This window comes from Ceratotherium simum, chromosome 18, assembly GCF_057802395.1.
Source record: "Ceratotherium simum simum isolate JZ-2026a chromosome 18, ASM5780239v1, whole genome shotgun sequence".
Taxonomy (NCBI): Eukaryota; Metazoa; Chordata; class Mammalia; order Perissodactyla; family Rhinocerotidae; genus Ceratotherium; species Ceratotherium simum.
The window spans coordinates 3,843,446-3,915,534 of record NC_141917.1 but is presented as its reverse complement, the minus strand read 5'-3'; positions in this window follow the sequence as shown (position 1 = coordinate 3,915,534).

Below are 72,089 nucleotides of genomic sequence, written 5' to 3'. Positions count from 1 at the left end.
TGTAAGTTCTTGGTAGATAGTTCATTATAGGTTGAGAAATTTCCCTTCTATTTCTAGTTGCCATCAAGGTGTTGAAATTTATCTAATTTTTATCTGTATCCATTGGGAAGAGCATTTTCGGATGAACAAATGCTTTACTCCTAAAATGTGAATTAAAACTTTGATCCATATGGATTTTATTATTATGTAATCTGTCAGGTAAAGAATCCAACTTTATTCTATTTTTTTTTAATGTGGCTGCTCACTTACCCTAATATGAAATGTTAAGCAGCAATCCATTACTTTCCCTTTCCCCCGTCTGAATGGCACCTTTGTGACATAGTACACCCCTGAATGTATTGGTCTATCTCTATACTTCCAGCCTATTTTATTTCCAAAGGTCATGTGTCTGCTCATGCACCAGTATCATCATGTTTTAACTTTTTGTAGCTTTATAATATCATTTAACACCCGACAGGCCAGTTCCTCCCCATTTCTTTCTACAGAATTTATGGTTTTTCTTGTTATTTTTTCATATGAACATTCCATCCGAAAACAAAAAAATAATAATGAATTCTGATTAATATTTTTATTGAAACCACAACAAAATAAGGTGTTGGCTATTGTTTAATAAAAATACTATAAACATTTTTATACAATTTATTTTGTGGACATATGTTTTCATTTCTCTCTGGTGAATAGCTGGATCATGGGGTGGGCCTATGTTTATCTTTATAAGAAACTACTACACCATTGTCCAAAATGTTTTTACCATTTTATACTTTCACCAGCAATATATGAGTGTACCAGTTGCTCCACATCCTCGCTATCATTCGTTGTTGTGAGTTTTTTAAATTTAGCTGTTCTAGTAGTTGTGAGTGTGTCTCCATATTCTGGATACAAGCCTTTGTCAGGTCATAAGGGCAGAAAATGAGTAACAACTCAGATGTCCATAAACAAGCCCTCAGATAGTACAGCAAAGAAAGACACTTATGCTTGTGGACAGGGCACAAATTTGCAAAAGGGCAAGGACGCTATTCTTGCTTAGGTAGAAGGATTCTTTTGCCTGTAGAAGGGTTTACACGGCCTTTCTGGCTGGATATGGAATTTTAGTATCTCGTGTTTTCAATCCTATAGATTTCCTTCTGTCTTTTCACACTGGAAACAACCACAGTGGAGTACAAGGCTAGTTACTTTAATGATGACTTGATCTTTTGGTTTGAATATCAAAAAGATCCTTTATTTGAAGTTTAACAAATGTGCTAAATATGCATAAATATTGACTATTTTATGGAGTCTCGTGTGCTTGTCAAGCTGCAGGTTGAAGTCTTTGTCTCTGGCAACTTCTCAGAAATGACGCCTTTATATAATTTGGTTGGTATTGTTTGCTCATTTTTTTGAGGGGATACCACATATCACAGGTTAGTGCTTCTTTTTCTATCTTACATACCTCTTCCCCTCTAATATTTTTAAACTTTTTGTTTATTTCCAGTATTTTGCTTCTTCTGTTCTCAGTGTCTCTTTCTTTGTTTTCAGTATTGGCTTTCTTTTTTCTCTAAGATATTTTCCACTTGACTTTCAATTACTTGATAAATTTATTTTTCTTGGTTAGTTGGTTGGTTTATCATCATTTCTTTCCCTGCAGTGCTGACTTTTGTCTCGTTTTACTTTCTTGTCATGCCGTACCTTCCCTGAGTCACAATGTCCTGGGATTGTGTTCTTTTTTGTAAAGGCAACTGTTTCATAATGCTGTCATTGGTTTTGTTGTTGTCGCTGGATTCACGGTTATTTGATCATATTGTACAATGATTAAGATTACAGAGAGTGGGGAACAGCTTCCTGTGTTTAGATCCCGGCGCTACCACTCACAAAGTTGTGTCACCTTGAATAAGTTAGTTAACTCTTCTGTTATGAGCAGAGAGAGCGCGAGAACCCAAATTAAAAGCAGGCATGTGATATGCACCAGTGGTGTACTGGTAAATGATTAATAACCAGCTTTCCAAAGGAAAAAAGACAAAAACAAAAAACAAATACCCTGATTTGCAACATTTACTAGTTTCCATGCTGGAAACCATCACTGGGACCAATTTCCTGCCGTCACTGCAACGTCACTGAACTTAGCCTTGGGAAGGAATGTGCACAACTGCTCTTGTAAGTGATAAAGGTGGCTCCAGCACAGCACTGGTTAAGAGCTGTCTACATACCAGCCATCAATATCTTGAGTGTAAATTCCCTTTGTGCAATGGCGACCTCCTGCTGGTGAGAGTTCTTTCCCTGCCTTTGGTTTCTGCCTCACTCCTCCTTTTCTACAGAGTATCTAGTATGAAGACTTCTGTCTTTAATTACAACTCATATTTGAATTAGGCCATTTCCCTGCACTAGCAGTGTGCTGGAGAATCATCTCTGGGGGAGGTCAGGCTATGACCTTGAGTTATTCACCCAATGGTACAGACATATGTGTGGGAGTGAGTGAGTTCTATCCTTTCTCCTCCCCCAAACCTGCACAACACGGCAGAGCTTTGCATCATACAGGGGAGCTCTGTTCATCTCTCGTCCAAGACAGGTGCTACTTGCAAAGACCACCAAGCTCTGTGCTTCCATGTCCGTTCCCATCTTTCCTGTTTCCCGAAACCACATCAAGCTGCATCCACTGACTTCCTTCCACCACCCTGAGAACTCTCCCATTTAACACATAAGGAACTGGGGGTTTTCCCCGCAGAGTGATGACTTGCTTTGAATGGCAGTGTGCCAGCAGCCTGAGCTCTGCTGTCTCACGTCCCTCCTTCAGCATCTTTTGCAGCCTCTGCCTGCTCCACACTTGGCATCCCTTCCCCACGGTCTGTGCTTCAGGCTTGCAGATGTCTCGTAAGTCCATCAAATAGGGAGTGTGCATATGTGCTTCCTGTGACCTTGTTGCTCTTGGGTGTTTTCCCAGAAGAGAAGGAGAAACTGCTCTCTTTATTCTAAAACAAGAATCTAAAGCAAGAAGGGGAATTGTCCTTCCTCTCTCACCTTCCGTCTCATCCTTATGTCTCAGTCTGTCTCTGGACTTTGCCCCTTAGGCGACTTCTCTCTGTCTAGAATCTGCATTCTCCCTCCTTCTTTCCTTTGGTTCTTTCCACTGTGATGGTTAGATATATATTTGTTGTAACTACCAAAAGAAAAGAAAAAAGACAAAGAGCAGAAGCCAGAAGAGGAGACAGAAAAGAAAAAAGAGGAAAGGAAAGAAAATACCACGGGGACTCGTTGCCCCACCAGCTGCTCTCTGTCACTTTATACAAGTCTGTGGGAACTGCTGTTATCATGGTTGCTTTCCTGAGAAGCATTTCTAAGGTACTGGGAAGTGTAGAGAATAATGCAGTGAGCAATCATGCACTTTTCACCCAGCTTGAAAAAACAACCTTTTCACGCATGTGCTTCAGACATTTGCTTAAGCAGAAGAATCTTCTCGGATAGAACTGAAGGACCTTGTGTATCCCCTACTCCCTCCAACCCCTGGCTTCCCCTCCCAGATAGAACCACTCTGCTTACTTTTGTGTTTCTAGTACTTGTGCCTGTTTTCATATTAATCAATTATATATTTATGTTTTCAGCATTTTATGAAAGGCATTATATCACATATATGTTTTTCCAACTTCTGTATTTTGCTCAGCATCAAGTTTTTTGCAATTTATCCATGTTAATACAGCTGGTGCTGGGTCATGGCTTTGAATGGTGTACTGTTCTATTGGATGTAGGTGCTACAATGCGTCTACCCATTTTCCTATTAAAAGGCGCGCATTCTCCTGGCTTTGTCCCTGCTCATGGACAGCTTCTGCACCTTCCTACTGGTTGCTCTTGATCTGGCTCCAGTTACGGACACTCGCTGCCAGTCCCTTCCAATTCCACTGTGAACCTTTGCCAGTCCTCCTCCCGTGACCCGGAGGTAGCCCCTCAACGTTTCAGCTGTAATCACCAAGCCCTCGGGGTGGCTCCAGTCCCATCCGGCTGACAGTAGTGACCCACAGTCCCTCGTAGTGCTGATGCATCCTGGGGGCCTGACTTGTCCTCCAAATCCATCCTCAACTTCCTACTGCTCATCAAAACCCTCGCGAGCGAACGTTCCTACTTCTCTGAGAACTTTTCCCAGACCACTCACGCCACCCTTATCCCTGCCTCTAATGCCCAGCACTAAGTGCTCATGCACAATCACAAAGTGTTGATTTGTATATTTGAGAATGTAATGAAAGTCAGTATTCATTTGCATCATTTTTGACTAGTAGTATTAATTCCCAAGAACTCAAGAGATCTCTATTTTTGCTTTTATATCCCATATTCTTCTACGCCTCTGTCCTCCATGCCCCTCAAAACATCTTAAGGAGAAGCCCCATATATTCTCCACGTGATCCTCAGTATATGACACACACAGAAGGAGCTCAGTAAACTTTTAAGGGAATCTAAACTCCTTTCTTCATTGTGGATGCTTCATTGTGGATTGTTGTATGACAATCCACTTTTACAAGATGGACAAAATAATAAAACATGTTTTCGTATAGTGTTGAACATATTTCACTGTGTCAACAACTTTCCGATCCATTGTGCCATGGCCCAAATAGTGCTAGTGAAGGGAGTCGGGACTTGGCTGGTCTGTTTGTTAAAGAAACAGGGAGGCAGAGGAGCAGGGACTTAACCCCCAAGGAAGAGAGGCTCTTTCCCTTTAACTCGATGCAACTTTGCACTTCACACTCACTTTTACTTTTAAAAAAAATCCTGTTTTGGGGCTGGCCCGATGTCCCAAGCGGTTAAGTGTGCACATTCCGCTGCGGCAGCCCGGGGTTTGTGGGTTCGGCTCCCAGGCACACACTGATGCACTGCCTCTCAAGCCACGCTGTGGTGGCGTCCCATATAAAGTAGAGGAAGATGGGCATGGATGTTAGCTCAGGGCCAATCTTCCTCAGCAAAAAAGAGGAAGATTGGCATAGGATGATAGCTCAGGGCTGATATTCCTCACCAAAAAAAAAAAAAAAAAAAATCCTGTTTTAGCCTTACACCAATTACACCAGCCTCTCAGCCTCCATTTATAATTTCATGCTATACTCTAGTGTGCTATAATACTATAATACAATGCTTATCATGTAACACTGTACTATAAAGTGATTGTTTAATAAAACTGTATTGTAGTATTCTGTAACAGTACTAGTGTATGGAAGATAGATACTAGTGTACGGAATCCACGGACATGTTCTTAAGTCGATAATGCTTCTTAAACTGAGAACACATTTTCAGTTTTGTTTAACTCTTAATCACTCAATTGGTCTTTTATCTTTTTAAGCATCAAAAATAAAATCAAAACCATGCCAAACACCAACATACTTCTTCAATGTGTTTCTTCAAAGTGAATTTCAACTGGAAAACCTCACATAACATTTGTTTGAATTAAGTTTATGTACAGCCAGCTTGGAATAGACCAGCTACTGAGGGCTCTGTATTATGAACTGAATAGTAACATGGCTTACTATGATGCTAAACTTTTCAGCTTATTTTAAGAGCACTGTTTTAACGACAGTTTTACAGAAACTAAAAATTTTATTCTTGTTTTTTTTAATAATCCCCTAATTCATTAGTCAATATCTTCTAAGCAGTAGACAGAGGTTATAAGTGAATGAATTATTCATTATTAATTCTATTGTTTTATGTGAGAGCTATACATTTAAATTCATCGTGAATTCCTGAATGCCAAATTCCAGTCACTTAGCCACTTTTCTCTATTCCATACTCCCTTAATACTTTTACAGATTAATCATCCACTTCCACAACACTGCAGTTGGCAGCACATCTATAGTCATTAAAAAAAAACAATAACTTTCAAATAGCCTTTTCTGAACATAAAATTAATATGTGCACAATTAAAAATCATAAAAACAAAGAACTTGGAAATAACAGAAAAGAATCAAGAGGAAATGAAACAGGACCTATGATCCATCAACCCTTCAACTTAGCAGTAAACACTATATGTATTTAGTCTATTCCTTGATAGATATGTAGATAAGATAGATAGAAAAAGATAGGGATACATATAAACGTAAATTAAATGTATAATTAAATCTTCCTACTCTACTAACTTGTGGCATACATTCAGAGTCATCCACATAATAAATTGAAAAATACCTCCCCCCACCAAAAAAAGCTTTGTTCTGTAGTTCACTAAGCTATTCCTCATTTGTTTAATTGCATTTATACATTTTAAGTAATTCACTTAGAACAGTTATTTTTCATCAGTTATACTTAAATATTTTCTGTTCTTTTATTGGTTGCTTCTTTCCTTTTATTTTACAATCCTGTCATCATTCTATTTTTAGACTTTAAAGTAATATATACTTTCGCAGAGGTAAAGAAAAACAAATTATTCTTGGGTATTTTTAATATCCCCAAATTCTAAATTAGTCAATGTCTTCTAAGCAGTAACATAAGATTTTAAGTGAATGAATTATTCATTATTAATTCCATTATTTTATATGAGAGCTACATATTTAAATCCATCATATAAACTTACTATACACAGTAAGTTTACCACATTACTCAGAAGAATATTCTAGAGAGTTTGTCCTACAATTATTAGAATCATTATATGAAATATGAAATATTTCTTACAATGAATCAAGATAAAGTTCTAAATTGTTTATAGTTCTTCTTTTTGTATAATAATTAGACTGAAGTATTTATAAAAGTTAGTCTCATTTATAGAGCAACAGAGTAGGTTTCACCCAAGATTAGACTCTTTGACTCAGGTTCCAACATTGAAATGAAGCAATGGAAGTTGAAGATGAAGGGATTGCCTGTGCAGCAGCTGGGAAGAGAGGATGTGATGCGTTCGGGGAATTGCATGGAGTTTAGCAAGGCTGGAGCCACCCAGTGTGGGTAAACCAGAAGACGTGAGCCTGGCTTTATCTGAGGAGATTTTACATTTAGCGTTTGTTATCCAGCCAACCTCACCTCCATACGACCCCCAACAATCACAACATGTCTTGGTTCCAATCTTGTGGATTGTTTGTTCCTAAATGTGGATCTCATTTGTGATCGACAACACTCACCCCACTCATCTAGCCTGAAGTGGTGACATCTCTTCCTTCCTTAAATGTTTTGTGCATTTTTAACAGACATCTCCAGGGGCAATGAGTGATAGACATGGAAAGGGCTTTGGGAATGTGATTAAAGAATGGAGACCAGAAGACATCCTCAGTTTTGAAAAGAGGAGCTTGGTGTGTAGGAATAAGGGTGGCGGGGACATTTACGGACATTTCCCAAGAAAAAATGCAATACAACGCACAGAATTTACTTTGAATTTTAGTGGATGTATGTTCTCTCCAAAGGCCAGGATCAAGATCCCTATACAGATGAACTCGCTCAAAGCGCTCCAATTACGTTAACTGATCTACATACCCAATCTGAACAACAGAGAGAAAAAAGACTGATAAAAAATAGAATAGTGCCTCAGGGAACAGTTGGACTATAAGAAAGGATATGACATTTGTGTCATCAGAGGCCTGGAAGAACATGATCAAGAAGAGCATGAAAATTTCTCGAAGAGGTAATAGCTGAGAACTTCCCACATTTGGAAAGAGACACAAACCAGCAGATTTAAGAAGCCACATGAACTGCAAATAAGACAAACCCAAAAAACACATGCTAAGACAAATCATAGTTCCAAACACATGGAAAATAAAGACAAAGAAAAAAGTCTTGGAAACAGCAGGAGAGAAATGGCACCTTACCTGAAGGGGCGTACATGACAACCTGGCTGGATCTCCAGGGAATTGTGCTGATTAAAACATGACAATCGGAAAAGGTGACATAACTGTATGATTCCATTTTTATCACATTCTTGAATGAGAAAATTACAGACAAGTTAGTTGGAGATAATGGTTAAGGAGAGTGGGGGTTAAGAGGAAAGTGGCAGAGGCTATAAAAACACAAGATGAGAGATCATAATCGGGATTGAAATGTTCTGTATTTTGATCATTGACGTCCATATTCTGGTTGTGATATTTACTATAGTTTTACAAAGATGTTACCATTGGTGGAAACTGGGTGAGTAGTACACAATATTTCTCTGTATTATTTCTTACAATTGCACGTGAATATACATTTATCTCAAAATAAAATGATTAACTTAAAAAATTATGTCTGACATTTTCAAAGTGACCAGATTAAACAGTTTTTACTCTTTAAAGAGCTTTCTTTGTTAAAATCAGTTTTGTTGTTTTACTTTCTTCTTTTTCACTAAGTATTGTGTTCAGGACAAAGTTTATAGAAGCTTGGAATAAAACAGAATTTTGCTGTTGAGGTAAATTTATATCAAAACTTCCCTCTATAATAGCTTTAGACACACAAAAGATCTTTTGTGGCCACTTAAATTTTGCATCCATTTTTCTTGTATTGATTTTCTGTGTCTTGCACAAAGATCTAATAAATCAATCAGCACTTAAAATAAATCCATATCATTGGAAATTAAAAGTAGAAAGCAGTAGAGAATACTTCCATATAATATATTTGCATTTTTTCAAGAATAGCCCTACTCAAATTATTTTGGGTTCGCTGAGAAAATATTTGGAAAAATCACAGTTTAAGCCTTTAGATAGAATACTCAATGTTGTCATGTGTAGTTTCTTATTCACTCATGCATTCTTTGGATTTACACCATGATTTTGAATTAGGCTCAGACCCTGAAACATGGTCTAATTTGATCAACATGTCTAGAAGTAAAGCTTTAGAGCCAAGAGTTGGAAAAACAGTGTCTCAATTGTCGCAGAACCAGTGGTGAGCGGGGGAATGGATTGTCTGTGTTTGGAAATCGCACAATTTTACTTAGTCTGAAATTTATTGAAGGCCGTTTGTGGCTAAATAATTAAATAAAAATACATAAAGACTAATTTGATTATTTTCATTTACTATACAACTGGGACACTAAAACTTAAAATCTAATTACTGTCTGTCTTAATTATGGTTCTTCAAACCCTTTTTCATTACATCCTTCAAGAGCAGTCACAGGGATGTTTTGGTGGCTATAGGTTGTAAATTTGAGACCAAAATATACTATTTGTTTTACACAATTAAAATATCAGTTTTATCATTAAATATTTTTCTTTATTTAAAAAATGTGAACCCTATCTATTTAGAACATTATTTTTTCCAAAATATCTTTTCTACTATTTGTTTATTACATCTTTAAATTTATATATTACTGCTCTAAATATTACCATAAGTGATAGCATTTCAGGAAGAACTAGGAAGTTTGTCTAATTTCTTTGAAAATTCATCTATCTTCCAATTGAGAACTTTGTTGTAAAGAAATATTACTACTGCTATTTGGAAGTTCAATCAGCTGTTGGGCTGTGTTGGTGTTGCTTACAATCTAAATCTGCTGTGCTGTGTTTATATTGTTATTATTATTTGCTTGAATTTTTGTTTGTTTATTTTCTCCCATGGCACTATTTCTTGAATGGTGAAAATGCTGGGTGTGTTCTGGTGTACCTCTTCTCATCAGAATAAAACATAGTGTTATCTCATTTTAGAATATTGTCATGATCTTTCTCCAATTAGTTATGTAGTAACTCTTTTGACAAAATAAAGTCAAGTATTCGAAGTTTATCTATTTTAAATGAATTTTATTTATTCAGTTTCTTTCTCAGTCGTAAAGCTTTTCTAAGAACACAGGCATATATCCCCCATACATTGTGGATCCCAACGACCACGCCTGATACTGGGTCCGGCATTGCACAGACTAACTTTCCAAGTCTTTGATTTCTGTTGGAAACATCTAATCCAAATCTTAGAGGTTTTCAGTAGCATGGACATCCAACTGGGGTTTAATAACTGTGCACATTGTTAGTTACCTTAAGAAATATGACAAGAGTCTCGAAAATTTGTGGAATGTCCATTATGATTCATTTTAACATCGCTAATAGATTGTAATAGAGTATGACTTCATTTTGGATGTTTGACTGCTGGCCGCTTTTCATCTTCATCCTTCTCTCTTCTCCTCTTGCCTCACTTCTGGTCAAGTCAATAAAAGACTTAGTTGCGGGGCCGGCCCCGTGGCTTGGTGGTTGAGTGAGCGCGCTCCACTGCTGGCGACCCGGGTTCGGATCCCGGGCGTGCACCGACGCGCTGCTTCTCCGGCCATGCTGAGGCCGCGTCCCACATACAGCAACTAGAAGGCTGTGCAGCTATGACATACAACTATCTACTGGGGCTTTGGGGGGAAAAAATAAATAAATAAAATCTTTAAAAAAAAAAAAAAAAAAAAAAAGACTTAGTTGCGCCTCCCTGTGTATGAGTGGGAGGTTCAAACCATATAAGCAAGCCAAACCCACAAGCAGGAACCCTCAATCTGGCCCCACTCCTTATGCACAAGTAAAACCATACCAGTTCTCCCACCTGGCTCTCCCAAGCCATTTTTGGACCAGCTTGGGAAACTGCCCTGCCCTTTCTCCCTCAGAAAACCTTGTTATGTGAGACTATACTTTCTCGGTAATTTAGGGAATCATCCGTCTTGACATCTGAAACACATTTTATGTTGAGGGTGTCTATCCAGCCTTTATGAGGTGACTACTACACAGACAGATAGACAGATATCTAGACAGATAGGAAGATAACTTATATGATATTCTTAGGAAGATGTCATAAAGATATCAAAAAATCATATAAATTACTAATATAAACTTTCAAATGACTGTTCTAAATAATCCATTTTTATTGCCTTACCATTAATAAAGAATTACATCTTTATTTGGTACATCCACATTTTTATCCCTCCTGGACTAGCATCTTTTTTCCAAAGATTATGGTCCCCATTATTCATTATTCTAACAAGCTTCTTGAACGTATTTGGCGCCACATCAACCTCGAGAGTCCTGTGGTTCTCCTGTCGCCATCTTTGCTGTCTGCTTCACCTTCTTCTTTGCTGCTCTTGACTACACACTCAGACTACATCACTTACTAAATCCCTGCTTGTCGCTTTCTACTTAGTATTAATTGTTGAGCCTATAGGTCACACTAAATACCATTTATTACTACACGAGTCCAAGTTCCATGGACAAAAAGCAAGCCCTAAGTGTTGTTATTTGAAATACAAATTCTAGGCTTACCTGTAAACTTATGCCTGTTCTAAATTTCCATACAATACCCAAAGCCAATTCCTTTTGTAACTATTAACTTAACCTTTGGTCTTTATTAATTGAATATGTTTGTTAAAGAAATAGTTGAATGAATAAATATTATACCATTTCCAAATCCCTTTCCATAACCCTCTCTCCAGAGCCAGTTGGAGAAATGTGGAGATGAAACAGTTTGATGGACTCATCAACAGAAATTCCTTGAGGATAAAGATTTCCTGATGGTCAACCTGGGTGCTTAGACACAGCTGTTCATTAGAGAATTGTGTGCTTAATCATTGTAAAACAAGGATAAACTCTGAGGAAATTGTTCATGATAAGAATTTCAAGAATAACTTGACAGTAACATAATATCTCAGGTCACAAAATCCAAACCTGAATAAAACCTTCCGAGATGAGTAAATCGTGTGTGGGCTCTGGAAATTTTAGCCCATCTCATTGGTTATCGTGAGAAAAAAAAGGTTTATTTTATTTTATTTTATTTTTTTTATGTATTGCTTTACTTCAAAACATAAAATAAAGGAATTAAGTAACCAATGTGTAATTCTAAAATGTCAAGTATACTCTGGCCTGGACATAATATATTACAGTTTTGTTGGTAACTGTAATTTTGAAAAGTGTACTGAACATCTTAGAAAATGTCACAGCACAGTAGATAAATTTCAGAACTGTTTCTCTTTCTAATTTAACTGGAAGGGGAAAGACCTGGAATTGACCTCTGCTTCCTATGAATGTTTTTCTTAATGACCTACTTAAAGATATTGCTGGAAATCAAGCCAATGTACTTCATTATAGAGGAAGGAAGGCAAATCCCCAAGAAGACATCATAAAATATGTGGCACGTTCAAAGAAGTGAATGTGAAATGACCACTGGCTTAATCCTTTGAGCTCTGGCTGAAGAGTAATGGCATATATCCTCATTTAAATCAGAACTGTTAGTGTTGGGATCAGACTTATTTATTCCAGATTCTAAGTTAATATTTACAAATCCATTAATTTTACTGTAATATGGCATAACTAGAACACTTGAAAAATATGATTGCTGTATAAATGTTTAACTAATAACCTGACCTTGAACTTAGCAAAATACTCATTAGCTGAATATTCAGGAGCAGCTATTGGTTCTATCCTTGAGGTGACTTCAGGAGCATTCTTTCCATCCAGAGGAAAAAGGCTCAAATATGTTCAGCAACAGTTTGTCCTGAACTGAGAGCTCAGAGCTGCCCAAGAGTGTCTGTAGTAGTCTTCTAGAGCTGCCATGACAAGGTACCACAAATTGGGCAGCTTAAAAAACAGAAATTTATTTTCGCACAGTTCTGAAGGCCAGAAGTCTGAGATCAAGGTGTCGGCAGGTTGGTTCTTTCTGAGGCCTCTCTCTTTGACTTGTAGACAGCCATCTTCGTCCTGTGTCTTCACATCGTTTTCCCTCTGTGCACGTCTGTGTCTGTGTCCAAATTTCCCCTTTCTATATAAGGACATCAATAGTATTGGATTAGGGCCCACCCAAGGGCCTCATCTTAACTTGATTATTTCTGTAAAGACCGTTATCTCCACATAAAGTCACACGCATAGGCACTAGGGGTTAAGACTTCAACATTTGAATTTGGGGGAAACAGTTCAACCCATACCAGTGTCCACACAGTAAACGCAATTATCCCTTTTCTGAGGAGGTATGGACATTACTGCCTGTACAAAGCTGAGTTACTCTTTTGCACCCCTTAGCCATTTCTATGGTAGGAAGAAGAGATGGGGCCTATCTGATGGACTTCCTAGGTCATAGCAATCCCCACGTATTTATGAACTGCTTCCTATCCGGAAGGATTCTTCCCCAGTGCCATATCTCTAAATAGCCCTATGCTGCAGCCCTAGCTCGTTGATTAAGGGGTGGCTCTCTATTCCAAACTAATCAGATTCTTTCTCTAGGAATTTTTGTTTTTCATCTGAGAACAAAAAGAGACCAGGAGTTGTGGGAACCAAATGATATTAAAGGCAGTGATCTACCAAGAAATCTAGTATCCTTAGAATTGCCTAGTTTTCACCTATCCCGTATCCTGATGGTTTAACCTTTCTTGGATTCCATATATATATGTTTCTTTTTAATAGATTCCCTGTTTTTTTTACTCAAGCTGATCAGAGTTGGTTTCTGTTATTTCTGTCAAAATATCATCTGCCTGCGTAACATCCAGTTTCCAAGTCACATGAGATTTTTAAAGAATAATCTCTCTTCATCTCCTCGGACAAATAAGCAAACAATCTTGGCAATCAATTTTTGCTGTAATGATACTTATTCCTTCTTCCCATAGTGGGTGACCTCTCATCATTATATACGATGTTGAACATTAATTTATGACTTCACTAGGTGAATAACAGAAGATAGGGACCCAATGGGATGATGATATATTCCAAGACAAAGATTGAGTAAGAAGATGATAATGCAGCTACCAAAGATAGTAAGAAAAGAAAACACAGGACTTCAGGGCTAGAATGAGATAGCAAGCTACAAGTGAGGATTTCTACTGGCTCTTCAATGACTGTATATGGACTTCTGTTTTCCTAGTCAACCTTCCCAAGTGATACACATCTCTCCCCACAGCTAAGGCTAGTATTATGAGGTGCTGCATGTGTGTAGAAATGATCTGACGACTAAGCATGGTATGTATTTGGTATCATGGAGGTAGGACTTGGGAAGATATTCCATGCAGGGAGGAAGGGGGCTATAGGGAAGACTATACTTTCCAATTCTCTGGGCTATTACGGGCCAGGAACAAAGAGCCCACTTCTACTTCTGAATGTCTTTAGTTCCAAGTGACTCCAGAGACACAAGGAAGCTACAACTTTCATGGAGTATGCTAAAGAGGGGAGAAGAGGGGGCATGTATGAATACATATACCATTGGTCTTCAAGGGTTTTCCACACATACCCCCAAAATAAATTTGAAATCTACTCATACCACTTCAAGCAGACATCTAAAGCATTTTATACATTTCAGTGTGTCTAGTATATTATAAATAGTGATATTTAAAATGAAATGGCAGACCACATTTGAAAGTATCCAATAGACTCCAAATACCATATTGATTTGATAGCCATTTTAAAAATATATGTAAATGTTCTTTCACATTCCAATGATTGATAGCTTTGATTTTCCTCCTTGATCAAATCAATTATACATTTTTTCTCAAGTTTTTATGAAAATAAAATGTATTTTATAATTGAAACCTCTTAGAGATCATCCTATCAAACATCGGAAACAAAAGTATTATGGTAAATTCAAATTTTTATTTTTATGTTGTTTTATGAGGCTCTAGAGTTAAAATATTACAAATGATATTAGTACACAATTGTTTAAAACAACAAAATATGTGTTTAATACTTTTGTACATTTTAAGAATACAAAAGTAAAATTTTGTTAGAAATGCAGCTCTTAATGAGATAAGTTATCAATTTTTTCTAAGCATTTAGTGAAGAGAGAAGTGTATATATTGCCGTATCTATTTGGTATGGTAGTTTGCTTAGTATTTTATTTTTGGTTAGCTGACAGTAGAAGACAGTAAACATTTTTGAGATCAATTGAGGACTGATCACAGCTGAAAATAATATTTTGTGACATAACTTTATATAAAATATATTTTCATGCCTAACAGAATCATGCAAACCAAATCTGAAAAAAATCACATAAAGTTTTGCCCATGAGTTTAATCTAAAGGATCTTTAAAACTTTGGCTATCCTAGACAAAATTCCAGCACTCTTTTTGCTTTGTTCTCATTGGAGTCTCCCTTAGGAATTGTGTGTTCTTTAACAATAGTTAGGAGATAGGAATAACAAAATCATGAAATAAAATTACCATTATTCCCACCACTCCATCTACCATAAACTGCAATCAGAACATCCCAACAAGACATCATATTTGGCCAGGGCACTCTGCAGTTAACTGTCTAATTTAACTGGTCCAGGAGGTTGGAAACTTGCAAAATTGCTGTGTTGGGATATTCTGATTGCAGATGCCGGGAACTCGGGTTTGCACACCTGGACGGCCACCCACAACTTGAGATTTGGGATGGGACAGTCAAATGCCTTTCTTTAGGAAAGTGGGCAAATTGCTGCTGAGAGCTCTGGTAGCTCCTACCCCAAACCAATTTCGTGAATGAGTGCTTAAGGAAGATGAAGATCTGGAAAGTTCACTCTCTGAAAGTATCCATCCCCTCATAGTTTTGGGAAATGCTTCATATGCATCCATACAAAGTATATGAGAATTTGAAGATAATGCCCTATGCTAACACACAAATGCCAGGACAACTTTGACCTTACAGTTATTGCTTTTTCCCCATTGATCCTTTAAGCAACCTAAAGAAAGTACTCAATAAACAGTTATTTAAGTAATCCATGAATTGATATGCAAATAAAGAAGTAAATGAGTGAAGAGAACTGATTGATGTGGGGTTTGTACAATAAGGATAAGTGAAAGTCTACATGGTCTGGAGTTTTTATGAGCTGAACTCCCTGATCCAACACTGCATAAACTGAGTTGTACCAGAAAGACCGGTTCCTACTAGAGTCTCAGAAAACATGGCTGCCGCTGTTGATAGTTATGTGACAGAAGGAAGCACTTGCTGAACTCATGTTGTAGTCCAGAGTGTTATGAAACCAGTGAAGGTTAATTGATCGAAGACCAGTTTAGATGTGGGATTAAAACTTTAAATGCAGATAGGGAAAAATTAATTTAAAAAATACCCCGAGCTTTATTGTCTCTCTCTCTGCCAAATCTTTGACACTTGGGCTGTTTCTAATATCAACTTGGAATGTTAAGTGTATTTGTTTGAGACAAATTCCCTGCTCTGTTAAGGGCAAGTGTTGAAGGAACATATGGCTGTCATCGTATTCAGAATATCAAGAATATTTTTATCGTTTCCTTTTTGTTTAAAATAAAAAAATTACGGCAGAAGCTTCCTTTCACAATTTTTATATTAGACTTGATATAAAATGACAGCTAGATCATGTTGAATTCAATCAATGGCTAGTCAGCTTGAAAATCGAAAACTTTGAATCCCATGAAATGAGAATAATATTCTTCCAGAGAAATCTCACCTTTCATAAATGCATGCGAAATATATAAATTGCACTTGTTATTAAAATATTAGGTAAAAAATGCGTATTTTTAATCTATACAGTTTAGTTAAAGACCATTCAGAATGTGAATTTTATTTTGTAATATCTAAAAAGTCACTTCTCTATTTTAGTTCGTAAAATTATTTAAATATTATTCAATGGGAATAATTTTCTCTTTTCTATTTCTACACTTTTCTCCCTTCTAAAAGTTCCTTTATTACAAAATGCCACTTTCTTATATGAAGTAGTCTGGATATTTCTCATTTGAGTGTTCTCTCCTCTTTTTGAGGTTACAATTTTGATATCAAGAGTACAGAAGTTAGCAAATTGAACTTTACTAGTTATTACCCTCTCTTCTCCTAACATGGACCGGTCTTTCCTCTCCCTTTCAACATCCAGTCTTTTGCAGTGACCACAACTGAGCCTTCAGGTCTCAGTTTAGACGACACCTTCTCTCAGAAGCCTTCCCTCAAACTTATAAAAGGTATCCCTTGAAAAAAAAGTGCTCCTCAAAATCGCTCAGTCTTTATCCTAACCCAGACTGGTATTCTAACTTCCTGCTCACTGGATCTGTCTCCACGAGCCTGGAAGTGCTGGTTAGGGAGGCACTGCGTCTGTTCTGTTGAGTGTTAAACCCCAGCAGCAGGGCGATGCCAGGCACAAAGCAGACTCCTAATCAATACTTGTTTAACAAATAAATCCTCTTCATTATTTTAGTCTTCCATTATGCTAGCATGTAGTTTTTGCTTAATAAATGTTATTGAGTTTAATTGCATACTAAAAGGGATGGTGATAGTCTGTCATTCCTAAGAAGATGAAGTAGGTCTACTTTTCTCTATTCCTTCCACAAAGTACAATGAAAAACCCGGGATATTATGTATTAAATAAACATAAGAAGACTCTGAAAAGTAGGGGGAAAAATAAACAGACAATTCACAGAAGAGAATACCCAGGTGGCAAATAGGCACATGAGAAGATGCTCGACATCATTAGCCCTTAGGGAAATGCAAGTCAAAGCCCAATAAGATATCATTGTGTAACTATCAGAATAAGTAAAATTAAAAAAAATAGTGGCAGCACAAAAGATAGAAGAGTATACAGTGAAATTCAATCACTCATGTGTTGCTGGTGGGAATGCAAAATGGCACAGCCACTTTAGAAAACAGTTTGGCAGTTTCTTGAAAATACTGCACATGAAATTACCATATGATCCAGCAATTGAGCTCTTGGGCATTTATCCCAGAAAAACAAAAACATATGGTCACGCAAAAACCTATACACAAATTTTAATTCCAGATTTATTTATAATCGCCAAAAACTAGAAATGACTCAGAGGTCCTTCACCAGGTGAATGGTTAAATGAGCTACAGTATATCCATGCCATGAAACACTCCTTGGCAATAAAAAGAATGAACTAACGATACACTCAATAACTCACTTGGATGAATCCCCAAGTTGTTCAGCGTAAAAAACAAATCCCAGAAATTTATCTATTGTATGGTTCCATTTATACAACATTCTTGAATTGATGAAGTCATAGATATACAAGACAGGTTAGTAATTGCCAGTAATGGGAAGGGTTAAGGAAGAGGCAGGATGGGAGACAAGTGAGGGTGGCAATGAAGGGGCAGCATGAGGGCTTCTTGTGCTAATAGAGAAATTCTGCATTTTGACTGCAGCAATGTCAATATCCCTGTTGGGATATTGTACTATGGTTTTGCCAGATGCTACCTCTGGGTAACTTCATAGAAGGTATGTAGGATTTCTTTGTATTATGCCTTACAACTGCCTCTGATTCTACAATGATCTCAAGATAAAATGACTTAATTAAAAAACGTGATGGCTAATTCATTGCTCTATGGAGGTCAACAGTTAGTATACTTTGGCTATTATTTTTTCATTGAATTGCTATCAATGATCAAGGAATATTTTTAAGTTCCATTTACTTCCCTGAAATTTTATGAGTCCCTTATTAGAACTTGTGTTCTGGAAAAATTAAGTTAATAAAATTACCTGAGTGTGTCCAACTCTGGCAGTTTTCCATTGTTTGCTATTATGGGCTAAAATACCCCAGGCAATTGTCCATAATAAGAAGGAAATAATTATATATTTTAAAGTTAATATTTGTGCACATATCTAGGTAGACTAAAATAGTGCATATTTAAAATCCTTGTTGAGTAACCCACATGAATTGTAGTATATACTAGGACTACCTATATAGCCACTCATTTACTTGTGTCTTTATTTCAGTTGTTCCCTACTAGGAAGAAGTTCAGTATCTCACTTTGAATTACCTGACCTTGCCCTTCAATTTGAATTATCTGAGAATCCTGCAGCTCACTCCACTCAAAGTGGAGGGGGTAGGAGGCAGTTTTTTCTACGTGCCAAGTGACCAGAGAATATCATTTGCTCAGCCCACCAGCACCTTTGTGCTGCCGTAGAAGCTATTGTGGCAGGGGCCAATGGATACAGCTCTGTGCTGCCATGCTGCCCTGTGGGTGGAAGTCTCTGAACTTCTACAGCATTCTTATTACGTGCTCAGCACTGGCTCCCCTACACTCTTTGATAACCAGAGGGCTGAGTCCCGAGCCATCCCAGTCACATTTCCACCACAGCTGTCTGCCCCTTGTGGTGATCTTGGGTGAACCAGTCTTGACATCCCATTTCCACAAGGTAAGTTTATTTCAGAGACTTCATCCCCCTCCTACTCAGTCTAACACACAGATTCGTCACAAAAACTCCCTAAGTAAGAATCTTGGGTAACAAGGGTTGATGCCTAGATTTCTTATGCAAACTGGTATACTTCCTTCAGTGCCTAAACTCGCAAGGTAAGTGCCTCAGGAAAGAGAAGTGTTTATATTCCAATGAATATCAAATAGAAATAAGAGAAAATTACTAAAGTTGGACATATTCAGGTAATTTAACAAAATTTATTTTTCCAAGCATATAAATCCTAATGTGGGACTCATAAAGTTTCAGAGAGGTAAATGGAACTTAAAAATATTCCTTGATTCACCCTACTGTAACTCCTGCTCCTAAAAGAAATCATTTATGATTTTTTGCATAACTCAGGAGACCAGTATCAATATGGTGTTCAAGTATCCCTACACAAAGGGCTCACTGATTAATTATTGCTTTAAAAGACAGTAGTGAGACTGATTCCCAGAATGGTGGAGTGAGGAGCACAGCAGACTCTCTCTGCAACAAACAACCATTTAACTGGAGAGAATTATAAAAATAAATCATTTAAAGTCTTTAGAAATTGTCCTAAGTGCGTAGAACAAACGAAGAACTATTCATTCAAGAGAATTTACTAAATCTCAGAACAACAGAAATCTGTGGCATTTGAGCAACTCCCACTCACTGACCCCCTCCTCCCCCACCCTCAGGTTCTATTTTATGGAAACTACCATGGGAGCTGTTGTTGAGGACAGTGTGTTCAAAAAGGTGAGGCTTCCTGTCCCCCCAACTGCCAGTCATAGGCTACGATTTCATCCCAGAAAAGGGAGGCCATTGTAGCTTCTCATCTCTTCCAGATCTGTATTGCAGAAGCTTTATTTTAGACAGTCATGGTTAAGAGTTCTGGGCCTCCTTCTTCCAACTAGCTCCCATTCATAGGGCAGAAGCTCTACCCCATGTGTGGTGGTTGGTATTACTAGGTTCCAATCACCCCTGACCCAACCAGCTCATAGAATGGAAGTTCCACACCAGGACACACAATGGAAAAGACCAGGGGATTCCATCTCACCATCTGCCTTCTCATACAATACGGTGACACTCTAGGAAGAGTGGCACCAGCTAGTGCAGAGGTGCAGAGGTTTTGCTGGTGGGAAATGCAGGCGATAGGACTATAAGCTCTACAATTATGTTTGAAGAGACTATTTGCAAAGGGGTCAGGAGAACTTCCTGCCTAAGGACATGGTTGAAAACAATGGGAGATCTTGGAGGAAAGCAATTAAGAGAAGCTGGCAGTTCCATGACACAAGTTCATTCTTTTGATGAACCAAGTTCAAGTTTTTTTTCTATTGCTTTTTTAATCTTTACTTCATATATTTCCACTATAACTTTTATTAATTCCTTCCTTCCGCTTGCTTTTAGTTTGCTCTTCTTTTTCTATTTTTTTAAGGTGGAAGTTTAGGTTATTGATTTGAGACATTTTCTCTTTTCTAATGTGTGCATTTTGTACTACACGTTTTTCTTACTAACGCATTAACGTCTCTGACCTTCTCTGAAAGTCGTCCTTAAGTGTTGACAGACTCTGCAGATGTTCTGCACAAGCTTTGCCTTATGGAAGAGTTGGCTTGGCCTTCCTGGAGATGAAAGCTGGAATTTTTATCTTTCTTTTTGTGTTTTACGTATAACATAGAAAATAAATTCTTGTAGGACATAAAGGTAAATAGTGTATATTAATAATAATTAATAATTAATAATGTAATTAATATGTGTGCTAGGACCATCGGTCATATCCCTGCAGTTAGTAAAGCTGTATTTAATCAAGAACTAGGTGGATGTAGGCGCTACCCTACCAGCAGAACAAACGTAGGATGTCTGAGTTTCTTGTAACCAAGCACACTTTCTAGCTCTATACAAGGAGTTCCCTTCAGAGTTTCCAGAAGTTTCCTGAGTGTAAAGGAGTGCTTTTTATGATAATACAAGTATGTAACTACATGCACATTCAATATGAACATAAGAAATATGGATGCACCGTGAGACCAAGAGCTCCTCAAAAAACTGGGAAAACAAATCTGACTAATGTAACAATTGATCACAATTCCTTTAATTTGGAGCTTAGTTTTTAAAATTTTAGATAGCAAGTAACAAATTGACGAACAGATTTGCTCACAGCATTAAATGACAAACGTGTTTGTCCCTTAGTGAGATATACAGAAATTCATATTTCTTAGCATGTGTCTAAAAAGATGAGATCTTAATTAGAAATTTTTTGAGAAGAATGAAAACAAAAACACAACATACTAAAATTTATGAAATACAGCTAAAGCAGTGCCTAGAGGGAAACTGATAGCTGTAAGGATCGTTATTAAAAAAAAGATATCAAATAAATAACATAAACTTCTACCTTAAAAAAGTAAGCAAGAAGAGCAAAATAAATCCAAAGCAAGAAGAAATAAGGAAATAATAAAGATGAGAGCAGAAAAAAAAGAAATAACAAATAGAAAAATATAGAGAAAATCAATGAAACCAAAAGTTCGTTCTTTGAAAACATCAAGAAGGAGGACAAACATTAACTAGACTGACCAAGAAAAAGTGAGAGAAGACTCAAATTACAAAAATCAGTAAGAAAAGAGGAGACATCACTACTGACCTCATAGAAGTCAAAAGGATTGTAATGGAGTACTATGAACAATGCTACACCGACAAATTAGGTACCATTGACAAGATGGTTGAGAAATGAAATCAAGTGAGGCCCATGGTGCAGGGCTCCAGAGAGGGGTATGGACCCTGAGTAGGCACATCCCTCTAGCTCTGAGGTGTCCTTGTCCTGTGGGGAGGGGCACTGCCAGGGGAGTTCAGGGACCTCTGAAGTGTATAACCTTCACCTGAGTCTGAGGGAAGTTAGGATTTCAAAGTTCAGATTCATTGACTACTTAGCTTTCTGCTAAGTTATAATCACTTCAGATCCCCTAATATAATTATTGTTTAGTTGTAGCAAACAAAACCACTAGATTTAATCAAATCCACAAGTACACTGAAAAGTATGCTTTCGTGCATTCAAATTATGTGTGAATATTGCTGATGTTACCTTTTGTTTCATTTTTAATCTGTTTTTCTTTTTCTCTAGCGCTATAAGCAATGAACGTCTGTCGACTAATGTAGTCAAGCTGCACTCATTGACTTATACCAATTTATATTATGTGGATATATGGGTTTTTAAAAAAATACTTGTCAATTGTAAGGAAGAAAGTAGATAAGGCCCATATAGCACTGCATTGTCACCGGGTGTGTCTGAATTCACATCCACCGTAACATGTCAGGTTTTCCTTGGAATTATCATTTTATTTCTTTTCTTTTCTTTCATTGGCAAAGTGAGTGCACTTGTTACCTACGTACTCCAAAATTATGACAGCATTTATAGAAAAAAATACATATATATGTTCATATATATATGTAAATCTTAAATAAAATGATTTAAATTTATGAAAATATTTTAAATGGAGAAGAATTCTTTTGAAGTCATATTTCCAAGTGTTTGTTCATTTTAAGGATTCATTCAATAGAAAGTGAAAGGAAGGAGCTGTTGCCATCACTGGGATGTGTGGGATGAGGCGTAGCAGAAAGGTGCTTGCAAGGAATTTGGGGACATGAGCTCCAGTGTCTACTCTGTGCTGACTATTTGAGCTGCAGTCAATTCCAGGACATTCGTTTCTCTGGGGACCATGTCGAGTCTAAACTTGTAGGGCCTCCATTCCAATTTGAGAGCCAAGTGGCCCTTTTCATGTTCAAAGTAATATCAATAGGACTTGTTTACCAATGATTGAAAACTTTAGTGTTTTTAAAAATTACTACCTAATCTGTCATGTCTTTCTACTTTAAAGAATTCCAGTATATGCAACTTATAAATTTAAATTATATTTATAATTGAAAACACACAAGAACCAAGATAATTAGAGGATGTAACAATTCAAAGTAATTCAAGGTAGATAGAGGAAGATGATTGCTCTTTCTTCTTTTTAATTATTAACTGGACATATTTGCATGTTAAATCTAAAAATAAATTTTTAAGTATTGACACCTGTGAAATCTCATGTTAATCACCTTAATGGTGTGCCTTTGAAAAGCCTAATAAAGTAAAAATAGTAATGATTTCTACCCAGGCTTCATTACATTTCCAATGATGTGATAAAAAAGCCCAACATTTGGAGCTGGATAGATGTGGGTTTGGATTTGTGATCTGCCCCTTACTAGTTAGGAGACGTTAGACAAGTTGCTAGACTCTTCTGAGCTGTGACACTTAATTTACAAAGTAAGGAATACTGAATTTATTTCATAGTATGTTTGCAAGTAAAATAGATAGATAATTAGAGAATTATTGATACAGGGAGACAGGCATACAGAGTTGGAATTCCTAAAAAGTAACTGCTCTTATTATCATTACCAGCACTCACAAGTCACACTTGGTTACAGGCGTGAATGTTAGATGCTTTTCACTGGCACAATTCAGTGAGATCCTAAGCTGAAGTTAGGGAGCAGGCACCAGGGGCATTAACATATGGAAGAAGTGGACACGAAGAGCAGATGTCTTTATCCATTCCTGTTGTGTAGTTCCGTTAATTCAGAGAATAGCTATTTGGAAATTTAGTTTACGGTGGTAATAAAACCCAGGTAAGCTCTGAACACCTTTCCATCTCAACATCCAAGAGAAAGCTTTGTGCAACCACTGTATGATGTTGAAATAGGATGCTCCATGTGTTTAAAGAGCAAGCACTTTCTTAATGTCTGTATTGCAAAGCAGATGATACCATTTTGTAAACAGAGAATCTCTTCTCAGAAAGAAAACATATGCATTCCTGGGTGAATTTCTGACTTGCAGTAACAATATGTCTATCAAGTTTAACTAGGCCCAAGGGCGCTCAGCTGAGAGAAGGCGACGAGAGCATAGTGTGTGTGGCATTATGCCACCTCAGACTTGAGCTTCCTCCCACACGAGTCCACTTCTGAATCTCTCCATGTCCTTGATGTAATGACTAAATTGTTACTGATGCAGATGGAGTGCCACCACGATCTTGAAATCCCTCAGAGGTGACCATATGGCTTCTTTCACCTCTTAATATTTAATGATGGTCCTTGGGCACTCTCCAATTATTTAAAAAAAAAAAAGTGTGAGGAAAGACTGTTTTCACGTCAATTAAAAAAATTGCAAGAAAGAAAATTCACCTGACAATATTTAAACTCCTTTAAAATTAGAATTTTTGCTTGAACATAATAAAATGTTTGCTAAATACTTTGGTCGAAGACTAATTATCCTTTGGTAGGAATTTTTCTCTTCTATAAGACAAAATTACATGAAATATAATCTATCTCAAAGACCTTCTCTAGCTTCTAATTATATGGATCAATGACATTGGTGACAATCAATGACAATGACAATGACAATATTCTCATACAAAGTCATTGCCATATAGTAACATAGGTAAAGGACTGAGCTACTCTCCAAAAAAAAGAAAAAAAACGAAAATGGCAAGTTCTACTTTCTGTTAACATTATTATATCGGATGCACTCAGTAGCAGCAAGACTGCTCCCAAATATAACTGTCCTGAAGCTCCTGGTGCTGCTGCTTCCCTCAACTTTATTGAGGGAACAAACTTTTAACATCAAGGAGAAAGTTTAAATGCTTCTGGAGGCTGAGTTGGGCTCTGTGTCCTGGAAAGGTGTGTAGTCGGCTTACATAAAATAGATAGGTGCATCCTGGAACCCTAAGTGGTAAGTCTTACTGTGGAAGCTTTTAGCTTATCTTTGGAAGTATAGAATTCATTCAGTGTGGGTAGCATTTCATGGTTATTTAGTCAAGCTGTTGCCTCAGTAGGTTATCTTTTTAAATTCTTATCTTTCTTCCTCCATCCAGTAATTCGTGTTTCTATCAATCAGTCATTTGTTCTATCACTCAATAGACATGTGTGGAAATATATTATTCTTGGGACTGGTGTAGGCATTGGAGACTCAGAAATGAATAACGTATTTCTTGCACCAGAGTTGTACACAGTCTAAGGATGAAACTTAGGTGACGTTACATTTGTAACATAGTACGTGTTACAGTGGTAGAATCCTATACTGAGGGCTCTAGAAGCTTAAATGTGGAGTCAACACATGGAAGCAAGTGGGGAAATGGGGATTGGTGAGTGAAGTTGAGAAATGACTTCCTAAATGCTTGGACTAAGTCTCTAAAAATGAGTAGGAGCTGACCAGCTTGGGAGTGGACTGGAGAGCATTCCAGGCTGACAGAGAGATGGGTGAACTTGACAGAGAGCAGGGAGAGTCTGGAAAATGCTAACTCTTTTGGTATGGCAAAAATGTGTGGTACAGAGATGGTGAAAGCAGAAGACAAGACTTAAATTCACGCTTAAAAATCCAGTATCCCAGGACTTAGTAATATGTTGCACACGCTATTGATTGTTTTTTCATGTGAATGTTTGTTTGTAAAAAGATAGGATGATGAAACATAAGAAAAAGTTATTAACTGAAAGATAAGATCTTAGAGGTCACAAGAGGACCTGAGATTCAGAACACAGCTGGAGATATTAATTTTGGAAGAGTAGGTGAAGTAATGCTTATTCAGAGAAAGGAAGCAAAAAGACAGAGGTGGAAGATAGCAGTGGAGCAGATGGACTTTGAGAGCATTCTCTCTGGATAACTTCTGCTTTCTGTGATTTGTGGATTGGATTGGGGTGGGAGCTCAAGTATATTAGGCATTCTCTGGACTAGAGACAAGTGAAGGCACTCTCTGGAAATACTGAGGGCTTAGTGGAGAGAAAGACTAAATACTCAGTGTTTTAGTTACGGCGATGATGTGATTTCTTCCTTCGCTGTTCAGCTGCCCACGAAGAACTACAGAGTACACATTCTCAACAGAAAAAACATCGCCACCCATAGAGATAAAAATAATTTTGGTGGGGGGTAGGTGAAAAAAAGCTTTTTCTTTGCATGAAAAACAAATCTACATACAATTCACACACAAATATACAGTACATCTGTGTTATTAAATTTATAGGGAGTGGAGTGATTAGTAACATTTGCCTTAAAAGTCTCCTTTAGAAGGGCAACATGAAAAAGTGGTTTGAAAGAAACATGGTAGAGAAAGTTGCTGGAAAACCGAAGGTTGGTCTCATTTTTGTGGCTAAAGACAATAGAGTCAGGAAATATTTGTTGTTGGTAACGATACCATTGAAGTGGTAAGCCTTAGGTTCTAGGCTGGGCAGAGATGGAAGTGAAACCAAAAGAGAGCTTGAAGAGTTAAGTTAAAGACGAGTTTGAGAGTGTGACTGTGGAAATAGGTGGCCGTGGTGGACACAAAGGGGCAGCCATTGCTGTCAGTGTTGCAGATGAGAACCGAGAGCAGCTGTGTTCAAGTAACTTACAGAGGGGGAGTGAGAGCTGAGGCCATTTGCTAATATTGCCTAACTATATGTTTTAGGAAACAGTTCCCAGGAAGATAAGCCTTCATACAATAAATACTTTCACTGTTTGTTTCAGAAAATTCCTATGAACCAATTTTTCTGGGTAAATAATTTTCTTCTCAAGCCAAATAGCTCTCATTTCATAATAGATTGTTTGATTAACTTGCATAAAAATTTCAGCTACAGATAATAGTTTATTTTTCAAGACTCACTTGAAGGTTCTCACCTTGTCCACCAACCCTCACTTATGTTGTCATGAAGTTTTTCCAATGCCAATAACTCCCCTGTATGGAAAGACCCATCTTAAATCACCTAAGCCTATATAGGAAAATCCTATAAATCTTCTCTGCTGACCTCCACCTTATAGGAAATTGTTAAGACTTTGTCAAGAGCTCTTCTGTCTTGTCATGGTAACTGAAAAACTTAGGAATTGCTTAATTAACAGTTTTTTTCTGGTGGTCTTTTAAGGAGTCAAGAATTGATGCATGTAATGTCATTCATGTGAAGGATTGGGATATGAAGGGGAGAAGATCATTTCAAAAAGGTAAACAACATCAATGAATAGGTGAATGAATACACATTTCAAGAAAATACCATGATATGTAACAAGATGGGGAAAGTTTTTTCCTTAGAAAACTTTATTAGGAATGAAGCCACATTTTTTGGGGGAAATAGATTAAGAAGTACATGGGATAGATAGAAAAATGCTCGAACTATCAATCAAATGTGAGGATAGGAGTACATTTCAGACATGTAACGGCTTCATAAATTTCTTTCTGAAGCACGCCTTCTTAAGACCAAGCAAATGTCCTACAAAAGAACATGGCACTACACCAAGAAAGAGGTGACCTGGGACCTAGTAACCTGGGGCTGAGTGGTGAAACCAAGTTCTAGGTTGATTGTGGGGCCAGAGCCATGTGGACAACTCTGTTAGGGAAAGCAAGGGAACATTGGGCTCCCGGAAGAACAGAACCCAGGAAAGTGGATTCAATATAGTGAATGATGGGATACAGCTGGGCATGTACACTCTATGAGACTTTGTTGAGTCAGTCCAGGAAAAAAACAGTATAACTAAGAAAATATATCCTGTCCCCTGTGCTCATGGCAAGAGACCTGCATGAGAAATGGACTAATACCAAGAAAAGGCAGCTTCTCGTTAAAGCAAGGGTGCAGAGGAAGGGTAGTGTGAAGAGATGCAAGATATGGATAAATTTCTGTAACCGAGCATGAATTCCAAAGATGAAAGTTCTGCAAGATGATAGATTGGTGTCTGAGGGCTTTAATATATGATACACTTTCCTTCCATCCAAGTGTGGTACCAACAGAATAACAAAGGAGTAAGCCAATGGAGATCAAAATGTCAAGTTTATTCCAGATAAAGCCTTGGGGGATATGGCCTGGGGTCTGTCAACAGTGACAGACTTATAGTCCTCTGGCAGCACTAGGGAAGCAGGCTCCCCTCCCCTCTACCTCTCCTTTTTACCTAGAGAAGAGCCTCCCCTTTTAGGACTCAGGATAGATAGGAGAGAATTAGTGTTTCTTGTTCCTTTCAAGACTCAGGCATGAAGAAAACCTAAGTGTGTACTATGCTGACTCCCTCAAGAAGGAGTGAGAAAGGGGCTGAGGGGATGAGCTCACTTCCTCCTCCTAAATTTTCAGGTCAGGTAAACACTCCTTCCCCAGAGCAGAATAACAGAGAAGCTGAGAGGCCAGCAGCATCACCATAATGTTATCCCTCCATGTGGAAACTTAGAGCAAGGGAAGGAAGGTTCCCTACCAGCATCCTTACTGGACTGAACCACTAAGTATATGATGACCCAGAAGTGCCACTGTCCCCTTCCTTTCCACCATCCTCAAACAAAATACTACCCTTTTAAGGATACTTCTGAAGTCACAGCATAGATTTTGTCTGAGAAGGTACTGAAACTTGACTCCTTGTTCTATTTCTCAATCCAAGTCCTGATGGAGTTTTACAATACAGCTCCAGAGAGATCCTGTGGAAATTAAATGGCAAAATCCTCTAATAATGTAATGCCAACAAGATGTAAATATATACCCCTCCTAGGATAAGAGAGGAATTAAAGTAAAAGAAAATACAACTTCTGTAAGTGAATGGCCTGTGGCAATTATAGAAATGTCCTCTCCAGTTTCTCATTCTGCTGAATCTCAGCTGAGCATCTTTTCAGCGACGTGTAGACACAGGGTTTCTGCAGCAGCTGCAGTCCAGGCTGCCTTGCATCTCAGTGAGGGAAGTTCCATCAGGAAATGTCTCTTCTTTTCTAGTTAAATATCAAGTTTCATGGGCTTCAGTTTTTAAAGTACTGAAGAATAAACAGGAAGCATGACTATCAGGAAACTGACTTTATATCAATCATATTAAAAAAAGGGCCCAATCTCCAGTACCCAAATAATTACATTAGACAAAGAGGAGCCATGCTTTGCCCCGACACAGAGCACAGTCTCAACGCTCCCTGAAGAAACGGAGGATGGACAAAGAAAATCACCACTTCCACTTCTCTGGAATGCCGGTCTGTGCCTGAGTGCATAACATGTTAACTTCAACTCCACTGGGAGAAACCTCTTTTCTAGAGGTTAATATTGCCCCTGTGCATTGCCCACACTTAAATGAAGAGTTTTTGAAAAGCATTGGCTTTTCTGAGCTTGACATTTGAAGCTTTGTTGACTCTCTGTGCAGCTTACAAATTTGCGGTGGCAACAAATTTCACCATGTCCCAGTAGAGGTAGATTTATTCCAACATATTAAAAAACTCTTGTTTCCATTTTCTCTTGGGTCTTTATTTCCCCAGCACCCCAGTGCTTTGTTGCCTATGGGCTGTCGAGTGATGGAGCTTCCACACTCTTCTGCAAGCAGGGATCTTTCAGGACCACAAAGTGCCACAACGACTACTATTGCCCTCCTCTTACAGTGAAGTTGCTTACAGGTGTGAAACCTGCCTCCTGAGGAAGTTTTCTCTATCGTCCCATCATTGTTTTCAGCTGGAGAATCAGTCCTGCTAGGTTCTTGAACATGAGCAGCTGATAATGATTTTGAAGTTGGGCCCTGTGATGGTCAGGTTTTATGTGTCAACCTGGCCAGTCTATAGTCTCAGTCATTTAGTCAAATACTGATCTAGGAGTTGCTGTGAAGGTATTTTGTAGATGTGGCTAAAACTCACAACTGGTTTCCTTTAAGTAAAGCGGATCATCCTATATAATACGGGTATATCTGATTCAATTAGTTGAAAGTCTTTAAGAACTGAAGTTTCCCTGAGAAGAAATTCTATGTATGGACAGCAGCTTCAGCCTGTGCCTGAGATTTCCAGCCTGCCCTTTCTGCTGGTCTGCCCTGTGGATTTCAGGCTTGCCTAGCCAGCTCACAGAATCACCTAATCTGATTCCTTGCAATAACTCTCTCAAAATATATTTCCTACTGGTTCTGTTTCTCTGGAGGAAGCCTGACTGATCTAGGTCCCCATGGACCTTTTGGGATCCAATGTTTCTGCTGGATCCAAAGCCACAATTCTTGCTTTCATCCTTTCCAATCTGGGCCACGCTGGGAGTGTGTGTGTGTGTCTGATTGTGCATATACGCACAAGCAAGGGGAGATGGCTCAAATCCATCATCGACTCATATTACTGCAAAGTTAGCCCAGCCACAGTCCCACTGTGGCCTTCACAGCAGGATGGAATTTGGAGCAGTTGATTGGGCAATGTACTAGTCAGTTCAGACTGCCATACAGAATACCACAGCTTAAACAACAGAAATCTATTTGTCACAGTTCTGGGGGCTGGAAGTCCAAGATCAAAGTGCTGGCAGGTTTGATTTCTCTTGAGGCCTCCCTCCTTGGCGTGCAGATGGCACCTTCTCTCTGTGTCCCCACACAGCCTTTCTCTGTGCGTTCACATCCTTGGTCTCTCTCTCTGTCTCTTCTTATCAGGACACTAGTCAGATTGGATTAGGGCCCACACTTATGACATTATTTAACCTTAATTACCTACTTAAAAGCCCTATTGCCAAATATAGTCACAGTGGAATTAGTGCTTCAACATATGCATTTGTGGGGAGAACACACAATTCGTTGCATAACAGCCAGCTTGCCACTAAACAGTTTAAAAATACTAATCATTACTCTGTAGCTTTGGGTCCTTGTCTTTTAAAAAGGGGAATTATTCTGCCCACACTCACCTAAAACGATCCAAGTCCACATCAGTCTCACCCGCAGTACGGGCCCAGGTGTGCTTAAGCAGGGCAAGGCTCATACATGGCCAACTTCCTGCTCCGGCCCCTTCTTATTTACAAGTGGCTCATCCTTTATACGTCACAATGACTTTTAGATAGGAAAGCCGCTCTCTCCTTTCTCTGTGCCGTCACAACCTGCCACTTTATCAGTTCAGTGCCGATCATTTGATAAACCAAAGACCTAACACTGCTGGCTACAGACACACCCATAAGCTAAGCCAAGGACACAACTGCGATCCAGCCACATGGCACAGTGTGGGCACTGCAGCCACCTTCTGCCAGGCCTGCAAGGCTCAGCCCACCAGGACATCATCCAAGTGTCCAGCCTCCCTCCTGTCCCAGAACCCCCTGGGAGCTTCATTCACTCCAACGGTACTTTTTGCCTCTTAGAATTCCATCCCTTGTCCATTTCCCAATGTTCCTGGTGCATGCACCAGGGAGGAGTTCGAGGAAGTCAATTGATATGACCACTTTTGCATTTTCAAGTTAGATCCAGCTGTGAAAGATAAAGGGATCAGGCCAAAGATATGAATATGTCAGATTCACGAATGATAGGTCTTTAGAGAGCGTCATTGGGATGTGTGATGGGAATGGCCCACAGAATTAGGCAGAAATATCAGCCGAATGGTAGGAACTTCGCTTACAGCTCAGGACATTTACTCCCTAGTTTGCCCTGTGGCCAAGAGCAGAGGGGAGTGTGTGCCCTGATCTCAAAGAGAAGAGAAAGAGAAAGACTTGACCTGCAGCCCGTTTTTCCTCCCAAACTCGTCTCTCCGTTAAGTCGCTCCTGGTCCCCCCAGAGGGAGGGCCTGGAAAGGCCAGCAGAGTTGGAGTTGCCAAAGTCTCTTCTTGAAGTGAACACATGAGGCCTGGGAAAGAGGTTCCCCGGTGACACAGAGAAGCAGTCGAGAGCACAGAATGAACAAGCAAAGGCCCAGGAAATGGCCCAGTTAATGACATCATTATCTGAGTATGTCAAAACGACCAGAAGATGAGTGTACATGCAGCCCTGTGAATATTAAGACTCACAATTTGATGGAGCTCAGTCCACATCTGTCTGTACAAAGTCTCCCTCTTCAAGCACTTTTTGAAATTTCCACAGGTGCGTACCTCCATTCGTGACCCCACCTCATGGGATCTTGCAGCCTGCAGCCCGGAGAGTTTCCTTGTAATACAAGACTTCCCCCTCCACCATCTGAAATGGCGGGGCTCCACATCTATCACACCCAGTTCTGATGGGGTTGAAACACTCCTGTTGGGAGACCTGTGCCATTTCGTGCAGCTCAGCCACACTCATGTGCAGGGCAGGCGCAGGTATGTGTGTGTGTGCTTAGGCACACAGTGGCTTGTATGATGGTCCCACAACATCACCTTTTGTGAGCCCCTATATGTTTGCCTTTAGTGATCAAGGTCTTTAGATTTGTGAATCAGACGTGTGCCTCCCTATCCACACTCATCTCCAGACTGCCCACTCAGGTTGAGTTTCACTGTCAGCCACTGTATTAGTCATAGTTCTCTAGAGAAACAGCACCAATAGGATGTGTGTATACATCGAGAGAGAGAGAGAGCATGTGACAGATTTAACTTGATTGCAGAAAATCCATGATCTGTGGGTAGGCCAGTGTACTGGAGCCCCAGGGAAGAACTGATGCTGCAGTTCTAGTCTGAAGGCCATCTGCAGGCAAAATTCCTTCTTCCTCGGGGGACCTCAGTCTTTTCCTATCAAGGACTTCATCTGATTGGATGAGACCCACCCACATTATGGAGGGTAATTTGCTATGCAAAGTCCACTGATTTAAATGTGAACCTCATCTAAAAAAACACCTTCATGACAACATCTAAGATAATGTTTGACCAAATATCTGGGTGCTGTGGCCAAGTTGACACAGAAAATTAACCATCATAGCCCCCATGCTGAACCAGGACCTCCACTCACCTCTAGAGCTCCATGGCTGAGCCTCGTTCCCTGTGCTTCACTCCTGTCCGTTATTCGGATTCACTCTCAGCAGGCCCATCCAACCCTCTACAATCGTACTCTAGACCTTCTCCTGTGTCAGGCTTATTCTTACCTGGACAGGGGACAGTGTTCCACCATTTTCCAGGACATGGCCAGCAAAGACCCAGCCATGCCACTGTTGGACATTCACTCTATGACCAACTTACCTAGGATAAATGGAAGTGTAAGACAGGATTCATCTTTGCATTCCTTTTGTAATTGAGAGATGCCTTCTTGTGCTTGTTACAGCAAATGCTCTCGAGGAGTCAGAGGAGTGACCAAGTCATTAGAGAGTTTTGGAGAGAGGAATAGATCTCTGGAATCTAGTCAACCTAAATGACGTTTTTAGTATTATTTCAATGATTTCTCAGTGATGTTTTTAGTGTTTATTTGCCCACCTTTTATGTATTTTGTACGACATTTATAAAGGCAGATTCTAATGGTGCTTTCAAATTCATACTGTAGCCTAGAGTGGTCATTTGGTTTTGAAGCAGCGAGTTTAGCATCAAATCCCAGACCTGCTCCTAACTCAGCTTTGTCCTTCAGCAAGTGCCTGAACCCCCTCCTCCAAACACCCCTTCCTGCCTCACAGAATGGGACATCAATTAAAACAGCTTCCGTCCCGGCACCTTAGCAGGCAGGCACCTGTTCTGTGCTAATCCAATCTAGTCTAACCCTCAGGGGGATTTTGGGGTTGTCAGGTGGTACTCACCTTGAAAAAGCTTCCTGAGGATGCCACAAGAAATATGAACACTCTTTGCCTCACAGCCTGGCCTATCATAATGGTTTTGCAAATTATATCTATTTATAAACCTCTAACTCTATACCACACCCAAGGATGAACTGTTAAAAAGTAAGAAAGCTTGTCAATACAAGTATGTATGGGTATCATATATTTTTCATGAAGATACTTTAGAAGATTCAAGTTTAAATCAAATATGGATTTTTATCTTGATATTGCTTATAAGATTTCCCCAAACCTAACAAATATTTGATAATTGCTTTTTGATAAGAGGCTGTGCCGCTCTTGGTTTTGTATGTTATTCAGTGGCACACAGAAAAGAACAGTGAACCCCGCTAATGGTGATTGCAAAGCCACAGCTAAATGTCCAGAAACCTCCCATAGCACATTTGAATGAAAGATCTTTGTTTTGAGGAGAAAAGCAACAAAAAATGCCTTCTCTGGTACAGTGGAGTCCCTTTCTCGTTTAGAACAGTACCTCTTTTTAAAACGGTGCTGATACTTCTCTTTGACCATTTAAACTTAACAAGTAAAGCAGAGAGGCTGTTTATCATGCACTTCCCTTTCTAAATATGAGCAGGTCTTCCAACCAAGTGATGGAGAGAAATTATTGCTGGAAGTTATTTCATGTTCATCATATTTCATTGTAGGAACTTTTATTTTAATAGAAGGCATCCACAGGGGTGTTGGATTCATCATACCTGCCGACTTTCGGACTGGCAAGTTTGGGTCAGAACATCTGAGAGTCCAATAGACATAGTTTCAGAGTCACTGTCCCCCTGTTTAGCTACAAAATAGACTGAAAACCTCTCTCCTTAGGTCTAGCATGTTTGGGAGCATGTGTTCCTGAAATACTCAAGAAAGATTCTAATCCTTAGCAGAAAGTAACCAGCAATAGTTGTCTGTGTGGCATCAGTCACTCTTCATGAGTTCCTAGAGCTGGCTCTTGGTGTTTTTCTTGGGCCAGGCCTTATGAGATGGACGTGGACTCTCAGATAGAGGGTCCACAGACCCAAGGCAGGCACCTCTCTGGATTTCCCATTTACATAAGGGACTTTAAACTAGACAGTCATTAATGTCCCTTATTGTTTTAATATTCTATGGTTCTAGGACAAATTGTTCCTAATTGATGCAGAAAATTTATTGCAAAAGGTCCTGTGCAGTTTTCAAGTCCCATGTTGTTCTCGTCCCCATGCACGTGAGGGTGTGCTGTTCGGCCTTAGCTCTGGTTTTTCTATGGCCTGTGCCACTTACTAACTGGGTTATTGATGGCAAGTTGCCATCTCCCTTGTGCCTCTTTTTCTTCCTTGTCAACTGAGGCTACAGTGGGACCTGCCTCCTATCTGCTGTGATCATTGTGGTGCATTTGCTGCCTGCCTGTGCACTGTGTAAGGACTGATCTCAGATCAGAAATATTGCACCACCCTCAGCTGACTGCTCTTGTGTCTGGGGTTCTGCCTGTTTATCCTGCCAGAGAAGTTCGCTGGGTTTTGACATCGTTTCTCTTCTGCCATCCCTAGAACAACTCAGAACCAGGTCACCAGCCTACACCACCAGTTCCCCTTTAACCAAGTTCCCTTTCAATTATAGTAGCATCTTGACAGGTTGAAAGCTAACTACCAAACCAGAAGTCGTTTGGGAATTAACGGGAAGTAAGAAGTCGTGTCAGTTTGGGAAAAAATAATGATTTATGAATGCAGAGCTGTTCAAAGGACACAAGCTGTAAGTTCCTCTTTAAAAAAGTGGTCCTTGTAACACTCCTGATCACCCAGATACAGTGGTCCCTTTTAATCACTGGCAAGTTTTGTGTTGTTGAACCCAATTCAACTTTGATTTTTACTCACTGAAGGTTGAATCAGGGTCCCGCAGGAGAAGGGGAGATTCGGGAGACGCACCATGCTGATCTTGAGTTTGTATGTAGCTCACAGTGTTCATTCGGTTCCCTGTTAGACATCAAAGGCACTCGGCTCAGAGACTGATTCCCTTGTAATGGTGCTTCACAATTAACACTGGCAGCCACGCTGTCTGTGTGACAAATGGCCTCGGGCGTGCCTCCCAGTTCCTGTGCCTCGTTGTTTGTTACCTTTGTTAACGTTGAGGCAAGCAAGACAAGTGAGAGTTGACATCTGGCAGGGTCAGGGCGTGGGGCTGAGACTTCAAGGTTCACAAAACATCTCTGTGAGTGGTGTGGGTGTGGAGCATGCATATAGTGCACGTGTGCGTCTGCGTGTGTGCGTTTCCCACGAGGCCCAACCTCACAGGACCACCTGCCATGTTCCCCAAGGGCACCTGGGCACTGAAGTCAGGACAGATTCATACCGCCAACCCCTCCTCCAGACAATTCCATCAAATGATGTGACTTGGTTCCTTCCCCCATTTGCCCATAAAGTTCCCATTCATGCCACCCAGAACCCATTCCTCTCATTAATCTTTCCTCTCTCTTTAACCTTACTCCCTTCTTTCCAAACAAAGTGCTATGCTAAGAGGAAAACAGCGATGTTCTGTTGTTTCCTTCCTTTGCACATGACTTAATCTGAGTTTGTCAGTCCAGTAGTCAGGCTGGAAACTCTGTTGGATTTGTCACTTGGTGTTGATAATGTTTTTCTCACTTCCTATTTGGACTTCCCTTCTTTCTGAGCTGTGCGATGTTTGGTCTGTTGGGAGCCCCTAACCCCTACTCTTAGGCAACCCCTCGCCACTTGGGTGTGTCCCTTCTTGAGAAGGAAGCCCAAGGCAGGACTCCAAGATTCCCACAGGCTCCAAGAGTCCCAAAGCTTCATGGCAACGTGACTGAGAATGTGGGACACGAGAGTGAGCATTATCACATATTTCTCTCCAAACCACAGAGCTGGGATTGCAAAACGTGTGAGGCTCCTCCTGAATCATCATGGTGATCTTTTTAAATCACTAATTGGCATTTTGTGGGCACATTTACTGTTTCTTTCTGAGTTTCATCAACTGCCCAAAATGCCCACGTAGAAAAGGGATAGAAATAGGCAAAGGCTATGGACACGTGAGAGAGGGGCCGAGAGTCACCTTTGTGGTCTGAAGGTCAGCTGGTAGTGTTAGAGACAGGATGCTATCCTGACATGATTTGAAGGGATGAGTGGATGGATCAGAGGAGTCCCATTCTGTTCTAATTCAAATGCTGTCTTCAAGTTGCTGCAACTCATTTAAATCCACAAGGGCTCTGGTCTCTCTCCAGGCTGGAAATGGCCATGGGCTGATACAAATGGAAACCGTGCAGAACCCTCTGCCGGCAGCCAGGCATACGGTCTTAGACCTCAGTGCACAGAAAACAGGATGGCAGGATGGCAGTGCTCACAGAGAGGCCTTTCTGGAAGGGTGCAGGATCCTCACTAGAGAACGCTGTCTTTTGCAAAGTGTTGCATCTTATGGGGTGGGAATAAATGGGGCGCGCAGGAAGGTTGGTAGAGAGGTGAATTGCATTTGGGGTTTCCTCTGCCCTCTCTTGCCCACAGAGCAGTGGCCCTGATCCTGGGGTCTGGGCTGCTGAGGTAGCAGAGTCAATTTTCAAATCTGCTTTGCAAACACCATGGCTTACTCTGCAATGCAAATGTCGGAGAATAGTTACAAAATGGCGCCGTGTACTTGTGGCCTTGCTCTTTGTTTATTGACATGATTAATACAAAAATGTGAAAATTGAAAAAAGAAATATTGTATGAAGCAGAGAGTTCCTCCTATACCCTGGTGTGTTAGAATCTGTGAGAACAAGAACATCCTTTAGCATATTTGAATATTCATAGCCTTAGATAACTGGGTGAACCAATGATTGAGGTGAGAATTTGCCCAAGACAGCATTTCTAGGGAAGGGACCTGGTGTGGGGCTCTTCCAGGCACTAGGCCCTGATCTCAATGTGGTAAGCATCAATCCTCCAAAGCATGGCTTGTGGATCACAGATGTTGGAGATAAATGGCCTTGAGACAGCCCTCTTGGTTATCTTTGGTGTAATGCTGGTCATAACTTATTGTCACAGCACGGATTCCAACAAACCCCCTACTCTACACTTTCTTTGTTAAATGTCATTCGAGGATTGGCACATAGAACAAATGCTGTATCACTGCAGCTTTGAGTTCACATGATCTCGTGGCTCATTCTGTGTAAAATGGACAAGCGAACTCAGAAAGATAGCTGAGTGGCCAGGCATAAGACAAGAGCATTCTGGGAGGCAATGGGTTAATACAGAGACAGAATCAGCTTAGTGAGGAAGAGCTAGCAAGTACTAAGCATGTTCATAAAGGAGCTTGTGATTTTGAGACTACAGATACCAAATGAGTTCAGGTGTTCATAGCTTTCTTACTATTGTGTTTGGGACTCTATTAGAGTCTTTATTTGGCTTTATTCCTTAGCTGTGGAAGATAAGTGGTCCACACAGACAGCAGCAGCTGGGGTAAGTTCAAAACGTACTTCGCCGTGTGATACCAAACGTGGGTAGCCTCTTTCATGCTCAACTCCTTCATGTGTGCTTTCCACAAGCAGATGGACATAGTAAAGGGAAACTGGGAAGGCTCTGAGTGCTAAAGTTGGGCCTACTTCAATACTAATTTCAGTAAAAGTCCATGCTTTTCTTTCCAAGGGTCTTGTTTCTAGGTAACTGTGCCGTGCTTCCCTCGTGCTGCCGTGGATGACTGGTCTTAGCTGTTGTTGCCTAAGACCCAGAATGTAGACAGTGAGAGCTGGAAAGCATTCTTCATATATCGTTTGTCTGTACATCTGAACTGAACTTGTAACGAGGTTGACTGCATGCCCAGCCTCCCCCTGCACCACAACAGGAACCACTACTACAACAAGGGGGACATTTTTAAAGGAAAATTGCTAGATGTAAATTTTCCAATTTTGGAAAACATGATTCTAGGAAAAGAATAGTTGTGGTTTGATGTAGGAAAATAGATTGAAGAGTATCCCGCACCCTTTGCTCAATAGCTACTGGCTGTCAGAGAAGACCCCAGCATTCACTCGCTGACACATGGTGATAGGGAAGTGTCTACTAATTAACAAACAAACAGACCAAACAGCACAAAACACCACCCAGCCCCACAGGTAGATTGCACCTTCCCAAACGTGTCCACGGTGTCTGGCTCAAATAACAGCTCGGTGGCTATTCTAATGGGCACGTCACCTGCAGTCACTTCTACTATGTCCTACTGTTTCTTTTGTGGCTTTGGTCATGGGTGCTGTTTGGTGCTAATATGTAGGGTTTGACTGACATCTGGAATGAGCTGCTAAGGCGAGAGTTTATTTTAACAAAGATGGAATTGAGAAGAGGTTAGTCCCTTGCTTCACTACCTAGTGTCAGAAAAATTTGCTCTGTTTTGGTACTTGCCTTTGTTCACTTCATTGGGGAATTAAACCCTATGATAAACAGACATTATGACTTGTTTCAGGAAGTGAGTGGCTGTGGCTTTGATGGATGCCCCTGGCTCGCTCTAGGCTGCCATTCAGTAATTGCTGCCACCAGGCACAACGTAAACCCACCTGCCTTCCGCCCTCCTTTTGGACAGTGTACCTTCTTCAGAATCCTCCTGCTAACCTTGAGCTGATTTTAATAACTCCCTCGCCATGTCCCCAGGCTAGCTATCTTGGCACTAAATCCTCCACCTTGTACAGCCTAGTTGCTTAGGTAACACTTTGCTCCCTCAATGTGATCTTCTGTCATACACGCACTCATCCTTCTTCCAGGTGGCTTAAAGAGGTAATCATGTAATTTACTTGGAGTCGTATTCAAGAGAGCTTCCTTTCTCCAAGAAAAGGGAAATAGAGATAATTTTAAACCTGTTTATAATAAAATAAACAACCAGAGGCAGATAAATCTGCATTCTCAAATTGTGAGTCACGAATTTGTCTAAATTCCATTTTATTTGGAATTAAATTTTCCAGCCCTCTCTCCACCATTTGGAACAAGGCACTCTGCAGGCATGAAGAGAATTTTTCCTTATTTAAGTCTCTGGGGGAAAATGCATTCCTCACTTGCTGAGTGACTATGTAGAAGCCATTTCTTTAGGTAGTTTACAAAAGTCTGAACTCTGCCCCGTAGGTCAGACAAACCACACCTCTGAATGAAACATTTATAAACAATCCACTACTTCCTGTGACAACAGACAGACTTGTGCTGGGGCCTGGGGGAAGTAACTTAAAATTCTCAGTAACATTTCAGTCTTATTTGTTGTAATAAGATATGTAAAATATTTGCAATTTGCCAACTTTTTAAATTTTGTAACAGGAACTGTGGAAGTCTCCATCTGTCTCACTGGAGCTGTAAATTAGTATTTTGGGGATAAGCAGAAAACACAAAATAATTTCACACTGACTCACTGATTCCATCACATGATCACACATGGTACCCATTTGTCCTAGCACCAAGAGGTCATATTTGAATTACTTAAACCCAATAGAAAAGTATAAATTATGACTGGGTTGTAAATTCGCAATAGTTGTGTCTAGGTTTAAGTAAATGATCTACCTCAGTTCATCAGTTTAACAACATATAAATCTAAAATACTGTTGTATGTAGCCCTGGGCATGTGCGTTTAAAAGTACAAAAAGAATTCAATAAGAGAGATATTTAGACATCACTGCACTTTCAAACATGCATGCCAGGTACACTGTTCAATAATTTTATAATTTTATAACTGATAGAACTGTCACCACATTCATTTTACAGCAGAGGCACTTGTGAATCCATGTTGAATCCAAGTCAGGCATAGCCACATGTCATAATTTTTAGTGGCATTCAGATTGCTTTCTTGTTCAGTGGGCACCTTAGCAAATTATTCTTACAGTTTGTTATTGTTGTCCATGCCGTCCAGTCGATTCCAACTCCTAGCACCCCTGTGTACAGCAGAGTGGAGCCCTGCCCGGTCATTTTTGTTGCAGTTCATTCTAGCTTATTGATAGCTTGGACTATCTTAGTTAAAATCCAGGATGTAGGTCTTCTCTCTTCCTTTGGATATTTCCGAAAGTGGAGACTTTAGGCAGGAGACAAGGAAAGGGGCCATTGTGACCTCACACTCCTGCATATAATCTGTGGAGAAAGAGGGAAGGGGGCTTTATTCACTCAGACTTTCAGGAAAACTCCTCATTTATGCTTCAGCTTTCACTCAGTTTTGTCTTTGCATGTCTTCTCTGAAAATGTATCAATCCACATTCTTATTCGAATTGAAACTTTATTTCTGCCTATTTCACACACTTCCTGTCCATTTGCATATTACATACATGTGCTCTGTGTGATTGTATTTAGAAATAGTCTTGAAATACCACCATGGACTAGGGTATCTCTGGCTCCTGATGGCACTTCACTGCCTCATTGAATTTGCATCATCAAGCAAGTTATTACCAAGTTGAGCTAAGCTTAAACATCACTTTCCTTTACTTTTGGAGGCTTTGATGTTGTTATTCCTCAAACCCTTGTCAAAATGAGCATATTTGTCCTATCGGGTATTTTGGTAAAATAAAACAGCTTCTTGACTTTAAAAGTTTTGTTCAAATCCAAGGAGAGTTTTCTGACTCTGAATCACTTGCTCTCTAAAATGTCTAACACTCTGGTCCCTCCCTCCCTCGCTAGGCCTTCTCTTGACTTGATTGTCATTACTCCCAGCTCTAAACCCAATTCCTCTGGACTCCAGGCACAGGTTCCCTTTCTCCTGAGCACTTGGTGCCTTGTCTCCAGTGCCTTACTTCCGGGCATTGAAGCCTCGGGTGTGGATCTGGTCATCCCAAAAGAGTAACCAAGAGGACAATCACTTGTCTGATGGTGGCTGACATATCTGAGCCAGATTTCTCTCTCCTGAAAGAATATGAGCACTCCCACACGTCTCCCAGTTGCCCCACAAGCACTTCAAGTTTGACATGGATTAACCTGGAAGCATGCTCCCTTGATCTCAGCTCTTATACATAGGGAACTTGGAAGTTGCCACTCCGGTTCTCACAAGAAAAAGCCAAATAAACTGAAAATCAATGACTTTTCTTAGATCCACCAAAGAACTGTGGTCATAGGGCAAATTACCACCTTGGAATCTGAAAAGACAGGTGAACAGAGTCAGAGCCAAAATCAGCTCATGTGGAGAAGAAGCCGCTGGAGACATAAAGGGGAAGGGACACTTCAGTTGTCACTTTGATGAACTGCTGGAGGCTGAGTGTGGTCTAGCTTGAGGACTAAAAACTCCTGAGGACACAATCTTATGACAGTCCCCACATTATGATGGGCTTTACCTCCATGAACCCCACCAGGTTCTCACGGTGAAGATCTGAGAAAAATTCCCACATGTTTTTGTGGAAGGAGGGAAACATAACAATTTGAAATATGCCCGGAGTGTTCTCCATAACAAGAGTCTGCTCACCAGCAAGACAGACTTTCCCAGAGCTTTGTCTCATGTGGTCAGCAGGGTAACTACTCAACTCCAGCTCTCTCTAGTACTAATGCTAGTACTACTCCTAGTACTAGTACCACTACTAGTAGCAGCAGCAGCAGTAACAGCAGCAGCAATAGCAATAATAGCACTCCTACTTCTAGTAGTAGTATCAGTACTAGTAGCACTCCTACTACTAGTAGTATAGAAGGAGTAGTATAATCTAATCATACTCTAAAGCCAGAAATCTGAAAATATACCTAGCATCTTATTTCTCCTTTTATCCCTACATTCAACTGGTACATAACTGTTGATTGTTTTTATCTGGCTTAATATCTCCCAACATTTTGTTCTCTCCATCCCTACCACTCTCCTGGTATCTACCCTGGACACTGTACTCAGCTTCTAATTGACTATTGTTCCTCTAGGCCAACCCTTTCCATTCATCCTTCATGCTCTCTTACCAGATGAATCATTACAAAATGCAATCTCATGATCTCACACTGTAGCTTAGAACTGTCCAAGTCTTCAAAAGAGAACCCGATACCTCCCGTGGCTAGAAACACCTTCAGTCCTCACTTCTCTCTCCACATACCTTTGATCCATCCTCATGTCTCTGAAGTCTCCCCCTAAAAACCCCTGTTCCCAAATAATACCAAGTTGTTTGTAGTTCCTGATGATTATTTACAAAGAATTCTTGCCTCTCTTTTTTATTGAAGTATAGTTGACATCCAATATTATACTAGTTTCCGGTTTACAAAACAGAAACAAACTCATAGATACAAAGAACAAATTGGTGATCACCAGAGGGGAGAGAGGTATAGGAATAAGCAAAATAGGTGAAGACGGTTAAGAGGTACAAACTTCCGCTTATAAAATAAATAAGCTACAAAGATGTAATGTACAGCATAGGGAATATAGTCAATGATACTGTACAGTTAACATTACTTAATAACAGGGATACATTCCGAGAGGCACGTCGTTAGGCGATTTTGTCCTTGTGTGAATACTATAGAGTGTCCTTACACAAACCTAGGTGGTATAGTCTATTACACACTTAGGCTATATGGTACTAATCTTGCGAGACCATCATTGTATATGCGGTCTGTGGTTAACGAAAACATTGTTAAGCACCCCATGACTGTAACAACTTTGTATGGTGACAAATGGTTACTAGACTCGTCGTGGTGATCATTTCTTGCCTCTTTTTTCCATACGCAATTCTCCCTCCCCACTGAATTGTCTTGTGCATTTCCCCATACCCTTTATGACCTCATTCTTATGTCTCTTCTGTTGGGAACTCTTACTCTCTTTTCTCCAGGCAGAATGAGGCATTTTCTCCTCTTTGCCTTGGATATTCCCATTCCCTATGATGACATGTTTTCAGGCTGTCTCCCTCACTCGTCCCTGTGTACCGCAGATGGTACACCCATTCATGTGTACCTCAATGATTAGAGCATGTTCTAATCACTTTCTTTACAAAGTGCGTAGTGGGTGCTTAACAAAATGTTGAGGATTGTAGGGTGAATGCATGAGGGAATGAATGACCAGGAGAATTAAGAGAATTAATAACTTACTTTCAAATTGAGAAAGCAAAATATAGGAGGATTTAAAAGTCATTACAGCAGAAAAACTCTTATATAGAGAGGACTTAAAAAGAAAATCTAAAATATGATTTTATTTTCTCTTGAGCTTTTTTGTTTAATTTTTTTCTCTCTCAAGTAAAGTTATGGAATTTTGAAGATATAATTAACTTTTATTCTTAGCTTTTTATTTAGAAATAATTTTAGATTTTCAGAATTACAAAGATAGTACAGATAGTTCCCTTGTATATTTCACTCAACCTCCTCCAATATTAATATCTTACATGATGATGATGGTACAATTATAAAACTCTAATTAATTAAAATTGATTTAATACTGTTAACTGAACTGTAGAGTTTATACACATTTCCCCAGTTTTTCCACCAATACTGTTTTTTGGTTCCAGCACCAACCCAGGACTCCATGTTGCATTCAGTTCTCATATCTCCTTAGTCTCTTCCAATCTGTGAGAGTTCTTTAGTCTTTCCTATTATTTCATAACATTGACACTTGTGAAGAGTACCAGTTGGGTATTTTGTAGCATATTCCTCTATTTGGGTTTATTTGATTGTTACGGGCTGAGCTGTGTCCCCCTAAATTTATATGTTGAAGTCCTAATCCCGATACCTCAGAATGTGACTGTATTTGGTGATAGGTCCTTTATAGAGGTAATTAAGATAAAATGAGGTCATTAGGGTGGATCCTAATCCAATACAACTGGTATCCTTATAAAAGGGGGAGATGAGGGCACAGGCACACAGAGAGAAAACCATCTGAGGACACAGGGAGAAGACGGCCATCTACACGCCAAGGAGAGAGGCCTCAGAGGAAACCAATCCTGCCAACATCTTGATCTTGGACTTCCAGGCTCCAGAACTGTCAGAAAATAAATGTCTGTTATTTAAGTGACTCAGTCTATGGTATTTGTCACAGCATCTTTAGCAAATTAACACACTGATGTTTTCTCATGATTAACCTGATGATATGGATTTTGGGGAAGAAAATCACAGAGGTCATGTGCCCTTCTCCTTCTAATATTTTAATCTTGATCACTTGGTTAGGGTGGAGTCTTCCAGATTTCTCTGCTGAAAAGTTACTATTTCTCCCTTTCCATACTCTAGGAGTTAGAAACAAGTCACTAAGTTCAGCGCACACTCAAAAGGAGAAGAATTAAGCTCCACCTCCTGGAAGGAGAAGTCGCAGATAATTTGTGGATATGTGCTACAGCCACGGTAATTAATAACTATATTGGAGGAGATAATTTGAAAACATGCAAATATACTTTACTCCCTAAAATCCCTCCCATTAATTTTACTATTAATCAGTGAATCATGTCTGCAGCAATTATTACTGTGATGTTCTAATGGTGAATTTTTATTTCCCTCATTCCTTCTCTATTTATTAATTAGAATTTTTCTGTAAGGAATATTTCTATTTTCTCCCCCATTTATTTATATTTTAGTTATTTATACATAGAAGTGTGGATTCCTGGATATTACTTTTATTCTTGGGGTTATAAGACAATGCAGTGTTTATTTTGCCATTCAACTTACTCTGGCTTTGGTCATTGGGAAAACTTTTAGGTTAACTCCTGAGTCTTTCAGACACGTCACCTTTTTTGAGCACTTATTTACTAGGCTCATCATGTATTTTTCTTGTCTCAGTCCTAGAATGAGCTATTTTTTTCAAGGAGTCCTGATTCCTTTCATTGAAGAATGGTATTTAGAAAACAGCACCTGGGTGTTCGACGTGCTTGGTGCTGCTGGGGTGTCAGTGATTCCACACCTCCTCACTGTACCCTGCCCCATATAGAAACATGTCTCCAATTGTTTCTACATCAATCCATCTGCATGCGCATATATAAACCTAAACATGAATTCGTACTGATGTCTCCAACTCCAAGCCAGCACCTAGGAGTAGCTTTTTAAATGGAAACAGATCAGTTTTGCATTGGTCTCTCTCCTCTCATGAAGTTTCTGCATTAAAATAAGACTTGCACACACCTAGTTTATGAGTCTAGAACAGCAAATTAAATACAATTTCCATTTCTCCAAGAGTGTGCTAGAATACTGGCTAATGCAGCTTTGATGCTACATGCATCAAGTTCAGATGAATTTGAAGCTCTCTGCATTCCTCAAGTAACCTGATCCACATTGCCTTACGTTTGGTTGGACTAAGCACCACCCTAGGAGCACCTAATAACCATTTGCTATTGCTATTTCCCCATACTCAACCAGGGGGTGCCACTTTTTGTCTTTCTTTCCTGACTCTGTTTTTAGCAAGTGCTAAAAATATATACAAATGTATTTAAATAAATACTGTTTGGGGAGAAATCTGTTGCATAGGTCTCCAGTGCCTGATTGCTTATGAAATCTATTAATAGGTTTGCAAATGTTTTGTATTATACTATCCATGAGATTTTTGTGCATGACTTACTTTGAACATAATTATTCTGAGAAGAAAGAAAGCATTTCTCGGTTATAATGCTCGTGGCTGAGAGCAAGAGCAGAAGAGAGAGGCTGTGCTCTGTGCATTTCCAGAAGGGCCTAGAGTCTTGAGTAGCAGGATTGTTTAACAAAGGGTGCATGAGACTGAGAGGGTGAGGATGCAGACCTAACCTCGGTTTGGACTTCTGCAGTAACTATCCATGTGCTGGCAGGTAAATCACCAAACTTCTCAGAGCTTCTGATCATTCACCTCTAAAATGAAGTGTTGGCCACACAAATCCCTCAGGCACCATGAACTCTGTATTCAGTGGCTTCTGTGGATTCGGAGGACAGGGAGCCGAGTTCTGCTCATGCCTGGCTCCTGGCCAGGCTCATTCAGCCTTGCTCTCACTGAGACAATTTGACTTTTCATTTTCTTCTTTACGAAGGTGATGCAGATGATGGATTTTACCTGTTTTCCTCCTGTGTTGGAAAAAAAGATCAACGTGATGAGAGTGTCCACTGATTTCCTGATTCTGCCTTATTTCATCTCGTTTCAACATTGTCATAACCCACTTACAGGTCTTTCACTCCAGATGCCTTCTCTGTGGGGGTAAATATTTGTCAAATGTCATCTCTTCCTCCTTTGCCTTCCAGGAATAAGAATGCTATCAGTTTGCTGGTTCTCTTTGTGTGCGTCATTCTCGTCCAATTGCTCTGTAACATCTGACATTTCTCTCCCTCTCTCTCTGCCTCTCCTTTATAGAGGATTGAGGTGTGTTTTATCCTCTAATCCTTTCAAAATACTGTGTACCTTTCTAAATGATGGCAACCCCCTGACAAGGCCAGGGAGATGAGAAAGCTGGAAACCACATCAGAAGGGTCTGCGAAATTGGTTGTGACAACAGGGAAGGGATGCTAGGACTTGCTTCATTTAGGTCTGAAAACACCTTTGTTATGTTTCTGAGGAGAGGAAAGGAGGGCGGAGGCCAGGTGGTGTTTGGTGTCCCTCTGCCTGTCCATCACATCGGCATTGAAGGAAAAATAAAAGATTAAGGAAAAATGGGAGCAAAATCTACATGGAAAGTCATAAATAAAAGACACATTTGCATAGGTCTAAATATCACACTGCTCTCTACCATACAATGAGATGATTACAGCTAGAAAAGATGACTAATTTGTGCCTGGAGTAATGTAGTGAGGTAGCCGAAATTGGAGGCCTGGCTTCCATCTTGGCTGGAGAGCTTTTGCAAATACTGAATATACTTTAAAGAAAGACATATGCAGGGACTTTTTTTTTTTTTTTTTTGCTTGCTTGCTTGCTTAGTAAGGTGCTCATTTGCATCAGGTTGTCAAGAGTTATGACATTTAATGTTATTAATGTCACTTCCATTATTCCACTGAATCTCAGCTGCCTTCACCTACAAAATGTAAATGTTTCTGACTACATGACCATAACTAGAGACCCCAAGGAACAGAAAAAAGAAACACAGGTCCCCGTACTGTGGGTAGGCCAATTTGCTAGCTCCCATGTCATTCAATGCCATGAAATTGGAAATATATTCACTCAATGTCAGAAGTACTATGCAGTCATACATGTGTGCACAGGCACGCATACACACACACAGAGTTGTTTTTATTCTAGAAATCCGATGTAATTTACCAAACCCTTGGAACCAACTCTTTTAGATGTAATTGTGTCGAGATTGTGAAAAGAAGGAAGTACATTGGTGGATAAATAGCTGGTACCTGAAGATGGTACCTGAAGATAAGAAGGGCAAATCTTGGAGGCAGCAGGACCTATAATTTTCTAGAGTTTAATACAGTGAGAATTACTGAATTATTGTGTACTACAATGACATTTATATGACTTATTCACAGAAATTTACTTATTGACATGAAATAACTTTGTGATATAATCAAATCTTTAAAAAATGATAGTTTCTTTTAACTTGGGTTATAGAAGCAGTAACTTTTAATATAATTATATTTCACATTTGAATGATCTTAATTTTTAGACAAGCCCAAAAAGAAGATTCAGGGAATACTGAATATTTTAAAACTGTATTTGATTAGACCTAAAATTCAATTCTGAACTGAAAATAGCCTTTATGTGTAATTTTTCTTCTTATTATGAAAAATTTCAAAATTACAGAAAAGGCAGAAGACTTTGCAATAACAGACTAATGCAATAATCACCAAGATTCAACAATTAACAGTTTGCCACATTTTTTATATTTACCCTTTTATTTTTCTAACTCTTCCTATCTCTGCCTCTTAGTTTATGTCTTTATCCAGATAGGTAAATAGAGAGGTAGGTTGATAGATAATGTTTTGCTAAACTGTGCGTACCCTGGTACATACCCAAAATACCACCCTCATACCAGAAAAAACTAGCAGTGATTCCCTAAAATCAGTTTTTCCCAGACCACATGCACATTCTTTTTATTTTATTCAAAATATTTTAGAATTGCTTTTATCAAATTCAGATTCAAAGTCTGTGCATTAATTACATCAGAGTGCTTCTTTTGTCTTTTTAAACTCAGAATAGCCCCTTCCTCCCCAAAGCCTTTTTAAATTCTTTTCCATGATATTGACTTTTTGGAGAGAACAAAGCAGTGATATTCTCATGTCTCACATTCTGGATTTCTCCGATTGTTTTCTCATGGTATCAGTTAACTGGTTTCTCTACCTCTTACATTCCCTGTAAGCTGAGGGTTAGGTCTCCATTCATGGTCACTATTTTTAGCAAGATCTCCTCACGTGTCATGTAACACACTTGGCAGTTCAGCACATCTGGAGGTGTCTCGTGTCAGGTCCCTGTGTTATTAGTGACACTGAATTTAATTGCTTGGTTAAGGTGGTGACAACCCTTTATCCGAGGTCTTTAGCATCCATTGGTCATGCTTTCCCGAATCAACAATTTTACTGGGGAGTTGTAAAAATGATTTTTAATTATATCATTGCTTCTATATGTATTAATTGACATTATTATTTAAAGAACTGATTTACCTCATCAACTGGGGTTATCTACACTTCCACCTAAAATTTGTGAGGAAGGAATTAACACCTTCCACTTAATTTCTATTCTTCAGTGTATGGAGTTGATGTAATAGTCTCCTGCATAATGAAGTTGTTTTTTCTTCTTCACATATTTTTGAGAGATTAATAGATTTTTATTTGTTCAACATGTTATATTCAATTATAGTTATCATTTTTGTTGACACATAAAGTTTCCCCAATTTAGCCATTGTGAGCTCCTCAATCAAGCTTTTGTATCCTTTGACATGGCCCCATTCATCTCTGAACAGTCTGAATTTACCCTGCTGAACAGTTGAAATTAGCTTTTGTAAGGAACACTGGCTCCTGTTATTGGTGAATGGTATTTAAACTCAGCTTCTGGGCACTAGATATGCTTATTGCTCCAAGTATCATGACTTCTAGGCTGCTTCAGCAGAAAGAGCTAGGCAAAATATACATTTCTAAAAGTAAATAATGAAGTCATATTTCTAAATAAATTAATATTAGAAGGTATTTTTATAAACTTTTTTGATTTTCCATTTTTATCTATTTTCTATTATATTGAAAGTTTTGGTTCATAATATCGTTAACATGTCTACTTATGTGTATCATCTCTACAATGTGCAGAAAATAGTGTCAAAATTACAATATCATTATCATCACTAAAAGTAGAACTACCGAGTGAGGCTTAAGATTTATTTGCCATCTCTTTGTTCCTTAAAATATATCCCATTAAGGATGGAGCATCAGAATTGCTTCTTAAAAATTACTTGAATTATGTCTTATCTGTAGGTTATGTTACCATCTACTGTACAATTAGGTTCATTTATTTTTGTTAAATATAAAGATTAAAATTTCTTTTTTTACTTAACTTTATCTGTTAACATGTGAAACACTGACATGATGCAAATATCAAAACTCTATTAAAAGTTATGCTTACAGAGGCTTCATAACTATCCCTATTTACCCAACTCCATAATTATTTCTATTTGTTTTAGGTTTGTCTTTCCACTGTTTCTTTCTGCAAAAATAAGTAGATGCACTCATTATAGTTTTCATATTTTTTCTTACACAAAATATAGCATCATAAGTATGTTGTTCTATAATTTGTTTTTTTAACCCAAAAATATATTCTGAACATCACTCAGCAATAATATCTTTCTTATTCTTTTTTACACCAGCATAATATTCCATTGGGTGGATGAATTTTCTTTTCCTGACAAATAGTTTCCTAGTTATGCTCCATTCTTCTCTTGTTTTCATACTTAGCGTCAAAAATTTGAGAGCAACTGGATTTTTTCCTTGAAAGTGACTTGGACTTTATATTTGGAGGTTCACATATTTTTCTGCATGACTTTTAAAGATTAGCAATTATATTAAAGTATGTTTTAGAATTAATATTTCTGGGTCAAATTTTCCAGGTCTGTGATGGGCACCTTAATATGTAGATTTAGTTTTCTTTGATTCAAGGACAGTGTGGTGTGTGCATGTGTGTGCCTGCGTGTTTGAGTGTGTGTGTTACAGTTTTAAATATTAGTTCTGTTCCATTGTTTTATTTTTCCTCATGGGGGTGGGTCGGTTACTCAAATTATACCTTTGTTGGGTCCTCTTTGCAAATCTTCCACACATATTTCTAATTCTTTTGATAACATTCTTAATTCTGCTTAATTTTCATAGCTCTTTTACTTATATTTTCTATTTATAATACTGTATATCCAGTTATACATCTCCTATCTCAGACACATTATAATTTAGTCTTAATTTCTGATGCACATTTCTCTTTTTCTCCAACTTCTTTCTGAGACAAATGAGCTCCCGCATTGCATTTTCCCTATCTTTTGTCTGGTATTATTATGAGATTTTGAATTTATGCTTCATAATATTTCTTTTGTATGAATAATCATGGTATTTTAAGTTTTAGATAATTTTCTAAGTTTTGCTCTGCTCCATGGCTGTTTTGAGTATGTGTGAGTACGTGTGTGTAGAATCTCACCTTCTGAAAAGTTCTGAGTCTCACTTCCTGTGGTTGTTTTAGTTCTAGACCACCCTCTTCTCTCACTGTGATGTAGAGCAGTTTAAAAAGGAATGAAGACACTGATTTGTGTCTTCTTCTGATTCTTTGTTATGAGATCACTTTAGCTGCTCTACTATTTCTCTTCATCACCTGGCTTAAAGAAAAAAATCAGGGGGTACCAAAAATGACTTTATTTACTGGAAAAGAACAATTGAGCAGAAGATATAAAAATCTTCCAGATAGCTATAATTGAAAGTATAACTTTGAAATTTTAAATTGAACAGGCAGGATGGGAGAGATAGTTGAAAAATAAAGCTTAACTTTGTAGTGCTGTAAAAAACTGATATTAATATTGAGAGGAGAAACATATGGAAGATACAAATAACAAGGCCAATAAGGTCTAAAAGTATGTAGAAATTTATATTCAATAAATAAAGAATGCACATCTTGCTATATTTTCAAAAGTAGACTGTGAATTAGACAACAAAAGAAGAATCGATGCATTCTAAATAATCAATATCATATTTGTTCTTTCACCTCAAAGTAAAAAAGAAAATGATTTCACATACCACTAAAGTAATTATTAAATAACCTTGGAGATAAAGACAAACAATTGGGAAATTACAAAAACATCATAGCAAAATGACAACTTTGGACATGTAAGATTTTGAAGATACATTTAAAACAGAAATTGGAGCTACATTTTGAACTTTAAGTAAATTTTTGAGGAAAAAATGGAAATCTAATAAAAGAACTATGCACTCATTTGAAAACATAGAGAAAAACCAAAAAGTAAACAAAAAAAGCATAATAAATTTAAGAATCATCAACTATGAAAGAATAGAATATAAAAGATTAAAATGAAAATAATTATTTTAATTTATGATATAATAGTACTAATTAAAATAATAAAAGTAAACTAAACATTTAATTTTAAAATGTCTGGCTGGAGATGTAATATAGATGAAATAGTTTTATCCTAAAACAGCAGAAAAATAGTGGCTTAGTCCTTATCCTTTCAGAAGTCCCCCAAAACTATCAAGGATAAACAGAAAAGAAAAAAAACAATAAGAAAAAAAACAAAACAAAACAGACAAACAAAGCAAACGAAGCCTGCTCATTTCATCCTCTCCAAGAAGTCTTCTCATTCTGATTTTCTTTCCCCCGTAGATGTGAACGCACCAGCCATGACAACCCCAGTATTGGATTTCCATATGGGCATTATCTGTTTCATTGTAAAATTTCAAAAGAACACTGTATCATAATTTTATGTCATGTTCAGGAACTTGCCTACTAAATAAGCTGTAAATGAGAGTTGGATCCATTTATTCAATTCATTCAGTAAATATTTACTACCTACCAATATTATTCCAGGCAGAAAGAGTTCTGGGAGAACAACTCCTATGAGCTTCCTTTCCCCATAGAGGTTACATTCCTGCATTAGGTGTCTAATTAAAAGGTAAATGTACATTCAAATAAGTAGTGCTATGGACAAAATGAAAGAGGATGATGGCATGGGGATGAGTCTGTGTGGATGGGGGTATTAAGTTAGGGGAGGTGAGAAAGAATGTGAGAAATTGAGAAAGAATGAAGTGAGCAACCAAGAAGTGGTAGGAAATGAGGTCAGAGAGCTTGGTGGGGACCAGGATATACAGGTCCTCATGGGGCAGGTGTATTGTTTGCACTTACCTGTGAGTAACAGAGAGTTGACTACAGTGAGTTAAATACATACAGGTTAGTTTTCTCAGGTTATGAGGAGTCTGAAGGTGAAGGTAGATAGTTGTTGGTGTTACTTCAATGACTCAAAAGTTATTGGGATGTGGTCCCTGGGATTTTCTTAGCCTTTATGTCACGATCCCAATATGGCTGCTGCAGCTGCAACAATCACAATTGTATTCTGGACAGGAAGAAGGGAAAATAGGTCAACCAGGATGGATTGAAACCTGTATCAGGAAAGGAAAAATTCTTCCAATACAGTCTAGCAGAATTCCATATCATTAGCCAGAAATCTTTCACAAGGCTGGCTACTCTTAATTGCAAGAGGGGTTGGGAATTAGGGTTTTTCATTTGTTTGTTTTGCCTTTTTTTTTTTTTTACTAATTTGTACATATTTCTGATTCCAGCCCAAACAATGTTCTGATAAGAAGGCATAGTGGTTAATGGATATTGGATGGTCAATACTTTTGGTATCTTCCATACCAGGGTCAGAAGTTTTATTTCATCTTTCATATTAGGAAGACCCTGGATGGTTTTAAGCAGTGAGAGGCACAACTGCATTTAAATTTTTCACAGACACTTTGACTACTGCATGCAGAAGGGGTTGTAGGCAGGTAGGAATGGAAGCTGGAACACCAGCTAGGGAAGTTCCTGTAGACATTCAGGTGAGAAAATAGTGGCCTGGTGCATAGTGAAGTTAATGGAGATGGAGAGAGGTGGAAAGAATAAAAAATGCTCTGGAGAGAAACAGGACTTGCTGATGAAATTAAATGCAGGAGTGAGGGAAAGAAAGCCCCAAGGATGAAGGAACCCTAGGATTTTGATTTGAAATGTTCATGGTCCATGGTGCCTGAGATGCAGGGAATGGGTGGGGGAGCACAATTTGCCAATTGTGACAAATGTACAATCAGGTGGGTGACATGGATGTCAAGAGCGCTGTTAAAATTTGCTACGTATGAGATGTTATTAGACATCCCGGGGGAGTGAAACTCATGCCTCCCTGAGTCTGGAGGTCTGACAACAGAACAGGTGGGAGAAAGCTGCAGCGGCTCTGCCAGGAATCATAGATACAGGGCTTACCCCATGACACAGATGGAACAAGCGAGTCAATTCAACTTGCCTGAGTTCATGATAAGGTTCTCACTATGACTCTGCTGTGAAACGCAACACTTCTGCAATCTGTCATCGTCCACTCTCACCTGGACAGTGACATTTTTTGTACTTCTGAGGCATTGTACCCACTTTCCTGTCCTTTGGGAAGGGAAGTCTTCTGGAGGCTCGTGATTCACTTCACCACCACCAACACTACTACTGCTGCTACTACTACTACTACTACTAATAATAATAATTCTTGGGACACTCGAGTGCCATAAATTAAAAATTAATAATCAGAGTTGTAGGGGGAGGGATGAATAGGTAGAGCACAGAGGATTTTTAGGGCAGTGAAAACACTCTGTAAGATACCCTAATTATGGCTACACCTCATTATACACTTGTCCAAACCCATAGAATGTACAACATTCACTCTTGTACATTAGGGTTCACTCCTGAACTATAATGTAATCTACAGACTGGGTGATGATGACGTGTCAATCTAGGTTTATCAGTTGTGGCAAATGTACCTTCAGGTGGGTGACATTGACAATGGGGGAGGCTATGATGGTGGGGGCAGAGGGTATATGGAAAATCTCTGTACCTTCCTCTTAATTTTGCTGTGAACCTAAAACTGCTCTAAATAAAGTTTTTAAAAAAAAACAAAAAATAATCATAACTTTTGGGTGAGGTAGAGAAGGGCCATCCCATGGACTAATCATACTCAATAATACTATTTACACTTCAGTACTTTGTTTCCTTTTGACACAGCCTGATCACCCAGAAATCTGCTTTTCAACCATGATGGTGGTTCCTCTTCTTCTTTCTCTTCCTATGCTCTCTCTGCCCTTCTCTGCACTTCTTACACAATTCTGTCCTAGAGCCATCATGATGTGGGCAGAGCAGGGAGGAGTCTGGGATGGAGGGGCATTGCAATGGCCTGGGTGGGACGTCAGAGTGGAGCGGGTTGTGCATCCCTGCAAGGTGCAGCCTGCTTTAGCTTGTTGCATCAGAAGAAAGGTGTGGAAGGTGTCAATGCCAAGAGGTGGCCTGGACTGGGGAGTCAGAAACCAAGCAGGAGAGAGAAGGGCATCTTCGTGGGAGAGTAGTTGACAGAGATGGGAGATTGACCCAATAAATAAATGCAGTAAGGATAATGGCAGCCAGTTTTCCCACTAGCGTATAAGGAAATCAAGATAGGGAAAGGGCGAAAAATAGCATGACCCTGTGCCCTTCAATTGGAATTGGTGATGTCACAGATTTCAAGAAATATAGATGAACATAGAAAAAAATATAGGTGAAAATGTTTGTGAATGTGTGCGTGTGCATGTGTGCGTATGTGAATATGTGTGTTTGCAGGTGTGCAGGTGTGTGTGGTGTGTGCATGCGTGCAGGTATACACATGTGTGTGTGCATATGTGCAGGTGTGTATGTGTCCATGTATTCCCCAGCAGTGTCCCCTGAGAGGACCTGGGAGTAGCGATACCCCAAAAGCGGTGGAACAGACCTCATGTCTAGACCTCAACTTCTAAATACCATTTTCCACTAAGAGCAGCCTTGGGGGAAATGGCTGATTCTGAGGTTGGAGCAGTGGACATGCAAAACGAGCCTAGAATGTCTTGTAGCAGAAAGCAAAGAAGTGTTCAAAGAATGAAGAGTATGTGAGCAACAGGCCGCAGAGGCCATCAGCCTAATTTTAGCATCAAAATAATTAATGACAGTAGTGTATGACAAGACATCGTGTACGATAAGAAACCACGAGTACACAGAGATGTAAATTAATACGTAATACCTGGAAATGTGGATGAAGAACAAGATATTTGTACGGTTTCAGACTACTTTGGACAAACCCAAACTGAGCGACATTCTACAAAACAAAAGTCCTGAAATCCTAACAAGCGTCATGTTCACTAAAATCATGAAAGACTGACACGGGACAGCTAACGGCAGCACGGCATTCTGAAATGGACCCATCTTTCAGTTAAAAGAGACATTGGGACAACTGGCGACACTGGGAAAGGATTCGAGAATCAGAAGGTAGTGGTGTCTCGGCTTGGCTTCCTGATTTGACGGCTGCGTTTCCGCTGTGCAGGAGAGTGTCCTTCTTTGTTGATAGAAAAGGCACAATTAAGTACTCAAGTTCCCCTCAAATGTTTCAAGAAATAAAGTTACTCTAACCATACTTCTAACTTTTTTCTAGGTTTCTAATTATTTTAAAATTTAAAAACAATAATCATGGTATCTTTTTCCTAGTAATTTAAAATGCTTTCTCATATTAGCTGCCCTGTCAGAATTTTCGAGCTTGTTAGGGGTGGTGAGGTACTATTTTTACTTGCTCATATTAAAAGGATAAAGTGCCCCATGAACTCCTTATCACTGACATTTTTACAATTCTCCATGTTTTCAGTAAGATACTGACTAGGATGAGATGCCAACCTGCTGTAAAATCAAACTTTATTTCTTTGACTTTAAACATGTTCAAGAAACACCTGTGGTAGAGAAGACTCGCTTTTCCTAGGACAGCATGATAGAAGATTCCGTGAGTTTTTTCAGAGGGGTGAGAGAGTTCACCGTTCTCCTGAGAAAGTTAGGTCTGGGTTACCACAGTGTTTACTAATTGTCCGGGAGAAGGAAACCCTGCAAATGCCAAGATGTAATTACTGCTTACAGCCTACCTGCTGTGAAAGCATCGTCCCAGCAACTCTGTTGTTGATACCTGGGAGAACGCCCTCCAGAGAATGCGAAGCACATAATTACCAGCCTGGAGTGTAAACTCTTTTGGAGAAATTCTCAGTTAAACCCTCTCTTCAGAGGCAAATAGCAAAGGGGCTTGTAATTAGATGAACTGCTCTTTAGACATGAACCAACATAGATAATGCTAGATAATTAGTAGATAATTTTCTAGGTATTCCTGGCACTGAGCGCTGAAAGCAAGATTAAGCCAGGCAAAGCACTCTGAGAATTGCCTGTGGCCAGCGAGTCGCTCGTGTTAATTGGGAAGAGAGAGGAGGAGGAATCTCTGTGCTGGAATCGGAAATACTCTTTTTTCACTGTCCAGTTAATCCAATGGTCTGATAATGGCCAATAGCATGGATAATTTGGTAATTGAAAGGCAGTAGGTGATGTGAGTTATTTATTGGAAACAGTTCTTAGCTTTAATCACTGGTTTGAACAATATTTGACTAGTGGGAGGCAAGACGTTTAGTAAGATTGTTAAAAATCACACGCTTGTTTTATAATTTTCAATAGCGTGTATCGTTTGGTGAACTGCTAATTGGTATACGGATGTCCATGTTCCAAGAAACAATTTGAGTGAGGTGATGCCTACATACTTAGGTTTTGGAAAGTTTCTTGCATGTCTCTTTTCCGGAGTTAGTACGCTACCTCAAGACTTCCCCAAAAAGTCAACCAATGAGACCACTTAATTACACAGCTGTAATTTAAAAAAATGTGTTAAGACAGAAGTGGGTCTAGTGTAGGAAAAGTGGGAAAAAAAAAAAAAAAAACTCTTCAGAGAAAATCAGAGAGAAATAACCAAGATTTTCATTTGTTGAGATTTCTTTAGAAGAGCTTTATCCATTTCATTAGCAACACTCTGCTAATGACAGAATTCTCTGGCTAGATTCTGTTGATTTGAGCCCATCCCGCCCCCATACTCATAATTTATGCATCTGTTGTGAAAAGTGCATTTATTTGCTTGGAAGCTAGAAACTTTGGTTCCAAGTCCTGTTTTAGCACATATTCCCTGCATGAACAAGGTATATAATTTTATTTCCTTACTCCTCAGCTGCCTTCTTCATAAAAACAGACTAATATCCACATCTACATGAGGCATTATGTGAAGGATCCAAAAAGATAACGTCTTCAATGTTAAAATTGCAGAATGTTATTATGCAAATGATGATGTTATTTTCATTACTATCATGGTTAGGGAAGCCATGGATTTAAAGCATAGAATAGGAATCTGTCCAGTCAGAAGAAATTAAAATAAATGCTTGAAACATTGTAAAATGCACTGTTGGTTAAAAATCATGGGCAACTTTCCTCATTTTTAAAATCACTTTTCCCCGTGGAATCAGCATCCCACCTTTCAATAGTTTCCTACTCCCTGCTGTCCTTCATCTTCCATATCCCTTGAATTGACAAATCCTGCCCGTGATTTCTGGGCAGCATTTTCTGCACTTGCTTCCTCAATCCTTCTCAGTCTCTGTTCTCATCTTCTCCCCTTTGAAGGCTACAAGAATTTCCTGTTTAATTGGCCTGTTGTCACTGCACGCTTTCAAGTGGTTCTCCAACTAGTTAGTTACAAAATTCTACATAATCTCTATACTAAACTTAAAATAATGAGGTCTATAATTTTGTGCTAAATTTGATATGAACTTACATTTAATTCCAACACAGACAACTTAGGCATGAAACAAAGATTTTTGAATTATGAACAGTCTCGGAATGGGAACACACTGCCCCTTGCTTTATCATATGTTGCTATGCATTGTATAGGGGGCTTCCGTATTTGATTTGGGCGTCGGAGTCGTGGGCCATGCTATAAAGAGCAGGTAGAATAGTCTCCAATCTAATTTTCAACCCTTCATTCTTGTCCTGGAATGTGGACAAGGCGGAGGAAGCGGAGGAGGACCACGGCTCCAAGGGGAGATGCCCCCTTCACAGGCCTCCCCATGAAGAGCTGGCTGGTAGGGCTTGTGATCCTGGGGCTGTGACGTTCGGTGAGCCCTGTAGAAGCGGACGGTCTTCCAGCAGAATCTATGCTGTGTGTGCATCTCCTCTTGACCTTGATGTGTGCGGATGCAGTTGGAGGTGGGACATCTTGGGGATGACATGGGGGACAGGAGGACTCTAGAATATAAGGTGCCCTCATTCACCCACAAGAGCCCTGGCAGGAGCCTGTGAGAGCATCAGCCAAGTAGGGTGGTTTATTTGAAGTAAAAATTGTCCTTTGTGTTTCCAAGGGCATCCTTACCCTAGTTAATTTGTGAGATTAACATGAGTTTTTAAACCATTCTTATCCCTCAAATCAGAATGAAACAAAATATTTCTGTCAGGGTTCACAGATGAAATTAACCCCTGTGGGTTTAATCAGCAGAGTTCGGGATCTGCTGAGATTGCCCCTGCCTACGAGAAAAGATCTTTCCTAAGGCAGAAGTCAGGTCTACACCTGCTTATCAACCCTCACACTTGGGCAGCGTGTTTTCACATTACAAACCTTTATCCATTTGCTTTTAATGATATACAAGAATTATATGGAAACAAACCTTACTTATTATTGTTTAGCATCTTCAGCCATGTTCAAGATCAAGGTGTCTGTTATGGACTGAATTTTGTGTCCCCACAAATTCACTTGTTGGAGCCCTAAACCCCAGTGTGACAGTATTAGGAGATGGGGCCTTAGGGAGGTGATTCAGTTTAGAAGAGGTCATGAGGGTGGGGTGCTAAGATGAGATTTGTGCCCTTATATGGAGAGAAAGAGAGCAGAGCTCACTGCTCTGTCTCCACTCTGTGGGGACACAGAGAGAAGGTGGCTCCCTGCAAACTAGGAAGAGCTCTCACAGATCCCGACCATGCCGACACTTTGATATGAACTTCCAGCTTACAGAACTATGAAATATAAATGTCTGTTGTTTAGATCATCAGAAATTGGTAAAACTGTCTTAGTCTGCTCAAGTTACTATAACAAAATACAATAGACTGGCTGGTTTAAACAACGGACATTTATTTCTCACAGTTCAGAAGGCTGAAAAGTCCAAGATCAAGGTGCTGGCCGATTTGGTGTCTGGTGAGAACCTGCTTCCTGGCTTACAGATGACCACTTTCTTCCTGTGTCCTCACGGCTGAGAGAGAGAAAGAGAGAGAGAGAGCTTGGATCTCTCTTCCTCTTCTTATAAAGGCACTGATCCCATCATAGGGCCTCACTCTCATGACCCCATCTAAATATAATCACCTCCCAAAGGCCCACCTCCAAATACCATCGCATTGAGGACTAGAAATCAACATGTGAATTTTGGGAGAGGGGACACAAATATTGAGGTCCATAACAGGGACTTTTAAAATACATTTTAAAAATACATTTGTTTATTGGCAAAGGCAATTTGTTAACGAACAGCCATTGGCGGGTAGGGGACCTATTTCCCTGCCTTCCATTCACCAAGTGAGTTGGGGGGTGTTGGGCAGAGAGTCACAGGGACAGGGGGATGGCTGAGGCTCTGGGACCTCCTGCAGGAGGTGAGAAAGGGGAAGCAGGAGCACCCAGCTCCCACTAGAAGCCAAATTCTCACCAGCGGTAAAACCACTGAAATGCCGCCAAGTCTGCTGACGGGCTTCTGAAGGGATTCTGTCCCCACCTGGGGGAGGAGATGGATGAATTGCCTGTGATCTCAGGTGAGAGGCCCTGTCCTCAGCCCCACCCCCGTGTCTCCATTCAGAGCAACAGGCGGGTAATTGATGTTTGGTGGCCTCAAGCGGTTACAGAAGAATCCACCAACAAGGCTCCTGTGAGCTGAGGGGCCAGCGAGTCCTCTCTGCTGCCGGATCACATTTCACTAAGAGGTTAAAAAGCAAGCCAGGTAGAAAAACAAAACCCTGCTGGTTTGCTGTTGTTGTTCTGGAGGGACAGAGGGAAGCAGCCTTCTAAACTGTGTGCACGTTTGTGAAGCCAAACAGGTTTTCCCCTGTTTTTTCTCCTCTGCTTTCCTCCGTCAGTTTCTTTTTCCTATTTTCAGAAGCAACTGATCTTTTTGGAGATGGCTCTTGGGTAAGCAGTTTGACTGATGGCCTCCCCTCCTCCATACTGCACTGCCTTAGTCTGGACCTGGCCCATCCCGTTTGAGGGGAGACCCGGGGTAATCCTTTGCTCCATCCTAGTCCTCCGCTGGCAGCGCCATGCCTGCAGGTCCCAGCAGCCCATTGCTCCCACATGGCTTCCTGCTGCAGAGATGGGTTTGGTGCCTACTGCTCAGCAGAGAGAAGAATTGGCCTGAGCTTCAAGCTTTGCCCCCAGTGACATGGGCAGCTGTGTCTGGGTGATGGTGTGCCCCCTGGCCCCTGCAGGAAGAAAGGATTTTAATAAGCCTGGTCATATTCATGCAATCTATTTGATGCAAACTATACCCAAGAGTAAAAATTTGGCATGGAAATTGGTCCATAAAAATATTGGAGTCTCTGAGGAACTCTCATGAGTTGAAATGTATTAAATGAGAAGGTCATGTTGGAGTTACTTCCACCAGCTTCCTCTCTGAAGAGTGACACAGGTAGAGCTTCTTGGGATGCTCCCAGCCCATCAATCCTGGGGGTGATAGCTCCTCCCAATGACACCTCTGACCAGGTCCCAGGAGCATGGTTTTTGAAACTTTGTTGCATGCAGAGCATAGACGACACTTGAAAGATAACTCTTGTTTTAATAAATGCATGCATCACGCTCTTAAAAGTAAGTTGGTAAATATCTGATGCACAATTTTGGAGTATCAATAATTGGTTGAGGGATGATTAGAGAATAATGGGGTGAGTGACAGTGTCAGGGCCTGTGCTCTGAGGGTGTCATGTCCAAAGTTGCCTGGTTGCTGAGTGGACACACACTGGGAACTTGTCCTGAGGGCTCTTCTGTCCCGTCATCTAAATTGAGTCTGCCCCTCTCTCCCCCCATACTCTATTCTCCCTCACAGTCTCCAACCTTTCCCCTCAGGACACTTAGTATGGTTTTCAGTTCTGATGTTTGTTGGGTCCATGTCTGTCTCTCCTCTAAGGTGTCCTCTATAAGAGCAGGGCCCTTTCTCCTCTGCTCCCCACTGTCCCCCCAACCACGAGCAGCACCATGCCCAGCATGTGCAGGAATGACTGGCTGTGGTCGTTTACGGACTATTTCATGGGGATCACGAGGTGCCAGGCAAGGATGGACAAAGATAATCCTAGCACACAGACTGAGCTGTGTGTGATGGGGAATGAACCAGAACACCATTCTGGAAACTTTTTTTTACACATTCAGAAAACTTATAAAACTTTTTTAAAAGGTGCCAATAAATTAAGATGAAAGACCTAATATTGTTGGTGAAAATAATGAAAACATGAATAACAAACGCTTACTGAGCACTTACTATGAGCCAGGCTTAGTTCTATGTGTTATACACACATTAACTCATTGAATCTTCACTCTAGCCTATGAGGGACATCCTGTTTTGTATCCAGTTTATATATGGGGAAATTGAGGCACAGAAAGGTACACCAAGCTTGTATGCCTAAGAAGAGCGGGGCTGGACTGTGAGGTCAAGCAGTATGATCCCAGAGTCCACATTCTAACCATCCCACTGGGCTGTTGATATAGTATTTCAGGTTTAAGCCACACAGTGAAATGTGCTCATCTTCATATTGCTTTCAGTAAAGAAAACACAGTGAATTTTCTCATGCACTTTCAAAGTCAGTGCATAGCTCCATCTTAATTCTCCTTAAATAATTTTATTGTCAGCACCACTAAGAAATTATTGAGAGAAAGACAAGAGGGGGGAGTGCTGGGTTTACTACATCTAGGTGCAGGGTTCCACACAGCCTTCCTGCAGGGTTCTGGGCTGCTGGTGGAGATTTCTGGGGAAAGTCACCAGTACAAGTGTGTGACGGAGAGGACTCGGAAACCCGTGTTTGCACTTGTATTTCAGGGTGTCAATGGACCACATAACACTGTCCTGTCTTCCCCACAAATTATTCCAAGACAACAAGGACATCTCTCCCTTGTCAATAGAAACCTCAATGAGAAAACCCAGAAAGATGAGAGGGTACTTTTCTGAGAACATATAGGTATGCGTTAAGAAAATTTTCTATGCATTTTGCCTATTCATAATTGATGTTAAATGTTATTCTTAGCTGTAAGTAATTGATTTTTTTTTGGTGTCTAAACATGAATACTTATAGTAAAATAATAATTATTAATTATTAATGAATTAAAGTTAGTTAAATTTAAATGATTAACTCTAGTATTGAAAGGAATTGTAGATGAGAGGACAAAAGTGCATTTCAGAATCAGTTGCTTTACAGAAGACCGCCCTTTGCAGCTCTCTGTGACTCAGCGAGGCACAAAGCCTGATTGAGGATGAAAGTTGAATTCGTGGAATGACTCATCACAGCCAGAGATAATTAAAAGCACCTCATACACTTTGCACACAGTGCTCCTAGAGCTTAAACACAAGGATGTATTCCTAATCTGCTGCCACTGCTTGGGCATGGCATTTCCTTTCCTGCCTAGAGTAGAATGTGTCAGTCTTCACTGGTTTGTGATTCTGCTCTCTGAGGGAGAGTGAGTCCCCTCCCACTGAACTCAAGGTGGTCCCCTAACTTGCTTCAGCCAATAAGATGTGAGCAAAGTAGCCAAAGTCACTTCCAGACAAAATGTTCAGATCCAGTGTTTGCTCCTACAGGCTCTCTCTTCCCTCGCCAAAGTGACAGGTAAAGTTCCCTGGAGCAGCTTCTCTGTCAGACTCAGAAAAGAAGTGGAAAATCAGACTTGAGACTGTATGCCACTGGGGTTTTGTTGTCGTTGTGATTTGGTGATTGTTGTTACTGCAGCATATTTCTGCCTATCCTGACTAATACAATCCTGGATTTTCTGTCATAACTGCAGGATTCTCTCCTTGTCCTAAAACTCCTTCTCTCCCTCTGCCTCGAAATACAACCCTCTCTTACCAGCTTAGTCTTGATTTTCCCTGCCCTCTCCTCCAACTGATTCATTCCAACATAGATCAAAGTAGCCTTGCTGGCTCTGCCTTTTCCCTCCCTCCCACCTCTCCGATTCTCTCTTCCCTGATCGCTCTCCTTAATCCATGTGACCAAATATGCAGGAGGCAGTTTGTCACTCTGGGCTCTCATCACAGCAGAAGCCAGATGTGTGGAACTGAATTCCCTTAAGAGGTGAGGGTGCAATGAAGAATATATCCTCCTACTTGCTAATCTCCTCCATGTCACACCTAGCACCTTATCAATAAATGAATCTGGGTGATAGAACAGTAGAGTAATGGTGTATGCTCTTAAAATGAAAATCAGAGTCTGTTTGTCTTCTGCAGGAACCATTTTAAAAGCTCCCTTGTGACTTAGCATGACATACGAGCACAATAAATGGTGACTCAGGGGCAAGAGAAGACCACTGTCTCTGGATTAACATCCCTGACTTCAGTACCTCCTTCAAGATTCCCCCATCAGCCAGGGACACTGCCATCCATTCATTGTGGGTGCCAGGACCTTTGGGGCCATGCTCAACATCCTGCTCCTACCTCCAAATTCTGTCTGTCACTGTGTCCTGAGGACTCTCCCTCCTGAATATAGCTTCTTCGTCTCATCTGTCAACCCCCTAGTGTTCACATACCATTATTTCCTCATGGGATAACCACCAATGCTCAGGCACATCCCCCTGACCCCTTCGCTCCCCTGCAATTCGTTTTTTTCACTGTAGCCTCAAGGAGTGTTAAAGTCAACAAGTAGGTCATGTGACTCACTGCTGGACAGCTTTGATGGCCTCCCACTGCTCTTAAGAACTAGTCCCCATTGCCTACACCATCCACAAGCCCCATTCTGGGTAGAAAGAGTACAGGGTGCTATAACAATATATGGCAATATATGGTTTACCTAAGGATAGAAAGACTTCCCTGAGAAATGACTGATGGAAACCTGAAGGTTAAGGATAACCTTCATTCCTAGCTGGCTAGTAACTAACCTGGAATATGGCACTAGAGGCTCATTCTGGTCTAGGCATGAACATGTGAGGAGAAGCCCTTGAACTGGGTGGCACAGAGCACAGGGGCCCTTGACTGAGACTAGATGGTATAGGGCCTTGCGGATGACGTTAAACATCTTTAGTTTGTATAATGTTATAAGTTGTTATTGCAACTTAATTATCTATTTTGTGATCTGTTCTGTATGTGTGTGGAGGGATGACTGAATAATATCTGAAGTCTTTAAGGGGCTGTCATGTGATAATTTCCTGAAATAATCAATTTTTCCACAAAATGGACCCAGATTTGATCATCCAATGGATTCATTGCAGTAACTAAATGCCTGAGTTAAATAACTACCAAAGTTACTTATTTCAGCATATTAAAAATAGCCTATGCACAAAATGTGTAAATGAGCCTTTTCTACCTCTGATTTCTGTTGGGAACACTTCCATCAGGATGTCATTGGGAATGTTCTGTGCCCTTAAAAGTAAAAGTTGCCTACCACGTGCTGTTCAGGACACTTGTGAATGCTTTTGTCCCTGGAAAGGCAGGTCACAAATCACCTGCTATTAGGCGTGTAGAGACATTTTTCTTCCTCTTTGTGAAATCCACACGGAGTAATCATGGCTCATGCGGGAGGCAGCCCATCCTCTGTTGTGCTCTCTTCTTTCCAGCCATTCTAGAGTCTTAGAGACATTGAGATTCACAGTAGCAGGTGCTTAGTGACCCATTTCCTTTTTAAGGTGGACAACATCCCCAACACTCAGCCTCTGGATGTTGGCCTCCTTACCCTGTACTTAGGTTGCATGCACATCAGCCCATGGGTCATTGTGGGTGGCTGCCTGTTGATCCTCTTCAGTTGTGTGTTTTTGTCTATTCAATAAACAAGTACCCAGCATTGTGCCCTGACTAGACAGTAAACCTTGAACCACACCAGTTCCCAGAGAGGGAGCTACAGAGACCTGAAGATATGATGAGGTAACATCCCCCAAATACCTGGAGATGACACCGTTTTTCTTTTCTGTTGCCATCAACAAGTAATTTTACCTACCACATAAGCTCAAAAAATGAATTGGAAAGACATCATAGGAGATACTGGAAATGAAACAGTGATGAAGAAAGATAGTATACAAAGTGCACCCAAACACAGTTTTATGCTATTGATAAATATTTAACTCCTCTCAATGTATTAATTATTGCTCCAGTGACTTTCCTACTTAAAAGAAGAATCCAAATCAATGTCAATATGTTAAGGCCTAGTTGAGACTTGCAAGACCCACCTGTGAAATTGAGTCTATAACTCAATTTGTTAATTGTTGTATTTGTTAATAAATTTGTTGATAAAATGAGTTTTGTTTTAGACAAGAAAGGGTAATGATTATTATCCACAGTGGCAGATCATTGTCCCTGGGAAAGTATTCAAGGCTTAGGTTTTAGAAAGGAAGAAGGGAGGAAGGAAGAGGGGGAGGTCAAACTACTCTCTATTGGATGACAGCAGATTAAAAAGAAAATGTCTGTTTTCAACAGGTTCTTTAAAATAAAGCAAGTTTTGGTTTCCCCAGTAGCTTTAAAAGGAAAGAGCAAAGGTGCAGTGTTGACTTCACATTTCCTAGTCACGGCCACCCCTCCCCCACAGTCACGGGTAGTATCTTGGCCTGACCCCAGTAAGATGCTTCCAGAGAGGTTGTGACAGCCGTTGACTGATGCTTTGTTTTGCCAACCTGTCAGAGTAATCCAATAGCTTGCTAATTTAAGGCAAGGTCTTTATCTGAAAACATCAAATGTGTTTTATTGTACACATCTGCGTCAGGAACTACCCTGCCAACATATAAGCTTTTGCTCATTTCAATAAATCAGCCCTGTGAATATCAAGAGGAAAATACGCTCGAGGGTCTGGGGATCAGCAGGTTTCCTAACATGCAGAGGCAAGGGACGGTGCTCTGGGCGCAACCCAGCATTCCTGGGAGGTGTTAACGACTGTAAGCCTGTCAAGAATGTCTCTAGTTTATACAGAAAAGGCACTTCATCTGGTTAATAAAAAGGTGTAACATTTCCTACAGGTGAGCTTCACTGATCAAGGGATAAAAAGAACTTTTGTTGCCACTTTGGAAAGATGCATGGTAGATTTACCCTATGCTTTTGATGTAAACTTTGAAAGCTTTCAGAGCCTTGGAGGAGGTGTTGTTAGTGGCTGGGCTGGTCTTTACTGAGGAGATGACAGAGTTCTGCAAAGTGACACAACACTTTGACCTAAAACGCCAGAGAGAAGAATAGCACGGGGCTTCGTGGAGTCAACATCGAGCCAGTAAAATTACAGAGCAGTTTTGCATCTCTTCCCTTCTAAATCGTACCAACAAGAAATCTAAGCTTTTTATAACAGAAGTTCATTAAATCTAGGAGCAGTTGTAGAAGAGGCACGTAATATTTACTATTACCAAGGCTTGGCAATTACTACTAATAAAGTAATAATTGAAGCAAGCAGATGTTCTTGGTGGCTTTACCACTAAAAGCCCTGCTCTTAGTCATGCAGGGGTGCTGCCTGGAGGGAGCTCAGCAGAGCTCAGGAACTGGTGTCCACCTTATAGGCCAGCCCAGTGCTCCCCATCCTTCGAGAGGACTGTGAAATCTTGCAGAACCTTCCTAGAAAGATTAGATTGGCTCAAGAGGGATCCTGGCATCACTACTGTGCAGTAGCAGTCTTTCTTAATCTGGTGTCCCAGATTAAGAAAGGGGTGAGAATTTAGAGGGAAGGTGGGGAAGTCAGAAGACAAAGCTGTGTCCCTCCATTTATCTGGGGTGTTTATGATGAACTCCTCTCTCCGTACCTACTGCACCCCACTTCCATCACATCCCGAACACCAACCAAACCAGACCCTACTGTGGTGGATGTGAGTAGTTAACTTTTTTCAAAATTGTCTGGGTTTGCAGAAATAATAAGACGAGAGTGGTTATTGTGGGAGATCAAGATTTGACCACCCTGAAATATATCTCTTTACCTTGATTGTTTTCTCTGAGGGACATTTGACCTCCCCCACTACCTGCCTAAAGAATTTGACATAGTAACTCCTTCCTGGAACAGATCTTCTATCTGATGGCTGTAATATAATGTAAAATAGATGTTACAATAGAAAAGGCATCAACAAGCCCATCTTATGTCTCTCTGTTCACATTCTCTGGATGGCCCTGCAAGGAGTTGCCAGACAAACATTTACATTTATAAGGGAAATCTCCATTTGTAAAGGTATCTCCCTCTCTGTATTGGGAAGAGGGGAGATAACCTCATTTCTAGAGACTTATCTATGTGGAAGGTGAGGCCTTAAATCTGCATAATAACCTTACTCTTGTTTACTGTGCTTTAGTGGTAATCTCCTGTAACTGACTCCCCCACCCCCCAACATCCTCTTTTGTCATTGGCTGAACATGGTATTTAAGACAAGAATTTCTGCTATTGTTGAGAAACGCAGTGTCCCTGGTTTCTCCCATGTATACATGTTATTAAACTTGGTATGATTTTCTCCTGCTAACCTGTCTTGTTAATTATTTGGCCAGCCATAAGAACCTTAAGGAAAAGAGCAGAGGGAGATTTTCTCCCTCTCTCTCCCAACATTATCAAAGATTTAATTCCTTGTAGAATAATCCAGCATATATTTTGCTTTCCTAATGTCAACTCAGGATGATCTGTCTAAAATGGAGAGTTTACACTGTGTATGTCTCCTCTTCATTTTATTTTTTCACAGGTTAGACAAGGAAAGTTACCAGATTTGCAGAGTTTTATTCAGTAACACAAATCATTGTACAGCATTTCGAGGAAGTATGAAGCAGAGAACAAGGCCCAGTGTTTAAACATCTATTGCCCAAGTGATGTTTTCTAAAGCGGATGTTGTTTCATACGATGAAGGCGGCGAGGTGGCCCCAGGGACACCACACTGTGGGAACCTGGGGCAGGAAACAGACAAATTATGTATCATGATACATCCAGGCATTTCCATCTTTTAAAATGCACCATCAACTAAAAGGGCCTATAGGGTTTCCTCCACGGGCACTATATCATCAGTGATATGTAAATGTTGTCTTTGTCAGTTTATTTTTCCAGGTGAAAACTCTTCCTGTCTGTGAAAGAAGTCTTTTGTGACCACAGCTCCCTGGTTTGCCATAAAATCAGAAGGGATCAAGTTCCTGTGGAAAATGTGCTGTCTAAACTTTAAATCTGAAATCAACTCGTCGGAGCACAAAGATGATAAACACACGTAAAGACACGTTTGTTCTTATTTAATTCGAGTAAGGGAGGCTCAGGGGCCCCTCCCCCACAGGCACAGGGTAGACACTGAGAGAATGTTCTTCTGTCTGTTAACGCAAAACTGTGCTCCTTCCTGGGAAGGTCAACATGGACTCCTGTTTGGGGAATAGAAGATAGTTTGTTTCTCTCTTCCATAAATCTGATTTATGGCAATAGTTTTCCATCAAAGTAGCGACTATCCTTTCATTGGATCACTTTTCATCAGGGCTAAATGTTTCATCAGAGTATACCAAAACTAGGGAACACTTGGTGGCATTTCGGATACCCTGGACATGGTGTCACAGAGCAGGGCTTTGCTGGAGAATGTGTTCTAGGAAACAGTGGCAATGGAGAGTTTACAGCCAGGTGGCCTCTCTCATGGACGTGTTTCAACTGTATTGGTTTAGATAAGTCAGGGTCTAGGACGAAGACTCTGAAGCTTATGTCACATCGTGGTTATGTGGGATGTGTTTGCTATGCATTTATCTCTGAAGCGTGTGCTCATCCTGCACTCTATGGCTGTAGCCTCCAGTGACTCTGTATGCTCAGGAAAGAACAGGTGAGACTCCTCACTGGCCAGGAACCTGGGCCTCCTCTCTCCCCCTCCTGGAACCTCTTCATGTCCACCTAAAACAGTGGCATCTTGCATTTGGGTTTCAGCAGGAAGAGAATCATTCAGCCTGTGTGTCAGGGATTGACTGAATGACAGGAAAGAATTCTGCTCCAGTGTCCAGCTAATCCTGGCCACTTTGTAATTCCCACATGGGCTTGAGTCATGTGGGGATGTTGGCCTGAGCCCTGCAACAGAGAGAAAAGCTAAGGGGGAGCTTTCACACACAAACCACTTTGACAGAATAGAGTGAAATGAAAAAAGATGGTAATTAAATGGAGCTTTTTAATTTAGAAAGAACATCAGAGGCTAGATAATGAGTTTGATGGAAGGCTTCAGTTTCCACTTACACTGTTTTGTGTAGAAAGATTGAAAAGTGCCTTGTTACAGGGTTGCCTATACAGAATTTATTATAATATAGATAACATACTACAATATTTTAAAACTATAATCCTCGGACACGTGCAATAGTTTATGCCTAAGTGTATACAAAATGGCTTGTCTTTTAACCTCACAAAACCCCTGTGAGATTATTGTCAGCAGTTTCCAGATGAAACTTAAATTTAAGTAATTTGCTCAAAGTCTCCTTAATAGTGCATCAAGTCAAGCACTGGGATGTGAACTGCTGGTGTGAGCTTTGCTGCTGTGCGCAGTCAGAAAACGCTTCGGCTGCATCCAAGAGCTGTGAACGCACAGAGACGCGCGGGGTTCCTGACAGCTGCTCTGTGTGAGCGTGTTAGATCCTATAACCCATCTTAAATCTGTGCTCCTGCTCAGCTGAAGCAGTGGTCGGTGAGGGGCAGGGCAGACACTCAGCAGCCAGACCTCGGGGGCAGATCTTGGCTCTCTGCTGGCTAGTGTGACTTCCAGAGAGTTTCCTCCTCTCTCTGTGCCTTCCTCTCCTCACCCGTAGAGTGGGCATTGATAGTAATTCCTGCCGACAGCCTTGTTCTCCTGTAGAGGTCAACAAAGAACCTAAGCACGCCTGGTCAGCACTCTAGAGGAGTCAGCTGTGATCACCCCTAGACTACAGTGGTGGGGCCTAGCCGCACAGCAATCTGTTAACTGTGTAGAAAACACCTTCTAGTCAATTGTATTAGCATACATACTGTTTTGCATTTTTAAGAATTTTCATGCAAATTAAAAAAGGGATTCATTTAATCATCCATATCCATTTAGCAGCACTTGGGCTTCATGCCACAGATCAGGACAGTAAGACGTGTTCTCTGTGTCAGTGATATACAGACAGTGGGTGAAAATAGAGGAGCTGCTTTGAGTTTGGTGAGTGAGGGACGGAGGAATACAGCACTGAAGGAAGGGAACAGAGAATTATGGAACCCCTTAGCCTGGTTGTGGGGGTGGAAGTGCAGAGCCTTTCTGGGAGGAGAAATCCACCCTGAGTCCTGCAGGGTAAGAGGAGCTAGACAGGTCGGCTGTTTTGGTGGGTGGGTTATCTGGAGGCAGACATAGAGATGGACCTTGGTCTAGAATATGTTCATAAGAGTCAACACCAGCAAGAAAAACAGGGAGGAAGTGGGGTTGCTCAAAGAGACAAGTCAACCTATCATGAGGACCCCAAAATCCCCAGCCAACTCAGAGGGAGCTCTGGGAACACATTTCTCATCAGAGACTCTGACATGGGGACTGAATCCCTCATTGTTTGGGTGCAGGATGTACAGTGTCCCAAGGAAGAGCATGACATCTCAACTGAAGCAATCCTGAAGGAACCAACACCATGGCAGGCAACAGGTTCTTCCCTGCAGGGGTATCTGGGAAGTCAGCACATCTCTGGTTTGACCACAGTCCACCCCTTACACTGACCAGATCTATTTCTCTAGATACATTTGGAACTTCCTGGGTTCTGATGGCCTCCCTATTGCCAAGGGAACACTTCAGAGAGGGAAGTTAGTAAGATAGACTAGAAGAGATCCTACCACTGAAGCTGTATTTAGGGCTGAAATTGATAATCATGCACTTCCTCCTCCACTATCCGTTCTAGATCCACTCACTCTCAGTGTCCACATATGTTAGCCTTGGCTTTACTTGATGCTGTGACATAGATCCTCATCCCTAAGGGGCATGACCCCATGGTCACGATGTCCTTCTCAGGCCAGCATTGCTATACCTCTCCATTTAGAGTCAAATTGGGCAAGGAGGTACCCAGAGGCACCCAATAGATAACCTGAGTTCTGTACATATTCCTCCCTTCCCCCACTGTGTAGCAGCAGCTCTTCTTCCTTCTGTTGATCAGGGTCAATTACCCTTGCCAACATGATGATACCTCTTCTTGTCTGTTGGTCTCTGAACATAAGTAGCCCAAAGAGCCCAGGAAGCTTATAATTCATTGGGACTCTTGCTTTGTCCCCTGCAAAAGTGGGCCCTTTTGGAAGAAGGACTTTAACTTTGCAGAGCCCAAAGTTGTGGGGATGGGTCATTGTGAGTGATGGTTAGAGGGCTTACAACCCTTAATGGCCAGACTTATGCATTCTCTCCATTGATGACATGACACCACGTAAAGATGTTTGGTTAAAACTACACACTGTGCTCTGAAGGGTGGCACTCCATCCCCACAGGGTGTTGCTCCCATCTGACACTTGACCGTTCCAGCACTGTTTGGAGAACAGTGGCCTCTGGATGATGTGATATATGACATGATAGTAGACCCCACAGTCTTGGGCCCACCCTTGCAACTCTTGTGCTGAAAGGATTGTTCTAATTTGGTATGGTATTATGTGGGATCCAGGCCAGTGGGTTGAACCCTCTGTAGGCCCAGGATAGTGGTGCTGGCTGAGGGTCTGCAGCAGCAAAGACAACCTCACATGCACAATACTGTTTACTGCTGTTGGAATGAAGTGCTGAACCAAAAGCTTGGACGGGGCTCAGTGTAGACAACTTGTAGCCATTTGGTCTCTGGAATGTTGCATTATCAGGGG